Source organism: Coptis chinensis, chromosome 2, assembly GCF_015680905.1.
Source record: "Coptis chinensis isolate HL-2020 chromosome 2, ASM1568090v1, whole genome shotgun sequence".
Classification (NCBI taxonomy): domain Eukaryota; kingdom Viridiplantae; phylum Streptophyta; class Magnoliopsida; order Ranunculales; family Ranunculaceae; genus Coptis; species Coptis chinensis.
In genome coordinates, this window is record NC_141457.1 from 98,622,988 (window position 1) to 98,692,916 (window position 69,929).

Consider the following 69,929-nt stretch of genomic DNA (forward strand, 5'->3'; position numbering starts at 1 on the left):
CTAACCAATAATTTAATGGAGCTTCTAATAATATTTTACTCAGTTTATCAAATATTTAAGCTGTATGGGTAGTCAGAGACTTGAAAATATGTGAGTAGAGACAGAAATTTGTTGCTTGTAGATGAGTTCCTTGCATCCTTTCATGTTGTATAGCATACAAGTTCAATGGTTCTCTTGTGACTTTCAAATACATGGATCCAAATTTGTTTTTGTATATTTTCTGACTTTCAAGTATTAAAATCATCTAAGTTACCAAAAAAAAAAAAAAGTATTAAAATCATCTACCTAATCCAATGTTTATATTATCTCAATTTTCAATCTCAATGGTTCAATGAATCTATTCCTCCGATCCCTACTTTTTTAGAGACTAACAGAAAATTGAAAGAACTGGATTTAAATGGTTATTTATCTAATTTGTTTATATCATCACTATCTAACTATTTAGGGGCCGTTTGGGTTTTATGACTACCTATAAAACAGAAGGGTTTGGGATGGGATGCTTAACTGAGCCATCGTTGATTATTAGTTTCTGCTTTCTTCTCACATTGTTTTTCTTGTGAAATCATATTTGTGTCAATATAGTGCTTAATACTACATTATCTTATTAATTGTTTCGCGAACACCCACTCTATTGACTATTGTTACATTTATCATCTAAAAATATTGGCACGCACGTTCATCTTTAAAATCTTGAATGACTTATAAAAAGTTTCTAAACAACCATGGGAGACTAACGTCCTTCAAAAGTTTTGTCTTCAGCCTCGAGTTTTCTCGACCAGCCTTAGCTTTCATTCGGATATGAACATAGAAAATGCATGAAATGAAAATTATGTAAAAAAAAAGACTAATAATAATGGGAAAAAAAAACTAGGTATACAGTAGGATTAATACGTATTTATCACAATTTGGATAGGTAAATAAGAGTCAAGGGAATTAACAACTTCAATTAATTACTGACCATTTGTTTTAGGTAAACCTTCTACGTGCACTATGTTGATTTCCTATGAGTTATTAGTTATTACAAATTCGCATACTATAATCTTGCTGTATTTACGAATTAAATGGTCATTTTATCAAAGTCATTTGAGACTTGGATAGTTGGATTAAGTAAAGCCCGTTGACTATTTTTTAAGCTAGTAATCAAATTACTTGTCCTAGTAGTTGTTCAGTTGGTGTGTTCCAGACTTCCAGTTGGTATTCAACTTCTTTTTTTCCCCTGTCACCCCAAAAGTCCAGAGCAAAAGTCAGAATATATGTGTAACGGCAAGAAGTATTATACTGAGTTTCATGTTACCATCCAAAGAGATTAAGTGTCAGAGTCTTGAGGCAATGAGGCATGAATTGAATGGGCGAATGGCAATTTTCATGAAGTCTGCAGATCTAAAAAATATATATTATCTTGTTTCGTTAAACAAAAAAAATATATTCTTTGAACTACGTATCATTGTATCATCTCCGACCAAATGACAGTGTTGTTTGAGATGTGGCACTATTGGTGGAGCCATATTTTATACCAATTAAAAACAGAGTTGTTGGTGAATGGTGATGTAAAAGTATAGAACTAGAAGGAAAATTTCTGGCATTATTAGATATTGGATATTTGACTATGCTGATCCTAACGTTCACGTAAAATCTAAAAGGTAAACAATGGACAAACGTTGGTCTCAATTCATAAACGTATTAAAGCATCTTCAGTGTGTGGATGCTTCCATAATGTATAATCCTAAAGACTAATATACATTATTAATTTGAATTAACATTGAAATTACCACTAATAATTACTCAACACACTAGTTTTTTAACTTGAGAATCTTCCTCTCCACCAAAAAAAGAATAAGACAAATCTCAAACTGTATTCTTCTCTGTATTACTGCTAAACAGAAAAGAGTACCAGTTAACCCAGTACACACCTTAAATTTGCAAAATCCAAAAAAACTTCAGAAACTGCCACGTGTGATAATCTTAAAAAAAAAAAACTTAACAAAAAAATTCCCTCTTTTTGCTTTTTTATAATCTCAAAAAAAACAGCACCACTGGCACAACAACAAGAAGCAAATCCTCATTTCTCTCTCTTCTTCATTTTCTATTCAAACCCTAAAAATTCCAAATTGATCTTGAAATGCTGTAATTAAAAAAAATGGGTATCTGTGCATCAAGACCATCTTCAAAAACAAACAGATTTGCACCAAAAGAAGAAGAAATCACTGAACAGAACCCCAATTCCAACAATGCCAATGAGGAACAAGTAGAAAAAAAGCAGAAAGAAGAGTTAGAAGTAGTAAAGAAGTCACCTTTTTTCCCATTTTACAGTCCAAGTCCAGCACACTACTTATTTTCCAAAAAATCACCAGCCCCATCTTCAAATTCAACACCAAGAAGGTTTTTCAAACGCCCCTTTCCACCACCTTCACCAGCTAAGCATATTAGAGCTGTTTTAGCTAGAAGGCATGGATCAGTTAAGCCTAATGAAGCAAGTATTGCAGAGAATGGTGAGAGTAATGAGAGTGTAGCTGGGTTGGATAAGAGTTTTGGGTTTTTGAAGAATTTTGGGAGTAAGTATGAGATGGGTGAAGAAGTTGGGCGTGGGCATTTTGGTTATACTTGTTCTGCTAAGTTTAAGAAAGGAGAATTAAAAGGTCAACCTGTTGCTGTTAAAGTTATACCCAAACCTAAGGTTTGACTACTTCAACTTATTAAGTTTTGTGGGGATTAGATCTTGAGGGTGTTTTAATTTTGTTTATTTGTTTGTAACATGATTTTTTTATGTCTAGAAGAAGTTGACTAGTTTGGCTTGTTTTGTGTTGTGTAAAAGTGATATATGATTAGATGGTGAATTTTAGTTAATTTCCAGTGGATCAGGATGATCTGATGGAAGGCCTGTTTTTCTTAGCAAGACTCATAATCCTTAATGGTGATCATCCAAGTGGATTTTATATATGATTTGGGGTTGCAAAAATTTTTGATTTCTGTAGTGTTACAAGTCTAATTCTTGAGTAATGTTTATGCCTGCAGTTTTAGTAGTGTTTTTTGTTACATTATGTCTCCTGGGAGTTTGGTTTGATAATATGTTTTGAGTAGTGTTTTTTTTAGATTTACTGTCTGGTAACAATTGTCTATTCCTTTTCTTGGCAGATGACTACAGCCATTGCAATTGAGGATGTGAGAAGGGAGGTGAAAATCTTGAGAGCATTGACAGGCCACGACAATTTAGTGCAGTTCTATGATGCATATGAAGACCAGGAGAACGTCTATGTTGTAATGGAGTAAGCTAATTGATGTTATTAAAAATAGTTGTCTGAATGGCTTGTGATTAATTTATTCGTTTACCTTGAACTACTTCCACCTAATTATTGTCCATTTTGCCAAATAATTTTGCCTATTTCCACCTTTTAAACTGTTAAAGACGTTGCCCTGCTTCACATCCTGAGCATTTTGGGCAACATACTCAGGTGATCGAAATGACTTGTGTCCTACTCAATGCAAATTATAACAGAAGCAATGGACAAATTGAATATTTTCAATGCCGATGGAGAAATAATTTAGGCCAATTTTAACAATCCTGGCCTAATATATTCTCTTAAGCTATAATTTGTAATTTATAAACTGTTATATCAGATAAATTACCGTAGATCTAATGTACGAACTTGATGGATTTGGTGTTATGCAATATTTCAGGTTGTGTGAAGGAGGTGAGCTCTTAGATAGAATACTTTCAAGGTACCTTTTTAATCAGTGACTTTTATTTTACTTCAACTTCCTTTATAAAGCTTTTCAATATTGTAAATGCTTGACCGGGAAATGGTGAAAATCCCCTGATGTTCTTTATTTGGCTTTAGCTAATGATTATTTTACTCTCATTGTATAGGGGTGGAAAGTACACAGAAGATGATGCAAAGGCTGTCATGATACAAGTTTTGAATGTTGTTGCATTTTGCCATCTCCAAGGTGTAGTGCACCGGGATCTTAAACCAGAGGTAAGCTGTTTTCAACCTATAATAGATTGATTGGTGATCCCCTGTTTTTGTTTTTCTTTACATGTTTTTCTGTGGCTTCTGTGTACCATAAATATGTTGATCATTCAGCTCCTAATATTGTTCATAATCTCTAAGGTCGGAAAGTTAAACTTGGGAACTCCCACACATGTCTACATGCTTTCCTTTTGGAACCACCGACTTTGTTATTAATCTTGCTCCCACTGAAAATTATTAGAATCAGGACTAATAAATTGGTAATAACTAGTTTGGCTTGGTGCGTGTCTACACGAATATGTTTTGGTGTACACAGTGGATCAGTATATAAACATATAGTAGGTTTTTTATTCAGTTGTAAATCATATGCTTATCTGAACATTGCGATTTTTTATTTATCAGAATTTCCTGTTTACTACGAAGGATGAAAACTCACAATTGAAGGCAATAGACTTTGGGTTATCTGATTTTGTAAAACCAGGTTGGTCTTGTTCCTAATCCACTTCATATATTTCTTGGGCTCTTTCTTCAGCCCTGAGAATCTGTAAGAAGGTTCTAATTCTTCTGGTGGTTTGCAGATGAGAGGCTTAACGACATTGTAGGTAGTGCATACTATGTAGCACCTGAAGTTCTACATAGATCGTACAGTACAGAGGCTGATGTATGGAGTATCGGCGTGATAGCATATATTTTACTATGTGGGAGTCGTCCATTTTGGGCTAGAACAGAATCTGGGATATTTCGAGCAGTTCTAAAAGCTGATCCCAGTTTTGATGAACCACCTTGGCCTTCACTATCTTCTGAGGCAAAAGATTTTGTCAAGCGTCTATTGAATAAAGACCCTAGAAAAAGAATGACTGCTCCTCAGGCTATAAGTAAGTGATTAACTCCTGCCAAAATTGTGTGACTAATTTTCAAAAGTTTGAAACATTTCTTGATACCGATAACCATCTTTTCTCAGGTCATCCCTGGATAAGAAATTATAGTGATGTAAAAGTACCTCTAGACATTCTAATATTCAAATTAATGAAGACTTATATGCGGTCATCCTCTCTGCGTAAGGCTGCTTTGAGGGTGTGTATTCATGTTGATTGTACTTCTGCACTATCTTTTACTGTTTATGTTCTTATAAGGTATTTTATCATTTGCGTCTTTATGACAGGCTCTATCTAAAACATTGACTGTGAATGAGCTATTTTATCTGAAGGAGCAGTTTGCACTGTTGGAGCCAAATAAAAGCGGCACCATAAATTTAGAGAATATCAAGACGGTTAGTTTTCTTGAAATGTGGTGTTTCAAATCCTTCATTGGGTTGTTGATGATATTTGCAAACTTGTGCTGGACAGGCTTTGACGAAAATTGCAACAGATGCCATGAAAGAATCTCGTGTTCTTGATTTTTTACCCTCGGTAAATTCCTTTAATATACCGTTTTCCTTTGTCTCTTTTATTTGCTGCCTGTGTAGTTTTTGACTGATAGCTGAGCTACCGCCATCTGCATTCTCTGGGTGACAGCTAAATGCTCTTCAATACAGAAGGATGGATTTTGAAGAATTCTGTGCTGCAGCTTTAAGTGTCCATCAGCTTGAAGCACTTGATCTGTGGGAGCAACATGCTCGTTGTGCTTATGAACTATTTGAGAAGGATGGGAACAGAGCTATTATCATCGAAGAACTTGCTTCAGTAAGCTGAATTTGTTTCCTCGTATATAAATGAAAAGCACGCTAGATACTGGATCAACAATGAGTGACATTTAAATAATTCTGGTCACGTGTGAGATACTAATTAATCTAGTATATCTCTCTAATTGGCATGAAAAATGCTCTTAAGTTTGCATTGAAGGATGTGGCATCTGTTTGTTTCTTTCGTACTTAGCTATTATCTTAGTGCAAGTTGTAGGACTACGGTTGTATGTGGACTCTTGGTAGTGGCATCATAACAGAGTACTATAGCACCACCATCATTCCTATCTTCTAGGTCATCGTTCCTCTGAAAACAGAAATGTCCTTGTTAAAGTTTGCCATTGTATCAGTGATGTATAAATTATTGTGGAACTGATATTTAAGCCAATAGTCCTCATGTATTTATCATTTGCGAAAACTAACGGTTTGAGATGATTGTGTTGACTTCGTTCAATGTAGTTGTTCTTGTCACAAACATTACTTCAGCTAGAATGCCTAACATGATTTTCTTCTCTTTGTTTCAGGAACTCGGACTAAGCCCATCCGTACCAGTTCATGCTGTTCTTCATGACTGGATAAGACACACTGATGGAAAGCTGAGTTTCCTTGGATTTGTCAAGTTGTTGCATGGATTATCTAGCAGGAACATGGCCAAGGCTCAATAAGTTGTGGAAGAAAATAAAATCAAAGTCTGAGCACATATTCAAATGTGAGGGGGTGCCGGCCATCTCACGCAGTCTATCAGAAGAAGCAGCTAGTAGTTGGTTATACTCTGCTTCAAGTTCAATTTCCGAGCAGTAGTACAATGATTCTGCAAGAAGCATGACCCAATGATTATCAGGGTTCTGAAGGTATACTACTGTATATGCAGAAGCTTGGTGCTGCATGTTGCGTGAAAATCATGGAAACCTGGAATTTGGGAATTGTCTGAGATAAGAGCTATCAATTTTTTCCGTGGTGTCAGTGTAAAATTTTATCTTAGTTTTAGTGATTGGGTGGGAATAGTCCCAAGTGGATAATTGTACTTACATGTTTTATCCAGTTAGATCGATTAACACGATTGTAATGTCCGCCAGTGTTATTCCGCTGTTTTCCTTTGAAAGATCTGGTAGAATATTGGAAACAAATGGTCCATTCTTATTTGTCTTCACAATGTTGCGACTTCCAAGGGGTGTAGGAGCTTTTGTTCATTGAAAACCCAGCATTGGCAATAATTCCACTAGGTTTATCCTAGTTGTGAATGCAGTTGTAATGAAGATGTATGAAGTTACTTTTGCCAGTGCCTTTTTTCCATTGTATTGTGTACTCCAGATTCAAGGGCACCTAAAGTAAGTCTGTTAATGTGCTAAATGTGTTGATTTAGATATGTGAATGTGTTGATTTAGATATGTTAACACAGCGTTTACTCCAAAAGTATTGGAGTTTGTAAGAATAAAAACAGAACATAAAATAAAGGGTGAAATAGTGTTACCCCACTAGATGAGCCAATTAGGATTTCTCCCACTAGTGTTTCCTCCCAAATATATAAAAAAAAATTCCATCAATCCAATTTGATTTTTTTATTTTTTTATTTTTGTGTATTTAGAGAGAGATTCTAATTTCCCAATTAGTGGGAGAAATCTTAATTGTCTCATCTAGTGGGAGTAATATTGATTAACCCTAAAATAAATAACACACTAAAATAATACTCGAAGATATAGCCGTATATGTCTTCTCACCAGCACCACCATCAGCTGCAACAAATGGATCTGAATTATTAGTCCTGAATTTTGTATCTTCGATTCAATTTCCTCTTATATCTCATGTTACATTAAAATTGTGTCTTTCAGTGTAAATCTTATCCCAAATGGAAATTGAGATATTCTGGAAAAGTTATATGTGAATTTCATTCATCCCCATATAAAGCATATTTAAGTTTGACAGGTTTTTGAAGATAACTATAAATAATTGAACCTTCTTCGATAATGCATCAACTGGAAGTATATCTATAGATTTTATACCCGTTCTAAGCTACAAATGGTCACGCCACAAAAATATGCATGCCAAACAGAGAGCTACAAAGGATGCACAAGTTTGTTTGGCATGCATCATAACAATTTCATTGAAGCAACAGAAGCATGAACTGAGAACCGTCTTGGTTTCAACTTTCAAGTATAATTACTAAATTGGAGATTAGGGTCATCAAAATTATAAAATTGTTCACGATTATGCATTGTGCAAAATCATTACAGGAGAAAACCAAAACGTTGCAAATCTGTTTAGTGCGACTGCGCACAATAATCAACCAATGCACACAACGCGCATTTAGTCAGTGTTCAAAGGGGGATTTACACTACAACGTAAAAGAGCTGTTGTGACACTTTAGAAAAGTTACAAAAGGCTTTTGTAACATTTCAGAAAATGTTGTAAAAACCCCTATTACAAAAATTGTAACATTTCTGAAATGTTACGAATGTATGCTATGTTACAAAATATGTAATATTTTGGAAGTGTTACGAATTGAGCTATCGCAACACTTTAGAAATGCTACAAAGCATGCTTTTGCAGATTACCTAATAAACGTGATCGCATCCATCCACAAATTTGGTTACTAACATGTTGTAGTAAAAAATGACTTAAATTTCCATAACAATAATTGTACAAACATGAAAATAAATCAAAACCAAATGTCATTAACCATCTTGGAGTTTTCCTTAAGTATCATTTTCATACAGTACAAAATAATGCATTCCCCAAATAGAATGTAAAACAACAAGCAAAGCAGCGACATTGTGTTGATTTAATCCAACATGCCAGATCAACACCATTCTCAAGAAGATGAACAACAATGCTCTAAGTGCCTCGAACAAGTTCACCATTCTTCTTCATATGTCCTATTGCTCATACAAAAGTCAAATACAAAATAATTTGTTCCCCAAATTGAGCTATATCAACAGACAAAGTAATGGCATTGTGATGGTTTGATCCAGCAGGATCAACACCATTCTTTATTAGACCTCCACCACATGCATGATACAAAGACCGATCTGTGAAAATCAACAAAAAGTCGTCAATAGCAGTAGCATATACAAATTATAGTACTGTCAAGTAAACTAGTCTGTAAAGACACAATCAGACCATAGTCCTAAGTTGGTTCTGAAATGGAAGAGAAGACGTATATTCGTTCTCTTTGAAATGTGAGTTATCCTATGCCAACAATGAAATTTTTTTCTCAACGTATAGCCAACGAATATACTCAACTTAACCCTAGAAAAAACAAACAATTAGAAAGCTTTTCTCAACGTACAACCAACGAACATACTCAACTTAACCCTAGAAAGACAAATAATTAGAAAGCAACAGTTTGTGAACAATCAATCCGACCACAACTGTTCGTTGGCTATACGTTTTAGGGTGAACTAGTGTTACCCCCTCCCCTAGATGGGAATTAGGGTCTCCCTAAACACCGCGGTCAACTTGGTTTGACCGTTAACTTTTAAGTAAAACAACTGAAAATGACATAAATGCCCCCACTTTATTAAAAGTGAACATTTTCTTTTTGAAAACAATGAGGGCATTTATGTAATTTTCAATTGTTTGACTTGAAAGTTAATGGTCAAACTAAGTTGACCGTGTGATTAGGGGGGAGACCCTAATTTCCCATCTAGTGGGGGGGAAATCCTAATTGGCTCATCTGGGGGGGGTAACACTAGTTAACCCTACGTTTTATGAGAACACAACTATTCACTTGAAATATCTGAACACAAAAAAAAAAAGTCATGCTCACCTGAATCATTGCTGCATCAATAAGTGGGTGCACATCTATTGGCCAGGAGATGGTCCAGAGCGAAGCTGAGTTGACATAGCCACAAGCACAAACTTCAGCAATTCATGATGTAGAAGGTATGTTTGAGAACTAGCAACAAAAAGTAATAGAATATTATGATCTAATAAGAATCTCATCAGGAATTCCAAGATTGCTTAAAAAGCAGAACACACCTTACATCTAATGTGCCAATAAAGCTAAGCACACCATGCATAACAAAACTTCCAATGTCTTGATCTGTTTCAAAAAAAGAATAAGGCCCATAAATATAACCACGTAGCAAATCCAAAGAGTAATAACATTCTTAAGTAGTGATAATTAATGAATGACTAAGAAGGAATCGAAAGGGCTTTTCCCAGTCCGGATACATATAGGCTCACTTGAGTGAATTCATCCGCAATCTACTTCTGAGTTATTACCCCGCATTACCTGGATTCGGGAAACTCTCATCCTAACTCATGAACAGTTCAAAGTTGTCATGCTAATCAAAAAGTTATACATAGTATAAGAAGATAAGCTTATCTACAAACAATTGTCACATCAAAAGACTTTGATATTATTACACGTGGAAGAGGGAAACTGATCTTGTTTTGTCACACAGATGAAAGTCAAATGCTTAAGTTGGCATCTTCTATGTCAAATTGACATAGAACATTGCTCCTGGTCCAACACAATATAGAGATTTTGCATTTAGCATAAGGTCTGCTTATTGCCCAAAACGACGTACAAAGATGCAACTTAAACAATACCTATTATTAAGATAAATCAAAGCTGTCGCTCACATCACAGTGATGATCTATAATTCCCAATTACCAATGCTCAACGTTTAAATTAGGAACAAATTTCACACAAACTTCTTGTTGGAATACAACACAATTGTATTATTGAGTTCTCGCCAACATAATTTTTTGCATTCCCAATCATTAAAATATCTAAATAGACATTATATCGAACTGCAATACAACAATGGCAATCAACTCACATAACTTTTGGAACAAACCAAAAAAACTTAGTTTTGATTAGGGTTATTGTCTTTACAAATGCTAAAAATAGCATACAACTAAGTTTTTGCAATCAATTCACAAAATAACCCGAAAGAATTGCTTACCAAAGAAAGAGACAAAGCTTCAAATCACAAGTTCTACCAGCGTTAGATTGAGATGCAAATTTAAACGATCGATTCAAATCGCCATCAAGCTTCAAAAATCTTCAATGGCGGTCAAGTTCAAATTTGAGAGGAGCGTTTGAGGATTGATTCAGAAATGAATTAGAGAATTGCGTTTTTATGATTTTTGGGGGGAAATAGTTGGGGTTTTTTTCTTCTCGTATTTTTATGGACTTGAGATCTCTACAACCGGGTACAGAGATCATCTCTGTAACCGTGTTATCTCACCGTTAATCCAAATCCGAGATGTGTGTGTGCCTCGATACCTGTGTGTGTGCTCCGAGATGTGTGTGTGTGCGCCGAGATACGAGGTGTGTGTGGTACAGATATACCCGGTTATAGAGGAACCGGTCTCTTTTATAAAACTAGCCATTAAGTCCGACCGATGGTCGGCCGGCTATCTTGATAGTCCAAATATATGGTTGAATAAATTTTCTAAGTATGTATGTATTTTATGAAAGCCATTAACTAAATAGAGCTAATTTGGATTCCTTTCTAAATGTTGTTTTATTAGTAAGTAAAAAATAGGAAAGTTCTCTACTTGTGCTACTTGCTAGTGTACTAATGTGAAAAGCCCGAACTTTGTAAATTATTGGGCCTATAGTCCATTAAGTTATTGAAGTTTTTTTAAATTGTTTGGGCCTTATTGTTTATTTATTTAAAAAACCCAATTAAAGCCCATTAGATAGAGTTATTTTCTTAGTTGACTTTAGTCGTCAGATGCAAATATTGTTGGGAGTCTCTTTTTTCTCGTCAGTATATCCTTGACCAAAGAAGGTTTACCTATTTCAGGTACTGTTCTTGAATGGAGTTCGGATTTTCTTTTCTGTTATCTTTTTTTTTTTGGTAAAGTTCGTTTTTTTATTGTTTTGTGTTATTTCTCAAAAAACTAACTAAATGTATGGGTTTATGTTGATTCATGATAAATTGAATTTTTTTTTTTCAGGTTATCTTGCCATTTTATCAAAATGGAAGTGTAAGTTGAGTTAATTTTGTTTTATATTTAAATGTTTATTTTTGTTATGATTACTAATTTCTCTTATTATTATTTTTTTATGTTTTGTAGAGATTGTTCTTGTAAATTTTGTAATTTTTTTTTGTTCTCCAAAAGACAAATGGTCAGCAAAATCGCATGCTCGATATAATTATGAGTGCATGACTGTTTTTGGTTTTTTTGAATATCTCATTAAAAAAATCAAACAGAAGAGGTGTTGTATACACTGTGGTGAATCTAATGTTTATGCGAATAGTGAAACTCATCAGTCGGTTCTAAGGATGAGGAATATATTAGATGAGTAAGTTTTTTTTATTTATTTTATTTGTAATTTAATTACTTATAATGTTATTAATTTGATGTTTTTTTTATTATTATTATTATTATTTTGTTTTGTGAAGTGTTGGTGTTCATTCGTATGTTATAAAGATGTTCTGAATAAATAATGAAGCGGATAATTTATGCATGTATTATAGGGAAAACTTTGAAAGATTAAGTTTCTTGAACTGTATGGAATATTTGGTTGAAGTTCTTACGAAGTATATTGATTTGGATGAATCTGATGAAGAGGTTGTTCCCTTTATATCATCTAATTGTCGTTTTTTGTTTTTCTCTTAATTTTTATTTTGGTTGAATTGAATATTTTATGTTTGATTTGACAGGTTTGGTAGTTAACCTGCGTTAGGAGTAAAATGTCAGAGTATGTATAGGGAAGACAAATGTGTCGCTGTTGCGAACACAGAAATGGATAGGAAAGTTAAAGGCTGAAGGGCTAGCTGTGGATATTTTTAAGAAAGACCTGATGTTTTGTTAGTTTTAGAAAGTTGGTGTTAGTTTTTTTGTGTTTGGATGGCTGTTTTTTTCGTTTTGAATTGTAATATGTCTTGATACTTTACAAGTTTGTGTGTTTCAGTCAGATTAATTATTTTCTAGCTTATGTTGATTTTATGTTATTCTGTAATTTCTCCAGTTAGTGAGTCTTTTGGCGTTGTTTGAGAATGCTGTCACAGACTAAAGTAATAAAGCAGTGCTCTGTGGAAACTATGAATCATAGGTATTGAAACAGTTTGAGTTAACACTCAATCACTTCCCATTACCTGCAGTGACCATGCCTTAATTGGCTTATTGTCAATCCCTGTATAGAGATGTTCAGTTCCAAAGACATCCAATGCATGAATCCTATTCTAGCGGCAATCTTTTTGCTCATACTTGGGTTAATATGGGTAATGGGATTCATGGGAAGGTTTTGAAGTTTGGGTTTGAGTGGAATACGTTTGTTACGAATACCCTTATTTATTTTCATACAAATTGTTAGGAGTTGAAGGTTGCGAGGATGCTCTTTGAGAGTTCCGTAGAGAGGGATGTGGTAGCTTGGTCAACTTTGACGCCTGGGTATGCAAGGAGAGGTGAGTTGGTGATGGCTCGCCAGCTTTCCTGAGAGATGTTGTTACGTGGAATGTGATGATTGCTGGATATGTGCTTTGTGGGTCTCATGAGCAGCATTTGTAGAAGAGATGGAAATCGAACCCAATCCCATCATTTGGAGAACATTGCTTGGGGCCTGTAGGATGTGTTCAGGCAACTTTGAACCGCCTTTGCGGTTCCATGTAATAAAATGTTAACATAATTTTCAACTTCCTCAAAATTGTATGTTTAACTTACCTTAGCTTGGTAATTAGTGTAGTAGAACTATCTCTGTAAAGCAAGAATAGTACTATTAATTGTTTCCAACACTTACGTTTATTGTTATTCACATACATTATTGCTGATAATTCTTGTGAACCTTGTTTCTGGACGGATAATAATATATTTGGTGGATCAAGCTCTTCTAGGTTTGGCTCCTAATTCAACAGATGCTCAAGTTTTCAAGCAATTCGAAAGAAGCTTGCATAATAAGACCAAAAATCTTGCATGTAGCACATAGATTAACATCCTAATTCCTAAGTATAAACAATAAACCTCATTCCTGTATCAAATTACAAATCAAACACTTACTCAGAACAACTATCAAGCCATCTCAAGAGTGTTGTGCCGAGTACTTCAAAGCAAAAAAACTCTTTTGAAAACGGAGATTTGAACTAAAGGACAGCAAGAACTTAACCTCATCATAATTATTGACAAATGAATGAAGAATCGTAATTCCATTTGTGATTCAAATCATACATTGCATATGTTTCAAAAATAATCAGAACAATAGCAATAAAGAACCAAACAAACTATTGACAAATACATGGAGTAGATGTAGTAGATTCCACAACCCAGAAATAAGAAGGCTCCAACATTCACCTTTCCGTTTTCTCTTTTTATTTTCCTGTACTCTGTTATCATATTCCTTCTTTACAATAAGAATAAGTTTGGATCACCTCAACGATCGGTGCACAACACAATGAGCATTTCCCTCCACTACGAACCAACTTGTTAGCATATTTTGCACATGTGCACATATGCCCACATCTGTAATTTAAAAAAAGAAAAAGAAAAGAAAATTAATCAAGTAATCTAGCATAGAGGCAGAACTCATCTACTCTTATATTTTAATCTCAACAGCATATAGGCGGGAAGCAGGTAAGGATATGTACCTGTACAACAAAGAATCAATATGACTATCACAACAGACACAACATGTCCCTTTTCTCACATGACCCCATTTAGATCTGTCCTCTGATGTCTCCACACCAACCTCTGTAACCAATTAGAAACTTCATAAACCATTTTCTAAGATATAGGTAGGATATTTGCAAATAAAAGTTCAGACAAAAAAAATAAAATAAATACTCGCTTATCATTACAGACCTGGCCCACCAGTTGAGCGATTTAGAGCTGCAGAGACTTCCTGTCTATTTAGAGCTGAAGATATAAGAGATGACCTGTTTAGGAAAAAAAAAATACAATGAATTGCTATATTCTTATAAGAATAAGGAGCTTAAATAATAAGAAACGCCATGGATGATAAAAAAAATTATCTGATTGAATATTTTAGACAAAAAGTTGGCCATGGCCACATGGCTACTTTGGCTGCAATAGTAGAATTCTATTTTAAATATATTGAAGAAAAAAGAAAGGGTCCTTGTTCTAAAAAACATGCCATGCATATAAACTGGGTCCATTAGTTTACATACCATACCAGGACATGACTCACTAAATTTTAATGTTGAGAGTTGCTCTACATAGTTCAGCAGATGTATAACAAACTATACGTGGTTCAATAGATGACATCCTTAAAAATATTATTAATAAAGATACCATGATGATGAGAGCAAGACTCAAGAAACCAAAATTAAGAATTTGTGAATGCACAGTTGCACACAAATATAAGCCTATAGAAATTAAAACACATGTAAGCAAAAAATAACTAACCATCCATTCAAACATTGTGTTGTTACAACAGCTTTCCGTTCCACAAAGCGTAGAGGTGTCCTCTTGTTTCCCTGCTTCCAATTCTTTCAGTTACTACAAGTCAACTTTTATAAGACAAAGCAAGCATACATACTTAAATATGAACAACATACCTTGATAACTACTCTGTCAGTCACTGCAAAAGGAAACCGAACACCTTTACCTCTTGAGAAATACATTAAGAGATCACCACAACTTGACTTGTCTTGCACAAAAGAGAATGAAACTGAGCATCTAGTGTTTTGTTAGGAGTTCATTTCAACTGACTGTTATTCTTCTTCTTTTTTTAGGCTTAGGGGGTTCCCATTTGATTAGTTGGGGAACTTATCTATCAGATGTTTTCGTGTATTTGCAATTGCACACTTGGCCCATTCCATCCCACTATATTATATTGTCCAATATATAATCTACATTACCAACCAAACTACCAAATAGACAAAAAAAAGGGGCAAACCTATTCAAACCTCTCTTCTTCTCTTTTGATGCTCGGCAAGAACTTAACTCTTTTTCTTGGCGAAAATCCGAATTACAGACGCTTGTTCAAGTTTAATAAGTAGCCCTTTCACCTTGGTTGCTGCAGCTTTATTAATACTTCTATTATCGCCCCCATTCTTGTCACTTTGTCTATTTCCCAACCTAAGGGAAGCAAGTTCTCCCTTGAGTGCCTTGAGTTCTTCTCATTGCAAAATTGCATCCCGATGCCCTCTGTGTTGGTCATTGTAGTCCGTGAGCTCCCATGGGAACCACCATTTTCTGGGGCAGTAGGGCTCGAGGTTACCAGAATATCAGGTGTAGAACTCCCGTGAGAAGTGGCTGCCCTAACCTGCTAAAAAAAAGGACTTGCACCACCACCCGGAGAGGAAGCCGCCATTTTGCACAAAGATGCATGCAAGCAACTCGCTGCATTAACTTTTTGCAGTCCATCAGTTTGCAGATCCTTTTCCTCTCACTCTTGCTCAATGAGTAATACATAAAAAAACACAGAACGAATATGCTTCTTATCCAATGATTAATTATGCAATTGGTTCCTAAACATGTTAACTTGTCCAAGCTACTTACTTGAGTAAAGCACCTGATATACGTTTTTTCTATACAAAAAATAATAAGAAAAAGAGATAAAGTTTGGAGCAGTACTTCTTGTTAATTTTATCAAACTCTGCTGTAAGAAGAGCCATTCCCTTCTTGTCTAATCTCAAAAGTGGCTTCTTGAGCTCCTTTTCAACTTTCTCCAATGCATCCACCATCATAGCCTCTGTGGGGTCATCAGGCAGACCTCTCCTGCAAACAAATAACATTAAGCATATACAAAATCTAAAGAATTATACAACTGTAGTGTCACATTTAAAGGGGGAGGGGGGATTCAAAATCAATAGTATTAGTGAAACTAATAATAGTACAATAAACTTCATGAACTCCAAGTAATACATACTTGATCCTTATCTCCTTTAAAGTTAGTAGATATGTTCGAGCATCTGGGATATTTTGTGTCCGTGATTAAATGGCATACTTAATCCGCTCAGATCCGTCCAGTTACATTTGGCTTACCGGAATGTGAATTGTTGATGCTCCTCTGAAATAGTTAGAAAACAACTCCGCATTCAGAGTGGCACTCATTAAAATCAATCTCAAATCACGACGGCGTGGAAGAAGATCCTTCAGCACAATCAATAAAAAATCTGCACAACAAAGTTTAACCAAAATATTGGCAAAAATATGTGAATATCTGGAATGAAATACTTCTGGCAAACCCAATTGCCAGATAACCACTTTTTTTCTCTTCTCGGGCAGCTATAGTTATTGAATCCTCCTCGACAATGTCCGAATAATGTAACTTGATGATCATCAAGGAAAACACCGTTGATGTACATGTCCGAAAGCCCCCATCAACCACTGAACTTTCCAGCCCATTTTCCGCCATAGAGTGATCGATAATAAACTTGGTACGGAGTATTCGATCAAGAGAAAAATATGTTAATATCCGAATGAAATACTTCGCAAATCCAATTGCCGATAACCACTTTTTGTCTCCTCGGGCAGCTATAGTTATTGAATCCTCGACAATGTCCGAATAATGTAACTTGCGATCATCGGGGAAAACACCGCTGATGTACATGTCCGAAAAGCCCCCATCAACCACTGAACTTTCTAGCCCATTTTCGCCATAGAGTGACTAATAATAAACTTGGTACGGAGTATTCCGATCGAGAGACCAAACAAACTCTCGTGGGATTGGCGATAACACCTTCAAGATCCGGACCTCCGGATATGTGGTCTCGACATGTTTCTCGAGTCACATTCCCACCAATTGGATCGAAGTTATGTACGAGCAACATCATGATGCACTTTCGAGACATTGAGAACCAAGTGCCCATAAGCTTCAAACAAAGGACCGCCATGGTTTTGAGGGGAGGTAAAATGGGCGAAGGGTTTCAGGGGGCGTATAGACCCTAAAGCCCATATAACAATCATATTAGCAGTAAGATTCACTGGTATATCATACTTCTCATCGACTATATCCAAAGGCCATTGATACCGAATAAAGGACACACCATCCTTCCTATGTCCATAAAACAACCTCGTATTATTAACCAACCCAACCGGATCGATCCTTCATAGATACTATCCGGCAAAGACCCCGAGCTTTTCCATCCTTGCTTATCAAACACTCACTATACTTGGTTATATAGTAATCATCGGCAAAAGGCATCCCTTCCTCAAGAAACCCCTTGACGGCAAACATCGGATGGTACATTAGCTCGAAATCGACTTTTTAGGATCCGCTCACCCAAATGCCATATAATATTGCAGCTACCTCAAGACCTATATCAATCAAATCCTCATTCGGACTCAACGTCCACCTCAACCGATAATTCACCCTTTGATATTAGATACTTCCCACCTACTATTGGACCAAGTAAACTTTAGTCCAATACAACCCAAATCAGCAAGTCTAAGGTCAATGATAAGATCTTGGAACTCTTCAATAGCTTTTAAATTCAAAACAACACCACCACATTTTTCATCGGCACTAAAAAGTAAGAATTGCATTAAAATACCCGCATAACACCTAAGGATCGACAACAGTATTTCCTACAATTCTAAGTTGGAAAAACATAACAAAACCCATAAATGAAACAAAGTGTAACACAAAAACATATTCAAGAGCTAGTAAACTTGGTAACTGCCTTAATTGGTACCCTTGAAATTTCAACACAAACCCATTACAAAATTCAGTATTATCTGGATAAAAAAAAAACAACTACTTGATGGCAAAGTCCTAATTGAGCCTCCTTTAAGATATATAAGGTACATATGTAACAAAGCATCTAAAACGCCCCACCTCACATCTGAAATGCTTTTGTTTAAACATAGAGATAACTCTCCTTAGTACATGATAACAGTTTAGCACTATCCAAATGTGAATTGATATAAATATTTAATAGTAAACGCACATAAATCTCAATGCATTTGTAGTTGAGAGATTGTACTCAAGTAAATCTATTTGATCAAGATGACTGAGAATATTACTCCAAAGACCATTAAGACTGGGAACAAAGTAGAAATATCTTGGTCACTTAATCAGAGCAATTTGTAAAAAGCAATTCTTACATCACTCACCAAGGATAGTAACTTCAATGCAATAGAGATTGGTTAAAATCTAAAAGCATTATAGGTTCATATCGGGTACAGGGTGATAACTTTCTAAGTGAAGAAAATTACCTGTCTAAAGGCATAGACATTATCATATCCAATTAGCTAGAAAAACAATATAAGCACAATAGATAGATAGTACATATATACATTTACCATAATCAATAGTAAGCAGTAATGTCAATATATTTAAGTATAGCAATGGATACTAACCTTTGGTTCAATTTCTAGAGTCGCTAAAAACTCAAACAGAGAACTCGATCGAATTGTTCTTACTTTCAGTCCCATATTATTCAAACATCTAAGAACTCCTGTGATTGAATCAATACCGGAAGATGAAATTTGCCTTTTTAATCTAATTACAGCCGTCTCTGCTCTCGCCCTTTCATTAAGCCAACAATTTCTTCTCAAGTTCATGTGTTTTAGTGCTTGCAACTCTTCCTTTAAGCCCTTCAAATCTTGCAAGATCGCTTTTGACTCCCATAACGGGTTTGCACAAATGAAACATTTATAAGCTATGGCTTTGTTAAATTAGATTGCAAACTAACTAAAATCATTAGAAATCAATTGGGAGTTTACCTTCGCAAAGAGAAAATATTGTCGCGGATCCTCTCGCCTTCTCGAGCAATTGGTTGATGATGGACGGATTTTTCCGAACTAACTGTGAATTTCTGGGCATGTAGTTCTTTCTTTTGCTAAATACCGACGAGGAGAGGCACACCATCATAGTAAATGCTGACTACCTACACTACGAAATGCAAATTTGAAGTTAGATCAAGACTGTGTTAAGAATATATATGACAAACTAAAGATAGAGGGCTTAGCTCCTTCAAGGCGTCAACCTTATATTGATCCACATCTAATTCTCCAGGCTTACCAACATCTTTAACTCCTGAAGAGGCTATCACCCTAGAAGACTCACACTTTCAGACTTGTCCGTACTTTTTGGAAATTTCATCTCTGAAGAATTGTGTTTGCACCTCACTATCATTGATTCCATTTCTGGAGTTATTGGGTCATGTCGACCGACATTGAGAACCTTTAGAAACCTCAATGTCATCTGAAGAAACTAGCTGAGGAGCAAAAGTAACAGAGTAGTATTCTTTCTCATCATTGCACTAGAAGAAGAAACAATTTATTTAACTCTATTTGTCCGATTAAATTGTAATATAAAATAATTTATGATGCACAGAGAAATTCAGAGTAATATTACCAATATGTTATCATTCCCTTTGGCATGACTTTGAAGACCCTTCAACATGCGAACTCTATGCTTATCATTCACAACACCATCACAGCCTCTGGTATAAACATCTTTTGGATATGATGGGCAAATACGCTTACGTGAGTGATCAACAAACTTCAAAAGAAGATCCCATAGCCTAAAAAAAAAAAAAAAAAAAAAAAAAGTAGGATTAGTACCATGAGACACAAATAAATATAGAACAATCAGTTGGTTTGTTATGCTGACTTAAAGAAATGATCCAGAGAGAGAGAGAGAGATACGTTAAGACTATTAGTAAAAATTGGTCAGACTTCGTCTAGGCACTTGGCTCGAAACACTTCCACGACCCCCTGTCCTTGGCCTTCACTTTTCGGTTGAATCATTTTAGGGATAGCTAAGTGCCCCTGTTTAGTAAGGCTCGCTTTGTCAGATCTATTGAAGGGAGAAAAGCCTCATCTTCATACTTGGCTTCAAGTCCCATAAGAAAAGGAAGAGCTTAAAAAGAGGAAGAAATAGAGTTCGAAGCTCGGCCAAGTAGAGTTGTGGCGACGGGTCGAAGCTCTCTCAACACGAACAACCGGCCTCCTTGAAGGACTTAAGGACAAATGCCTAGCAAGCCAAACCTTTCATAGTGGAAGAAGAAATAGGATGTATAATAATGATTATACACCTGGCTTGAAGTTACGCACTTTTGTCAGTGGTTCGGAGAAGCGAGGGTGGGCGGAACGATCAGCTGTCGTGCTCAGTCTTTTTCTAAGCTTTTCCGTCACTGCAAAAGCCTGCCTAGCAATTTAATATAAGAAAACTGTTACTATGTCAAAAAGAAACAGATGCACATCTGAAATGTAACCAACAATTTCAAAGAATCCAGCCACACAAAAATTGTTTTCTGTTGCACAACTTGTGGTGCAATCTACATGCTTAACTATACATCACAAATGCACATCTGAAATGTAACCAACAATTTCAAAGAATCCAGCCACACAAAAATTGCTTTAGGTTGCACAACTTGTGGTGCAATCTACATGCTTAACTATACATCATAATACAGAGCATACATGAAACAGTTGAGATGAGATTCAAGTAAAACACCTTAAAAACAACAGGTTTAACATCCTCCACTATTACTTTATCAATGTTTGTATTTCTAATCACTCCATAAAACTGGTCCCTAAACACAGGAGAGCCAGCAGCAAGTATCAACTTGTGGTTTCCTCGCCAACCTCGAATGTGATATCAGACACAATCATCCTTCACAAAATCTGAGGCTTCTAAAGTTGTTCTTTTAAAGAAATGCTTATATCCCCCTATAGATAGAGATGCAAGTCATCAGAAAAACTTTGTGATTATCAAAATCAGAAATCTGGTATTCACGCACTGCTCAAATTAGCAACCAAAAACTCTATTCTTGTTAGCATATTCCACATACTCTAGATTCTTATTTCGTTTATCATCTAAAATCCGTTCCTCGTTTCGAAGCCAATGCAATTGCCTTTATGCAAACCTTTTTTGTTTTCAACTGTTTCATATACTCGTACTCATTCTCTAACGGTGACTTCTCACAATGGGCATATGTTGGCATGCTTTCTGCAAAGTAATATCTCCCAAATAGTTTTGGTCGCTCGAGAAAATGGGTTTTCATCCAGGAATCTAGAGTTGATTAAATGGACTCTGAAGTTGCAATTAGACAAAAAGAAAATGGAAAATCAAGTAGTAAAAAATAAATCGAAACAATTAAATAAGCATGATTAGAAATAACCTGCTGCCTTGATAAAAGAAAGTGTTTGTTGATGAACGAAAGTGGGGAGAGAGGCGAAACAATTAAATAAGCATGATCAGAAAAAAAAAAGCTGCTGATGTTGGTTCGAAAGCGTTTGTTGATGAACGAAAGTGGGGAGAGAGGGAAAGGTTTTTACTGCTCTGTATTTCCACTGCATTCCAACAACATAAAAGTATCAGTTAAACCTCAGATTCAGATCATCTCATCAAAACACAAAGCTAATCTTAGAGATATTACCTATAGCTCGGAAGTGACATTTTGACAACAGGTCCCATCCAGTTGCTAGCGGAGGATTCTTGTTGCTCTCAAGCAATCATGAAGGTCAAACCCATAAAATGAAAAGGAGAAATAATAAGGTGTGTGCTTTGTAGATACTTGCATTTCTCTTATAATTTATTTTGGAGAAACATGGATGTTCGGGCGATCCACAAAAACAAAGCACAAAACATATTGCTCGGTTTTAGAGCGGTAAATCATTTCAAAACTTTTTGTCTATTAGGTAATACTTAATTTTTCAAGCATTGTTGTCGAGAGAATTAAACTAACTGAAAATACATGGAACCAATTGATTGACGGAAGAAGATCCTTTCAAAGACACTCACCGAAACCGGAAGCTTGATACTACAAAATTCGACCTCTGCCGAGCCATTAATATCGCTGACTTGAATATCGGTGTGGTGTTTTGTATTAGAAAAAGCAGAACCCACGCCAGCAGAAGCCAAAACTCTTGAAGTAGAGTGATGTTCCATTCTACTCTCTCGAAAGAACTAAAATGGATTGTCAAAGAAAATGATCCAATTTCTTTTTTTTTTTCTTCGAAAGGCGGCCATTTTGACTTCTTTGCGATCAAACCTGCGAGGATTGAAATTATCAGTGTCATTCATTGACTCTAAATTTCTGATTATTTCCCAACACTTCGTAGTTTAATTTTGACATCACTCTATTATTCTTAGTTTAATTTTCGATGAAGAGAAGAATAATAGAGAGGGTTTGAAGAGATGATTTTTTTTTTAATTTTCGATGAAGAGAAGAATAATAGAGAGCGTTTGAAGAGATTTTTTTTTTTTTTTTTGCGAGTTGGGAGTGTTTTGTAGAATTGAAAAAAAAAGTATGAAAAGAGAGGTTTTTATCTATTTTGGGTTACGAACAATTGAAATCCATAAAAAAGGCGTAGAATTCTTTTTTTTATGCCGAATTATTGTAAAATCTGATGTGTCAGTCTTAGAGAAAAAAGGGGACTGACGTGGGTCACTGGGAGCATTTTCCACTACTCAGTATTAATGGTCTTTGATATATTCTAGTTTTCGATAATGAATGAAATAATTTGAAATATCAGTATTTTCCGTAAAAAAATTTCGGGCACCAATTTGTACTTGGCCGTTTTCACATTCTTTCCTTGGCAACATTTCATTTCTTTAAAATATGTCACAAAGACGGCCTTTGGCGTTATTTGCAACTTCTAAAGTCGAAACGTTGCAAAGCCAAAAAAAAAAATTAGTAACATTTCACTGAAAAGTGTTACAACCCCAACAAAATTTGGTAATATTTTTCAAGAACAAATGTTGTAGGTCACAAAATTTGGTAACATATCAAGAACAAATGTTGCAAGTCAGCTAAAATTTGTAACATTAAATAATAAAATAAGACAAAACAATATGATATTTCATAATTAATAACATTTTGTTGAAAATATGTTACAACTGTTTGTTCTCCATAACGTTCACCACAAAATGTTGCAAAAAGCATGTTACAAAAGGTCATATTTGTTGTAGTGTCCAAAGGACAGGGAAGAGGATGTTGCCATTTCTTTCATTATTGTGAGCCGTGCGTGCAGTGTTTACCAGATCATTAAACGGTTGTGTTCAGTTGCTTTTGCTTAAGTAGATTCAAGGTCATTCCCGAACCCTCTTGACTGCTGTAATGTTTGTGCAAATGCCTGGTACTTCCGAATGTCTTTATCACTCACACTCCTGCGGGCATACTTCATAGACTCTTCAAAGTGAGCAGCCTCGATCTGTGACACTTCATCATCAACGTCTACTTCCATTTGATTGTCCTTTCTCCTCCTCTCCCTTTCTATATCCTTCTCAATGTTTTCTCTAATGGCATACTTGCATGCACGTTGGCATATCTCTGTAATATCAGCCCCACTAAAGCCTCGAGTAAACTTCGCCAGGGTGCTCAAGTCCACGTCCTTTGAAACAGGTGACTTCCTGAGGCAGGACTTGAAGATCTGATGTCGCGACAGTTCATCAGGAAGAGGAATATAGATCAGCTGATCAAGACGGCCTGGCCTAAGCAATGCAGGGTCAATAATATCTGGCCTATTTGTAGCACCAATAATGAAAACTGTCTTCTTTGCGTTCATTCCATCCATCTCAGTCAGAAGTTGGTTTAGAACCCTATCAGCAGCACCACCAGCATCTCCGCCGCTGTTGCCTCTCTTTGTAGCAATGGAGTCAAGCTCATCAAAGAAAAGAACACAGGGTGCGGACTGGCGAGCCTTGTCAAAAATTTCTCGAACATTGGCCTCGCTCTCACCAAACCACATTGTGAGTAGCTCAGGACCCTTGATACTAATGAAGTTTGCTTGACATTCGTTCGCAATCATCTTCGCCAACAGAGTTTTACCACAACCAGGAGGTCCATAGAAAAGCACTCCTCTTGAAGGAGACATACCAAACTTTTCAAACTTCTCAGGATGCTCCACTGGATATTGCACTGTCTCTATAAGCTCCCTCTTGACGTTCTCAAGTCCCCCTATATCCTCACAGGATACGTTAGGTACTTCAACAACCGTCTCACGCAGAGCAGAGGGATTGCTGGTTTCAAGGGCAGTTGTAAAGTGCTGATTTGTAACAGCCATAGAATTAAGTATCTCGGCATCTATAGATTCATCCTCGAAATCAATCATGTCCATTTTTTCTCTGATGCACTGTAACGCAGCTTCGGTGGACAAAGCACCCAGATCGGCACCAACGTATCCATGAGTATCCCTCGCAACCCGCTCTAAATCAACATCATCTGAGAGCTTCATGTTCTTTGTTTGGATGCGTAGAATTTCAAGACGTCCAACTTCATCTGGAACTCCAATCTCAATTTCCCTATCAAACCTCCCAAATCTTCTCAAAGCTGAATCAATGCTGTTGGGCCTATTAGTAGCCCCAAGAACGATGACATTAGCGCGAGATTTCATACCATCCATAAGTGTCAAGAGCTGGGAAACAATTCTTTTCTCAACCTCTCCGTTTGTCTTGTCTCGCTTTGGAGCAATCGAGTCAATCTCATCAATAAAGATAATAGCAGGGGCGTTCTTTTCAGCTTCCTCAAAAGCTTTCCTAAGATTACTTTCGCTCTCGCCAGCCATTTTAGACATTATCTCTGGTCCATTAATGCAATGGAAAAAAGAACCAGTTTCATTAGCAACAGCCCTGGCTAATAGTGTCTTCCCAGTACCTGGTGGTCCATATAAAAGAATACCCTTGGGAGGTTTCACACCAATGGATTTAAAAAGCTGAGGATGCCTAAGCGGAAGCTCCATCAACTCCCTGATCTGAGCCAGCTGCTTGCGCACTCCACCCACGTCGTCATAACCAACTTCATCCAGTCTATCTTCATCTTCTCTACTAATTGGCTCCCCTTCACAAAATATTTCAGTATCCGGAGCAACCACACAATACTCTGGAGGGTCAGTCTCAATTACCTTAAATTCCACACTCCTCATCCCACCTCTGGCGATGAAGTGGTCGCCTTTCCTTACTGGACGATACGCTTCATGGAAATAAGGTTTCACATACGGAACAAACAAATCCCCAGTAACACCTTCAATAGTATCATCAATAGGCAAAACATGCACTCGCTTCCCAAACTTGATATCAGAACATACGTGAACAGAAACTATATCACCTAGCCTAATTCTCAAATTTGAGCGGACAACCCTGTTGATTCTGATCTTAGGCTCCTCACAAGTTTCATCAGCAAGAACAAGGCAAACAGTCTCTCTCCTTTTCTTCCCCTTGATTCGTATAGTATCACCATGGAAAAGCTCGAGTTTGTCCATTGTAGTAGGATTCATTGAAACCGCGGAACTAGTATCATCAGTCGTCACAACAACTTCATCAGCAACAAGTCTGTTCACTGCCTTTTTCCTCTCCAATATTGCAGTACTGTAGTCCTTCTTCGACGTCATCTTCCTAAGATTATTGTTTTAGAACGATGGATGCAGAAAAGAATATAATCTATGAGACAATGAAACTATGAACAAGGGTTAGGCTAGTGCATGCTATATTTATAGGGAACAATTATTTTGTCCTTGTCCAATACGAAAACAGCATATATGTTTCTATTTCGGTAATGGAAATCTAGTTCTTGTCCAAGACGGAAACAAGTCCTATGTCAAAAAAAGAATATATCCGAAATGATAAGTCAGCAGATATTTCAAAAAGTCCGAAATCTACTGCGGCATTTTGTTTAGCGATATATATTTTCGAGCCATTCCTGTGTTTTTTTTTACAGCAAAGATGGACAGAGGAAAAAGGAAGGCAAATTATATAATTCTCTCTGATTCCTCGGATGAAGAAAAGAATGATGATTGGTCTGAAGAAGAGATGAGCAGGTATGTATATGCATGCTTCTTTTTTGCTAGAATTTTCACAATAAAAATCTATTCATGTTCGTCTGTGTCTGTGTGCTGTTTCTATTCAGTGATGAAAACAGCGAGTGGAGTTCCGAAGAAGATGACGATTATCAGTCTAATCCAGTTCACGACGACAAAGCTCTATACGATCATATCGTCCAACTTCTCAAAGGTAACTCATTATCCGAAACACGTTTAATATCATTGCAATATTGTATAGAATCAGTTCATCAGTCACTTGTTTTCGTGAGCTCTATTCATATTTCATCTTCTTTTAGGTGGTCATCATCTGGAACTGCTGAAACTAGAGGAATGCAAAGTATATTTGAGGAAGCATGGCTTGAGGTTAACAGGGACGAAAGAAGTCTGTATACAGAGAATTCAAGAGCATTGGAGGTTAGTTCAGAAGAATCAATATAAGAATCGCCCTGCTGCTTTGTTTTAGTAGTTGAGATTTGTTATTCTCGTGGTTGCTTTTTTTATGCATTCTTTGAATAACTGAGTAATTTCTATTGATGAAATTGAGTGTGTTTAGATGATTTGCCATGTAATGTATTGGTTGCCTTCCATGTTTCGGCGGAAAAAACATGTACCAAAAAATACTTTTGGCAATATATTAATACATGAAACTTTCACTTTCTACTGTAAGTTAGGAAACTACATAAAAGAATAAATAGTCCCTTAGAATGTAAGAACTAGTTTCATAGGTGTTTATAAAGGAGATTATTTTCAGATCATTTCTTCATGTGCCCAATTGCGAATAGGGTTTAATATTTTTAGTGAAAGGGGGCATTCCTGACCCGTTAAATAAAGTTATAAGTTGTTCCAAACTAGAAGATATGTCCCTGTGACACTAGTGAAGTTTGTACTAACCGGAGGATGTGTTGCAGTTTGTAATGACTTAACTGAACATATAGCAGGTGATCTGTTTGCATTGATAATTTATTAACAGCTTAGTTACCATATCATTACATATTTCTCAGGATAAAGGATGGAATGGGTGAACAACTGTATCCTAGATCCTCTTTTTCTATCAATTGTACAGGTAGAGCTAGTTCTTTACGTACTTTCTTCCATTTTCTGATAGTTTTGGTACTATGTATGGGTATGAAATCAAAAAGTATTCTTCCTTTGCAGGTGATGTCTGCAAATGTGATGTTGTTGTTTTCACACAGAGGGTTTTGGGAAGTATGTATATTAGAGTTTCTATCATATTCGTAGCTTGTGAAGCTTTCTGGTGTTTAATGTCGGACCCCAAACCCGTTTCTTTCGTCTTAAAATTAGTGATTTCCAATAGATTTGACAAAGTGACAAGGAATGGGAATCTTCTCGGGAAGCGAACCATCGCTGGTAGAGTTGTAAAGGAAAGTTATGGTGCAGCCAAACAGCAACATACATTTACGGTAAGAATGATTGTGTGGATAAGGGGATATTGTTTTTCAGAATAAAAGTGTTACTAAGCTCAGGTAGCCTGTGGTTATGCACAAATGCTGTAGCTGTAACTTGGTCTGGAGGGGTCAGCACCAATAGTATAATTCTTCCATCCAAAAATCTAGGACACAAAAATTTCAGTAGATCACAATTCTTCAAAGCATATGGTTTAGTTGCCTAGGACGCAGAAGTGAAAGCATGTGGTTTAGTTGCCGAGGACGCAGAAGTGAAAGCATATGGTTTAGTTTCACTTTTTAGATAGTGAGAAAAAGATATGGCGCTTTATCAGATGTTACTAATTTTGGCCTGGCAAGATTTCCTTTGGACCTATGTACTGTTACTTTGTTACCTTAGTAGGACTTTCTTCTTTACCATTCAGTTGGTGATTGTTGTTCCTGTTTCTGGGTAGGTGGAAGTGCTGTGGAGCAAAGGAGCCAAGAAAATGCCACCACTGGCTCCATTGCTTGTGAAGGGTCGCATCCTTTATAGGCTGAAAACTTTTCGACAGGTAAAATGGTTTTCTCTGAGGATAGTTTATTTAACTTGAGTTTTCTTATTCCTGTACTTTTCTAGCGTTGGGATAATGAAGCAGAGAGGTCAAGAGTTCTAGCTGAGAAGCACAAGAGAGGTGCAGCAGCAAGGGAGCTAAGAGCTACGAAGAAAGCATACTCTTCAAACAATGGTTTGTTATCTCCCTTTAAGCAAAATATGTCCTGTGCGTATGTAATTTTGTTATAGAACCCGGTAATTGATTGGAAAATCCAGTGGGTGAGATAACCTTCTGACTGAAACTAATATTAATGGAAGAAAGCATATCTTGTTGATTGCATCATCACTCGGGTTAATGAAACCATTTTTTGTCCTTTGGCTGCAGAGAAACTCATATTTGTGAATGTCTTCTAAGTTATATCCCCACCTGGATGAGGAAGGCATTTGTTGTGAATAAACAAGCATTGTCTTGATTTATATCTTCAGTATTGTCCTTTCCTATTAAGTTATCTAACGTTTTACTGGTGATGACTATTAGGTTCCAAGCGCAGGATGCCTTCCCATAATACGGGACGATCTCCAAAGAGACACAGATACCAGGAACCTGAACTGAGAACAAGGGCAGTGACTGGGAAACATGGTGGTGGTCGTGGAAAGGTTCTACCAGTAAACCAAAGAAAGATGAGGAACACTGATATGCATGGGGTTCAAAGGTCTTTTGCTGCTGATCATTTTAGGTCCACTCAGCCCAAGGAAGGCAGAGGTCCTGTACCTCATCCATATTCCCTAAATAGTGATCATTTACAGAATCATCCTAGGAATGCGACATCTGCTTTTGATGCTAGTAGAGCGGCATTCTTTTTCTCCAGTAATGATGAAGGTTCAGGTTCAGCAACGATGAGAATGCCAGCTCCTAAGCACCATACATATACAGCAGAAGTACCTATTTTTCAACAGGATTACAACCACACTCGCTTCAGACACCCCCACACTGCTCCAAGCTACCATTTGGATCCAATGGGCCTAGATTATTACCAGAACCAAGCTCGCTTTGATAGGCTTATACCTTCAGTACCACCAGGAGCAGAGCAGTATCGAAGGCCAACTCATGGTCTTTTGCGTTGCTCAGCACCTGGTTGTGTTGATATGCGGTCTGAAAATTGTGTTGTTTCTTCGTGTTGGAGGTGTTGTAGAAGAACAGGAAGGAGATGCCTATGGCACCAAACCTAGATTTTATACGCAAAGCTGCTTTCGAAGTTTCATGGTCTTAGAGCTTCAGGAATTTCATGTGTTCTGTTTCCGTGTATATACCAAATGTTGAGTAATAAACAGGAGTACACCTTTATGGTTCATTAGCAAAAGCACTGCAAGATGAGCAATTGAGCATTATTTTTCTTCTTTGTCAACTTATTTGCATTGTTCACAGTTTACGCAAACCAAGACTGAAAGCTAGTTGTTACAGTTATAATAACTGAAATAACTGAAACTCGGTCTTGTCAGATAGTTCTGCTTACACTTACATAGTACAGGTTCATACTCATTTTGTTTCCCCAGCAAAAAAAAAAATGCAACTACAATCACCAGCACTTTTAGCAGAACAAGTCTACAAACTTGTAAAACAGCACCAGCCAATTCCAAAACAACTCTCTTCCCACTTCACTCCACAAGCTGCTTCCCATTTTCTCCTAAATTCCCAATTCAACCAAACCCTAACCCTAAAATTCCTAAACTGGGCTACTCCTCATTCCTTCTTCACTTCCCACCCAAAATGCATCTCTCTCCACATTCTCACCAACTTCAAACTCTACAAATCCGCCCAGTCCTTAGCCCAAACTCTCATTTCCACCCACGACGACGATATGTCGATTTTTAACTGCTTGAAATTGACTTACCATGAATGTAATTCTAGTTCTGCTGTTTTCGACTTGCTTATTAAGTCTTATGCTAATTTGGGTATGATTAAAAAGGGTTTAGTTACTATAGACTTAGCTAAAAACTCCGGGTTTGGACCGGGGGTGTTGTCGTATAATTCACTTTTAGACGCAATGTTTAAGTCGAGGGGTTCGGTTCAAATGGTTGAGGAGTTGTATAGGGAGATGATTAAGTGTGGGGTGTCCCCGAATGTGTATAGTTTTAATATTTTGATTAGGGGGTTTTGTAAACAAGGGGAGATGGAGAAGGGTTTGGAGTTTTTTAAAGAGATGGAGAGGAGAGGTTGTTTGCCCAATGTCGTTACTTTTAATACTCTTATTGATTTTAATTGTAAGATGGGGAAGATTGACGAGGCGTTTAAGTTGTTTGAGTTAATGAGGAAGAGGGGTTTGCATGCGAATTTGATTACGTATAATGTGATCGTTAATGGGTTTTGTCAGCAAGGGCGGATGAAGGATACCGAAGAGGTGTTGAAGGAGATGGGATGTGTGGGTTTGGTTCCTGACAAGGTTACATACAATACGCTTGTCAATGGGTATTGCAAGGAAGGTAATATTCATCAAGCACTTTTTTTACATGCTGAGATGGTTAGGAAGGGTGTTGGACCAAATGTAGTTACGTACACTTCCTTGATTAATGCCATGTGTAGAGATGGGAATTTAACTCAAGCTATGAGTTTCCTGGATCAAATGCACGAAAGGGGACTTCGTCCTAATGAGATAACCTACACCACATTGATTGACGGCTTCTCAAAGCAAGGATTTTTGGGTGAAGCTTATAAGGTTTTGAAGGAAATGACAGAAAATGGCTTCTCCCCGTCGATCATCGATTATAATGTTCTTATTAATGGGCATTGCATCCTGGGTAGATTGGATGAAGCTCTTGGAATCTTACAAGATATGGTGAGCAAAGGGATCGCACCAGATGTAGTAAGTTATAGTACTTTGATAACTGGGTTTTGCAGACATCGTGATTTAGAAAAGGCATTCCAACTGAAGCAAGAGATGGTGGAGAAGGGTGTTTTGCCTGATGTTGTTACCTACTCATGTCTCATACAAGGTCTTTGCGGACAGAGGAAATTGAGTGAAGCATGTAAACTTTTCCAAGAGATGTTAAACTCAGGTTTACCTCCTGATGAGTTTACTTATACAACCTTGATTAATGGATTTTGCATAGAAGGAAATGTACACAAGGCTCTCAATCTACATGATGAAATGATACGGAAGGGGTTCCTTCCCGATGTTGTTACCTACAGCGTATTGATAAATGGGCTAAGCAAACAAGCCCGGACAAGAGAAGCAAAACAACTTCTCTTTAAGTTGTTTTATGATGATTCTGTACCAGACGATGTCACATATGATACACTTATGGAACGTTGCAGAAGTGCTGAATTTAAGAGTGTGGTGGCTCTTATGAAGAGTTATTGCATGAAAGGATTGATGAATGAAGCGGATCAAGTCTTTAAGTCAATCTACCAAAGAAACTGGAAGCCAGATGAGGCAGCATATAATGTGATTATTCATGGTCATTGTAGATACGGAAATGTGCACAAGGCATTCGATCTTTATAAGGAAATGGTGTGTGCTAATCTTGTTCCAAACACCATATGTGTTATTGCTGTAACTAAATCACTTTTTGCTGAGGGGATGGATAAGGAACTGGGTCAAGTCATAAGAGATGTTTTAAAGAGTTGTAAGCTTAATGATGCTGAGATTGCGAAAGTTCTTGTGGAGGTAAATGAGAAAGAAGGAAACATGGATGCTGTTTTTAATGTCCTTACTGAAATGGCGAAGGATGGCCTCCTTCCATATAGTGGAAGAAATGTGATTTCAGGATACTGAAGCTTTGGAACTAAGCGTGATCCAAATCTAAACCATTTTTTCTGTTGATTGTTTCTTTTTGACGTCCTGTAGGACTTCTTTCAAGCAAGCTTCTAACCCATATGCATAGTATGTGTATTTGGTGCCAGTGCCTTGGTTTGATCTCAAAATGGATATGAATGGATTAGTTTTCGGTGGCACATTGTAGATAATATTGAATATGTGACTGCATGAGATTTCTTTCTTATACTCGCGGAGAGGTACTTTCCTAAACTCTGTTTTTGGAGAACAGAGAATATTTGGAAGACGTAAATTTTAGTAACAAGGGGACATGGGGAGGTCTGGTTGAGTAGAAAAGAGATGCATTGGTAGCGATGCACGTAAGGCATGGCACAGAGAGCTTATGTTTGTACTCGGGATTGTGCTCCCTCCCTGAATGCTCCCCATTTAGACGTTTACCAGAGGCAATCTTTGTTGAGTATTGATTTGTGTATGAGGTGTTGGTTGCTATGTGCATCAAAAGCATGCAACCAATGTAAATGGTCTTTACTTACCTCGCAAAGGTGCAGCTAGTTGGGCACATTATCTATTCACAGTGATAATTTTGGAAATGATATTCAAAGGGGATGCAGAGGTAGCTGGGGTGTCACGTTCATAGGTCATTTGGTAGTTGTGGCACGAGTGCTTAATGGTGGAGTCAGAAATTTCGAGTCTTTCAACTGAAAGATAGAGGGCGACTACTGCTTGCAGCCTTGGTAAATAGAATGTAGCTTTCCATCGGATTGGCATGGAATGGAGTTAAAGTGTTAAACATGGAACTGACATATCAAGCAATAGAGAGAAAGCTGACACTGGTGCGGAAAAACATCCTTTATGCAAAAAGGAAGTTAATGCATTCTTGCAATGGTGTAACACATTTGTAAGATCTCTTTCATAAGCACAACAAAGTGACAAACAGACAAAATTGTAATATTGAGCTTTTTTAGATAGCACTGCTGGTTATAAAATTGGGACAGCATCATCAAACTTCTTGAAGAGCACTGCTGTTTTCTCTGTACTCTATTCACTTGGAACTACCTGCTTTCTGTTTCCCCTGTAACGTGAGGACATCCCTCAATTAATCGGTCCATGTTTCCTTCATTATTATTTTTTTCTGTTATTAAGTTTTAATTATCAAATAAACTAGACATGTATTGAATATTTCCAACCTCCCTGAGCCGTCAGGAATGATCTGAGTGAACAAATAATGAAATATCAGAGTTCTGAAAAAAAAAATGGTAATATTACTCCCTTCTACAATTACTTTTGAGTCTTTGATTGATTAGCACTTGGGAAGTTTAAGGTGATGCTCGCCAAAGCGAAAGTAACCAAAACAACAGGGAGTGACTATCCAGGACAGATTTTTTTTTTTTTGGCGGGGGGTAGAGGATATATATATTTATATATATTTTAAATCACTCACAAAATACCGGGTAGATGAAAAGTCAAGTATATTCTTGACGCGAAATTAAAAACGGTTCGGATAAATGAAATGTCAAGTATATTCCTGGTATGAAATAATAAACAGCTCGGCCCAACCGAAACGACCCGGTGTATATAGTATTATAGTATGAACAATCACTGTTTATACATTAACATGAGCTATGAACACTCATTGTTCATATAAATCTATTTGGGGTATGAACAATCACTGTTTGTACCTCAACATAATACATGATCAATAAAAACACCTATTAGAGTATGAACAATCACTGTTTATACCTCAACATGAGCTATGAACAATCACCTCAACATAATGTATGATCAATAAGAACATTTATTGGAGTATGAACAATCATTGTTCATACCTATTTAGGATATATATGAACAATTAATCAATGTTTATATGAACAATCAATATTCATAACATAACGTATAATCAATAAAAACACTTATTGGAGTATGAACAATCATTGTTCATTGTTCATACGTCATACCTATTTGGGATATAAACAATCATTATTCATACATCAACATGAGCTATGAACAATCATTGTTTATACCCCAATAGCTATGAACAATCATTATTTATACTCATTGTATAAACAATGATTGTTCATACCTATTGGGGTATAAATGATCATTATTCATACATCAACATGAGTTATGAACAATCATTATTTATATTCATTGGAGTATAAACAATGATTGTTCATACCTATTTAGGATATAAACAATCAATGTTCAAACCTCAACATAATGTATGATGAGTAAGAACATATATTAGAGTATGAACAATCATTGTTAATATCTCAACATGATCTATGAACAATCATTGTTCATACATCAATATATTGTATGAGATACGCTCATCTATTTAGGTATGAACAATCATTATTCATATATAAGCATAAGATATGAACACTCATTGTTCATAGTAAAACGACAGAAATTGAAAAATTGAAAAATATTTATTTCAAATCCGAGCCATTTGTTCTTAAGGGTTATTTTCACTCAAAAAATAATTTTCCGAATTATTTTCACATGAAATTTGCTTGTGAGAGTGATTAAAAAAATTCGCTGGTTTTGAGAGTGATTTTCACTCGAAAATAGGCCTTGGGACCAATTTCTTGCTAAAACAACTTATCTCACCTCACTACAGATGTTCCTGTACTGATATCATTACTTAAAGAAGTGTATTACACTGTATATCTACAACATTCCACCAACCAAACAAGTCAACGTTTACCCTTAAGACTACAGTGCACAGTTGCACACTGCACAGTGGCTCACAAGTTGTCGCTCAATTTATCACCAACTCACAAGACACTGATAATTGGGAGAAGTACAAAAGACCAACACGTATATAAATGAGGTGGTAATTTTAGAACAAATAATATTGATTAGGAATAAGGCACATTCAGTTGGATCCCAGAAATGTAGGGTAAGGTATTGGTTTTCACAAAAAGAATGACAATAAACTAAAAAATTCTAGAAGTTGTCCTGAAAATATGCTTAGCAGATAGTCAGATATATTTAACCAAGAATGAAGGCAAAGTGACTGCTTACTACATCGATATATATAGAGTTATAGACTAGGCAAGCATTGCCAATGAACTAACCAAGTTGGACGTGAGTGCGTGTAAATAAAGAGATATGGTGTGTGATTACTCCATCACAAGTGCCACACCCCTCGAAATGTGTAAAAGGGCAATCATTTGGAGACGCTAGTTCTGTCTCATCCTTCACAACACAGGTTCGTTTTCAAAAAAAAAAACCCTTTCCACTTCTACCTCTCCAGGGCTTAGTTTATGACAACCCCCCAGGCCTCACCCTTTCTTGTCCATCTGTTTCATTTTCTCATCATCTTATCCCTTTCATCCTGGTCATGTAAACACTCAATCTCAGAAGATTCCTACTCTTAAGCATGTACTTATACATACCATAAAGTCAATCAAAAAATGCATTCACCTTTTACTTCCATGGACAGATACATGCAAAGCCAACTCTTACCAACCCATGTATAAAAATGAATCGTCTCACACATCTGTCCATTTGGAAAATCTGAAGAGTTAGTTGCAAAACGACATCAAAGTAGATCCAAATGCATACCAGCAACTTATAATTGTCTTTGACAGGTTCTTTAAGAAATAACTCCACCAACTCCTTGTATCTAAAGCAAATAGCGAGAATACCCTTCACGCTCTCAAAAAGTGAACTGAGTATCACGAACTATATTGACCAAGGCTGGGTGCAATGGCTCCCCATTCCCTCAAAAGCGGAGGGAGTGGCGGTGGTTTTTCCCCCATCTCAATATAACTCTCCATATATAAAGAGTGTTATTGAGGAATAGAGAGTGCATTCCACGCCATTTGAAATGGCGTGGTTTGTATAAACCCAAACGGCGCCACTTGAAGTGGCGTGGAATGGAGTCAATTGTTTTGTGTCCCCACCAAGGCAGAAACTAATTATGACCAAAATTATTTTGTGTCCCCACCAACCCAAACGGCACCACTTGAAGTGGAGTAAAATGGTCCGAACCATTGGACACCAAAATTGACTCTCCATCCTCAAAACACTGTTTTTTGGTGGAATGGAGATAGAGGGTGGATGCACCATTGGACTCAGCCTAAGAAGTGCCACGGACCTAGTTTTAGAACACACTGTACCAAATAGGTGCCCTACTCCCTGGATCTTAACCAAGTTGTACCAAATAGGTGCCCTACTTCCCTGGATCTTAACCAAGTTCTCCAAAACATGTGTTGAAGGTCCAATATTTGCTCCGATCAAGATGTTAAGATCACATCTGCACTCCCAGACATCTTAATTACTACATGAACATCCAAGACAAAAGAAAGAAAGCCTGGGGACCAAAATATCTGTGTACTCCAAGGTGAAGAAATAGGAAGATCCCTGTATTAAATGCCAATGCAAGAATTTGCAAAGCCAAACAAAAAGTATCTTCTACCATGCTGCAGACTAACAAAGGTAGAGAAGTAAGAACCAAATGTAATCATAAGATATAGAACAGTCTTCAAATCCAAAGACAGATGGCAAAAAAATTGATAAATTGGTTGATGAAAGCTACTCTACGTAAGACGGGACAAGCAACAGCAATAAATCAAAACATGAACTTCATATATCAATGTCAGTTTGTTCCATTTCATTGCACAAAAAAAAGGATTACAAGTGACCCATGCAGGCCCAAAATATTCCCATGTAAAACAATAGTGAGGAAAGAACCACACTAATTATCTAATGCTAATTAACATACAGCTTTTTATGAACTACAATGTCAACAGGAAAGTACACTACATAACTCCTCGCTTACCTCCGCTGTTGCCTATCTTGTAGATCATCAGCCATAGCCTGCCTCAAACTCTCTCCAAAGTAATAAAACGACTTCTCATTCTCGAGCACTCTAGCCGGAGGCCCAGTCTCTCTAGGGTCCTTGCACAACGTAGGCTCAGGTTCCCCCGCAATCTGACAAATATTATGCAATACACAGCACGCCACAATAGTCTGTGGTACATGATTAATCCCCACATTCAAATCTTGCAATATTCTCCACCTTCCCTTCAACAATCCAATAGCTTGTTCCACCATTGACCTCCCTTTCATCAAAGCAGCGTCAAACGAATTCTGGCCAAGCGTGCCCGTCCCATTCGAAGAAAATGGAGTAAGTAAAAACGACATCAACGGATAACACCAATCCCCAACAATATACGGCCTAACATGATGACCCCTAACAGTAACAACAGAATCTCTCAAAATCTCTGCAGAAGTAAGTCGGTTATACAACAAACTATCCCTAAAATGAGTAGCATCATCAGTACCACCAGGTGCCTTAACACAAACATCCCAAAATATCTTCCTATGATCCGCAACAACTTGTAGTAAAACCGCAGAATACCCACTCCTACACCTATAAACCTCAGGGTTACAAAGTTGATCATCTGGTAACCTAAACTTAATAGGACTAGTATCAATAGCCCCACACATATTATTCAACGACGTAATTTCCTTAAACGCGTGAATAATCTGAAGTAAACGATGGGCAACCGGAATCTTAACGTACTCGTTATAAATCTTAGTAGCAAGAAGACGGGTAACAATGTTAGTAACCTTGGACACTATATATGGTTCAATAGAGTATTTGGTAGCTAACGTTTTAGCTGAATGACCATGGGCTAGTCGCGAAAGGACTATTGAGATAGCGTAATCGGGTGGCAATGGGAGATTGGTTTGAAGTAAGTGTGGTTTGAGTAGGTCAACTAAGGAAGCAAAAACTGGGTAAGATAAACCGTAGGAGGATCTCCATTGAGTGTCACGTATTGATGGTTCCATTGTCCATATGTGCTCGGTTGAAAGTTGGCGGAATGCGGAGAGGGAATTTGAGCAAGTTGGGGAGGTGGATGGTGATTTTGAGAAGGAGGAGGTTTTGGAGGCGGCGTAGGAGAGAACAGAAGCGATGGTGAAGAAGAGAAGAGGGGCGGCGGAAGTGGAAGTGGAAGAAGGGGAAGTGGATGATGAGGAGGAGAGGAGATATGAGGGTGGGTCTGAGAAGAGGGAGGAAGTTGGGTCTAAGTGGTTGTGGAGTTGGAGTAGGTTTGATAGCATTAGTAGAAATGATGGATCCATTTTTTTTTTCTTTTCTCTAGGGTTTTGCTGCCATTATTAGTTGACGAATCGGAGGTTTTCGGTTGCGAGTTCAATTATACCATCGGTCATCCGGTGACCGTTTGGGTCAACCTGCCCTGATTCAAAATTCAACCAGGATCTTAACAGTTAACACACCTCAGAAATAAGTCCAAGTCGAATAGTTTGCAAACAACTCGCACTCGGCTCGTTCAATAATATGAGTTCAAGTTTGATAACATTTTAGCTCGCATTTTATATATAGTTCTTTTAACACTTAATTAAGATAATTGTTTATGTTAATGAGTTAGATTATAGGAACTCAACACCGTAGGACAAAAAATAATTTGGTAGGTTTCTATCTGTCTGTCATATCACTTATACCTCTCTTTCTCCCCACCCGTAAACCCATCTCTCCCTCTTTCTTCTCCATCCTTCGCTCACGCTCTAACTGTTTAGCAGTTATCTAATCAAGTGACGGAACGAACGTTCTGGGCGAGAGGGCATATATAGACAAAATGTCAATTGGTTGGTTTCTGTCTGTCCTCATTCCTTCATCTCTTCTCTTCGTCCATCTCCCTCTCCCTATCCACGCCCTCTCAATCTCTCCTCTCCCCTCTCCACTTCTCCCTCTCCACTCACGCCCCCACTGCATAGCAGGTATACTAGTAGTTATTATATAATAGTTTATTGTAGTATTAGTCGATTATGGTTGCAATTTAGTATTTCGTTAAATGGGTTTAGCCAATTATTTTGGTCTTGAAGTAAAATTATGCATGTATTTGTGCTCACTTATCTCTAGGTTGTGGTTAGAATCAAGCATATACCCAAAACAAGTTGAATCAAACTATAGAATCTATTATTGAATTTGAATAAATTTGTAGCCTAGAAAAATAGAAATCTTGAGCTACGCAAAATTTGAGCTCGACTAGGGAGAAACACGAGCCGAGCCTGTGCACCATAAAACTCGACTTGAGTAGCTGGATGACCGGCCCATATGGGAATTTAATGGTCAAAGAATTAAGGACTGTGGCACAAATATGCAAAGTGAAGGAGTAATATTGGAAAAAGAGAGGGAGGCACTAGTAAATTTAAGTTGAACAAAGTTACTCGTTTAATTGCAGAGCCTGTCGATCGAAAGTGAGGCACGAACTAGGGTTTCCCGTATCAATTTTGCAGCCATGACTGAGGTATTTTCATCATATATCTCTCTATCGTGAATTAGGATTAATGATTTATTGCTAATTGAATAGTCCAAACTTTAGAATCACATAATAATAGTCACAAATTTGTATAGAAAACAAGTCTTACTCTTTGGTTATTTGACTGCGGTTTCTTCAGACTAAAACCATATATATTTTTTTTTTTGTGTTTGAATTGCAAAGATCTTTCTGAATTGTTAACTTACGTTGGGTGTCTATGTTTTCCAGTATTGGGTTAGCCAGGGAAATAAATGGTGCGACTTTTGCAAGATATATATATCCAACAACCCTTTGAGCACTAAAAATCATGAGATTGGTCAGCGTCACAAGGATAGTGTTGCTCTCAAGCTTGCTAATATGAGAAAAGAGGGTGCAGCCAAGGAGAAGGCACAAAAAGAAGCTGCCCGTGCCCTGGAACAGATTGAAGCTGTAAGTTTTCGTTAACGTGACTCAAAACTAGCCTCACGTATTAATATTTTTATCTCTTTATTGTTGATGTCGTTGTTTTTCTTTTTCACATAGTTATTGGTAAGGGTGCTATACATTGGTTTTTTGTTACTTGAGTTAGATATTATGATAGTTTTATCAATCAAAACAGGTATATAATGATAGTTTTAAATTTCTCCTTGTAATGGTCGCACTAAAAATAAATTGTTTGCACATGACACGGGGCAACTTGGCCTTAATCATTTTGTCCTGTAAAGAAATGCTTCCTAGTGATTAACATGGACACTTTCTCTTTACATCCATCAAAGCATTAGTGGCACTTAATTGAAAAGTTTCTTCAGAAAATGTTACACTTCACTCGAGACGTTTAGTTAAGAACTTGAGGTCCTTGAAGGGTTTTAGTGTTTCACATAACTACCCTGGTTAGCACAGGAGAATTTTCCTAGGTTTGTGAATTCGCTCTATTGGTGAAGAGTTTTCATATGAGGAAGAGATTCTCAAAAGTGCAACCAAATATATGTAAAAGAAGTTTGCTAAATTTTGCCAAAATTGGGTGTCTGTTAAAATGATGCATGAAAGTCATAATCTGCCTTTTGTTTGTACAACGTTGGTCGTTGAGTTTTGTCTCACAAAATTTGCTTTACAGAAAGCTATGCGCAGCTATCAAAAGGATTTAGAAGCTCTTCAACAGGCTCGGGATTCAAGTTCTGGTGGTAATCCTGCAATTGCTAAACCTTTTTCGGCTTCCAGAGACGGTATTATTTTTACTATTTCTTTTTTCTTTTGTCTTTTTTCTATTTTTGAAAAGTTATATATCTACTCTAGTATATATGTTGATTCTAAGTTTTCAATGGTTTAGCTTAGAGCCTTAGATACACAGTAAACAGTCAGGGAAGGACTTAAGGCCAATAGTTGGACCAACCAACCATCTATTGGACTGTATTCTTGTTTTTTTAAATATGTTTAGAAGATTATGAATTATAAGTTAGAATTTTGGATATTGTAATAATTATCTATGGTGTTGATATTTTGGTACGTTATACCCCAGGACTCTCATTGTCGTGAATTTATACCCATGGTTCTTTGTTGTACTTTCTTTTAGAATTTTGATATTAGAGCAAGATGGCATATTGGAATAGGTTCACCTTTTTATTTGAAGATATAAGGTTTTGGTTCTTGTAGCTTACAGACTGTTGACTGCTTTTGTGATCCACGTTGCAAATTATTTTTCTTTCAGAGTTGTATTTAATGTTGTTGCTAGTTGCTACTAAAACTGAAACAGCTTCTGATGGTTGCAGAGTGGGACTTCGATAGCACTTTAGGATATTATTTCAATCCGGCCACCAGCTATTACTATGATACGAACTCAGGCTTATACTATTCGGATGCTTTAGGTATTTTCCCAGCATTCTTGACTTATTCATTGACTTATTTTTTCAGTAATGTTGAAGTTTATGTGTTTCTTTATTTGTTCTTATTTGGTATTTACTTAAACTGGCGTGGAACCAGGTAATTGGGCGACACAGGCAGAAGCATTCCCAATGTTTCAGGGTGCATCTGGATCCCAAAGAGAAGATTCAGATTCGAAGAGGACATTTTCAGCTTCAGAAGCCGGACCTAGTGAAGAGGATGCAGGTGGGACCAAATACCCAAAAGGGACCGCACCCGGTTTGATTGTTCCTCGGTCAGTGAACCCCATAAGACCAGTTAAAGGTGCCCCCTCATCAATTGCTGTCAACAAGAGAAAGAGGCAAGATCATAGACCCAAGGTTGTGTCAAAGGAGGAAGCAGACGCACTTAAAGCGAGGGAAGCTGCAAAGAAAAGAATGGAAGAGAGAGAGAAACCAATGCTTGGCCTATACAAATCTTATTGACTGCCTGAGATCGGTGTACCATTCCAGTTTGATTTCTTCATTAAAATTAGAGGTACAGATACCTTTCAGTCATAATTGTGATCTATTTTCTATTTCAATTATTTTTTATGACTGTTGTAACTGTTATGTTTCCCAAAGTTCCCTCAGCATGCTAAATTTTCAGATCTTTCTTTTTTATCAGTAAAAAGAGTTCTATCTGCATCTTGGGACTGAAATCTTTGAACCCAGGAGCTGTAGATTATATATCACTTGAAGGGAATATCTGCAGATAACTTCTAATCATATCAGGACATTTGATCTTTATGTAACATAATTTTTTTTTTTTTTATTGGTAAGCCTGTTTTAAATGAGATCAGTAACTCTTTGATACTGGCCGGGTTCGAGCCCCAGGCCTCTGGTATCATCACCCAAATGTAACATAAAATTTGATAGACTAAGCAAATTGTATGGCCTCTTTGTACACTGCCAGTATGTTTAAAAATGAACATTTTCAACTTAGGAAGCATGGACACTGACACAGTTGTACACGAAGAATATGACAAATCTCAAAAAACTAGGACATGAGTATGGCGATGATGCTTTAGTGAAGCAATGAGTACATCTATTTTTGTTTATATATATATATATATAGATAATGTTAAATTCTATTTGATGAAATATCTAACTTATTTACAATGCTACAGGAAAAACGTCACTAAACAACACAACCACTGTGCCCACGTTTATCAGTGTAGAACTGTTTCCTTAGTGTGTAGCTTATGAAAAAGACCAAGACAATTAGTAGTCTAAATCTCAAGAGTCGAAGTACCACATATGCCACAATTTTGATTGTCTCTAAAGTGTCGTAGAGTGTCCCAAAAGTGTTGGCGTCTTTCTAGGTTTTTTTGAAGTGACTGAGTGTCTGACACCTATCAAACGTGACAGGGCACTATCTTTCAAGTGTTTGTGCTCTTAGGTTCAACTATATGCGGATTGAGGATGTACAATAGTGTGATTATGTGTGGTAAAATTGTAACTCACACAGTTGTATGTGCTTCTCTGCATCTTTGAGCATCTGTATAATTCTGTTTCCGTGCTTGTGTCAGCGATGTTGATTATTTACCAGCTAATGATTATCCCCTCAACTGGTCCGAATTTGTGGACAGACTTGTCCACAAACAGCACATTTTTATTGGTTAAATCTATTTTTGGGCAGTAACACAGTTTTTTTAGGCAGCCACTCCACCAATCAGAAACTGAGGTCTTGTGGACAGCACAAACAGTTGCTGTCCACAAACTTATTATGATATATCAAACTCTTAAGGCTCAACCAAATTACTGTGGGTATACCCTACTCGAGTCATTGGTCATTTCTTCGGTTCTTCCCTTCCCCTCTTCGATTTTTTTCAAAAGTTGTTTTTTCACTTTTTGTGCTTGATAGGTAAATGCTCCACAGGCTACAAATTCTGTTTTGCACTCCCTTTGAAACATTTGCATGTATAATACATGTCCCACTGTAATTATAACTTTATTTACATGTATGGCGCACCGAGGTGTAAACTCATCTGCGTTTATGAGAACTGTTGATAGAGGCATGGGATATATTGTTGGGCTGTGGAACCATCGAGCGTATGAAGCTCCGGTATCTCACCAGTAAGCTTTAGAGTTCTGAAACTTTTCGGAATTTCGACGATTTGTCGATATTTCGGCCCCAAACCTTTTCTCCCCTTTTTTTCCTATGTACACCTATATAAAGGAAATAGATTAAGGTTTTGAGATAACTTTTTGAGAGATTCATTTCTTGGGTATTGTGGGAACTCTATTGAGCTAGGGTTTGAGTGAGGCCTCTTGTTCTTGATTCTTGATATCTCTTGTAAACTCTCCAATCTTTGCTATAAAGGAAACTTGACTCTTGTGTGGATGTAAGTAATATTTACCGAACCACCTAAATTTTTGTGTCTCTTTGCATATTTACTTCCTTATTTATTGTTTGCTTGCTATGGGTGATGATAAATTAGTGGCTTTGCTTGTTTGAGTTTGTTGTGATAATTACCAAAGTCTTGGGTGGGTGATTTCCTTGGTGTGAGCTTCAAGTTGAAATCATTTGGGATAGAAAGTAACTAGATTGAGGTGTGACTTTCTAGTGAAATTTCTCAACAAGTGGTATCGGAGCTATAGGGTGTGTGAGGAAAAGACTCCACCTTTAGCATTGGAGGCTAGGTGTTTGAGGAAATTCTTCTGAAAGGTTCTCCACCGTTGGTTTTGATTCAGTAAAGTCATGACGACCGACAAAGAAAAGAAAGCTACAGGATAGAAGTTTGATGGAACAAACTTTGGCTATTGGAAGATGCAAATTGAGGACGTTCTCTATCAAAAGGATTTGATGGAAACGTTGATAAGTGAGAAGCCTGAGGAGATTCCGCAAGACAAATGGGATTTGCATGATAGAAAGGCCTTGGCCACAATCCGATTGAGTCTTTTGAAGTCGGTAGCCTTCAATATTAAGACTGAGAAGACGGTGAAGTCTCTTATGGAGGCACTTACTACGATGTATAAACAACCCTCGGCTGCAAACAAAGTCTATTTGATCACCAAGCTATTTAGTATGAGAATGTCGGAGGGGACATCCTTCAAGGATCACTTAAATGAATTCAACCAAACTAAGGACCAATTGGAGTCAGTTGAGATTATATTTAGTGATGAGGTGCTAGCTTTGGCGATACTTGGACAAATGCCTCCAAGTTGGAAGGCTACTGATTCGCGGCTATTAGTGGCTCTGCTTGAAATGACCAAGTTGAAGTTTGAGCACGCGTTGTTAGTATGGTACTAACCGAGGAAATTCGAGACGTGGATTGTCCTTCATCTTGGGTCAACTTCGGGTCGGCATTGAAAGCAATCGAAAGTAGAGGAGAAATTCAAACGAAATCGTGGTAAGAAGAAGTGGAGGGGAGATCGAAATCTCAAGCCCCCAATTGCAAAAGCCAACACAAACCTCGAGACATAAGTGAAGTGGTGTGCTATAATTGTGGGTAGGCCGCCACTATAGCCCCAATTGTCCCAAGACCAAGAAACAACAACAACATTAATAAGAACAAGAAAAAGAATCAAGAAGCTAATGTTGTTGATATGGTAGATGACGCTTTGATATGTTCGATGGAGCACAAGGAGTCTTTGGGTACTTGATTCCGGCAAGATCTTTCCATGCTACCTCACATCGAGAGTTCCTTGAGAACTACACCGGGGTGACCTTGAACGGTCTTTCTCGGTGATGACCAACCTTGTGACATTGTCGGCAAGGGTGACGCGGCATGTCAAGATGAATGGCTCGTCATGGTTATTGAGGGGCGTCGGACACGCCCGGATTTAAGGAAGAATTTGATTTCGTAGGCAATTGTCAAGTGAAAGATTTGTTACTGATCTTCACCGGTGATACTTGGAAGGTCTCGGCGGTTCATTGATTGTTGCAAATGGTAAGAAAGATGGTACTTTCTACATGACCGCACATGGTTGTGAGTCGATTGCCGCGGCACATGGCAAAAGAGGATCCGAATGTTTGGCACCGCAGACTTGGTCACATGAGTGAGAAAGGAATGAAAATCCTTTCACTCTTACGGTAAACTCCCAAAGTTACAAATCGAAATTGACTTCGTGGAGAACCGTGTATTTGGAAAGCGTAAGCGGGTGAGTTTTTCGAGAGAATGGGTCGACTCCAAAAGCAAGAAGGCTTGAGTTGATTCATACTGAGATGTCCGGGGGCGACTAATGTCTCTTCACTTGGCGAAAAGTCATATTTTGTGACTTTCATTGATGACCATACTAGGAAGGTGTGGGTCTATTTCTTGAGACACAAGTCGGTATTTTGAAGTATTCAAGACTTGGAAGGCCATGGTTGAGAATGAGACAAGCTTGAAAGTAAAGAAGTCGAGATCCCACAACGATGGGAGAGTATGAGGATTCGTGTTTTAAAAGTACCGCGGTCGACAATGGCATCAAGATGGAAAAGACTTTGCGGGGGACACCTCGCCAGAATGGGGTTGCAGAGCGGATGAATAGAACAACGACAGAGAGAGCTAGGTGTATCGCATTACATTCAGCGGGCTTGCCCGCAATTTTAGGCGTAAAGTGTTAGCCGCGGCAGACTTACCCGATCAATAGATGACCATCGGTACCTTTGGATTTTAAGATTCCGGAGGAAGTGTGGAGCCGGGAAGGATGTGAACCTTTCCCATTTGAAGGTGTTTGGTTGTGTGTCCTATGTCCACATTAGTGACCGCTAGAAGCAAGCTTGATGCTAAGTCACTAAAGTGCACCTTCATCGGCTATGGCGGTGATGATTTTTGGTATCGCTTTTGGGATGATCAAAATCGAAAATCATTAAGTAGTAGAGATATTGTGTTTAATGAGAAGGTGATGTACAAGGACGAGATTAAGCACAAACCAAGGAATCGGGTACGAGAGAGTGACCGCAGTATGTTGAGTTGGAAGACTTCGATGTAAGTCGCGGGTATAGTGGGAGCCCCACGTGAGGGATAACGATAGTAGTGACTCGAGAATAATGAGGATACTACACTACCGAAGTCCATCTCCACCTCGTGCCCCCAAGGAAGACATCCAGTCACATGTACCGAAAGTACGAGATATCCACCTCTACCCATGTGAATTACTTGCTACTTATCGATGGTGTAGAGCCTCAATGCTATGATGAAGCATTGAAGGTGAGTGATGCAAGCAAGTGGGAGCTTGTTATGCAAGATGAGATGAAGTTCCTCATCTCTAGTGGCATCGGGAGTTAGCCAAACTACCCACGGGGCAAGAAGGCTCTACGAACAAATGGGTGTTTAGAGTCAAAGAGGCACATGATGGTTCCCAAAGATACAAAGCGAGGCTAGTAGTCAAGGATTTTCGCCAGAAAAGCGTAAAAGTTGACTTCACGAGATATTCTCCCCATGGTGGCCCGAATACTATTCGGTGTTGAGTATTGTTGCAATGAAGATTTGTATCTTGAAAGCGGTTGGATGTTAAAACCGCCTTCTTCCATGGTGACCTAGTTGAGGAAATTTACATGCAAAGAACCTGGGAGGGTTTCATCAAGAAGGGTAAAGAGAATATGGTATCGCGGGCTCGAAAAAGCTTGTATGGTTTGAAGCAAGCCCCTAGGCGGTGGTACATGAAGTTTGATAACTTCATGCAAGGAAATGGCTACTATAAGTGCAACCGACCATTGTTGCTACTTCAAGAGGTTCGACTCTAGCTACGTCATCCCGTTGCTATATGTTGATGATATGTTAGTAGCAAGTTCGATATGTCGAAAATCGGAGATTGAAAGAGAAGTTAGCAAGTGAGTTCTCTATGAAGGACTTGGGTGCGAGAAAAGCATTCTAGGGATGGATGGGATCGAAGAGATAGGCGAAAGGTATTACAGAGTTGTCTCAGTGAAAGTATATTGAGAAGGTATTGAAGAGGTTCAACATGGGTAGTCGCGAAACCAATTTGCACACCTTTGGCGATCCACTTCAAGTTGTCCAAGGAACACTCTCCCAAGATCATTGAGGAAAGAAACTTCATGGCTAAGGTACCATACCTCTGCCATTGGAAGTCTTATGTATGCCATGGTTTGCAGCGTCCGGATATAGCCCCGCCGAGGAGGTGTCGATGAGATTTATGTCTAATCTGGCAAGCAACATTGGGAAGCCGTGAAGTGGATATTGAGATATCCGGGAGGTACTACAGAGAAATGCCTATGTTATGGAAGGGGTGTTGTGAACCCGCAAGGGTATGTGGATGCCGATTTTGCAGAGAAGTAGATCGCGAGAAGAAACACTACCGGTTATGTCTTTACAATGAAGGTGCTACTTGCAGATGAAGTTGGATTTCTCGATTCTAGAAGATTGTTGCTTTGTCTACCACGTAGCGAGCGAGTATGTGGCGTTCTGAGGCAAGCAAAGAGATGATCCGTTCACGGGGATTGATGGAAGAGCTTGGGAAGAAGCAAGAGAGAAGTGTGTTACACGGTGGCGGTCGAGTGATATACATCTTGCTAAGAATTCCGCCTTTCATTCTAGGACCAAGCACATTGGTCTCCTGTATCATTTTATCCGATCTCGTTAGAGGATGAGGTTTTGGCACTTGAGAAGATCCAAGGGAGTGAGAATCCGGATATGTTGACCAAGACCGTGCCTCTTGATCGAGAAGTTGAAGTTATGTTCAACCGGTGGGTCTTCTTGCTTGAAGACCATGATGGATGGCCGAAAGTGTTTCTTTAGTAAATTGAAATCGATGGAGTTGTTACAATTGAGATGTGATGTGCATGTAGAATCTCGAAGGTTCCAAGTGGGAGATTGTTGGGTCGGGAACCGCCGATGAAGCTCCCAGATCTCACCGGCAAGCTTTAGAGTTCGAAACTTTTTCGAATTTCGACGATTTGTCGATATTTCGGCCCCAAACCTTTTCTCCCTTTTTTTTTTTTTTTCTATGTACACCTATATAAATGAAATAGATTAGGGTTTTAAGATAACTTTTTGAGAGATTCATTTCTTGGATATTGTAGGAGCTCTATTGAGTTAGGGTTTGAGTGAGGCCTCTTGTTCTTGATTCTTGATATCTCTTGTAAACTCTCCAATCTTTGCTATAAAGAAAATTTGGCTCTTGTGTGGATGTAGGTAACATTTACCGAACCACCTAAATCTTTGTGTCTTTTTGCATATTTACTTTCTTATTTATTGTTTGTTTGCTATGGGTGATGATAAATTAGTGGCTTTGCTTGTTTGAGTTTGTTGTGATAACTACCAAAGTCTTGGGTGGGTGATTTTTTTTGTGTGAGCTTCAAGTTAAAATCATTTGGGATAGAAAGTAACTAGATTGAGGTGTGACTTTCTAGTGAAATCTCCCAACATATATAATATTCCCTGTATTTGTGCCCTGCTTGGGTTTCAAGTTCTGAGGAAAATGAACCAGAAAAAGTGAAGGTGCCCTCAGGAAAATGTAAACAGATAAAAAGTTAAGGAACTTACTTTATGCAGTCCTTTTACTCCTTGGTTGTGTTTGATTTTGGTCATGGATAACGGCGAGACTTCGAAGAAACTTTTATATCCTGATGTGATTCGGATTGACTTCTGCCTGTGAAATGTAACATTTATGTGGCTGTTGAATTTTGACCGGTGAGCACCACGTGATTGAAAATGGTAGGTCCTTCGATTGGCTTTTGCCTTTGTTTTCATACCTACGTACCATGGAATTTTGTTATTAAGTGTTTATCTTCATTATTTTTTCGCATTTGGACAATTGTATTCTTTCTTATAATTGGAAAATAATAAATATCCTTGATTACCTAGTCGTCCCTTAGTTATAAACTAACTATGCTTTTGTTTGTTCTTCAATTCTTACTTCTTAGAAGTTTTCTTCTAGAGGATCGGAAGTTTATCATCGAAAAGAAAAAAAAAAACGGTTTCTTCTTCAGAAATCACTGTTTCACATTACATCACTTATGCTGTTAAGATAAGCATCACTTGTATTCTTAGCATTGGCTTGGTGAAATACAATTGGTTTATCTTTATCATATATATACACACAAGATTGAGATGAGGTCGTCGCTTTTCTAAGTTTCTTCAGTGATTCTCTTTTGAAATTAAGCTCTCTGGATGCTTGAGCCTTGAATCTCATCTCTCTCCTTTCTGTACTATGTTTAAGCTAGTTTAGTCAGTAAAGTTAGTAGTGGTTGTTAGCCTCTCCATTTCAAGCGTGGTAGTGTTTGGAGTTCGAAGTATAGTACAAAATATTCTGATATATCGTGATATTTGGAGATATCTATTTAGATTTCAGATAAAGATATATAAATATCACGATATGTTTAGAGATATATACAATTATAAATATCAATGATATTTCAAAAATATTTGCGATATTTGTAATATTTTGTGTATATAACAATTTTATTTAATATTTATTATTATATTTCAAATAAATATAAATAATGTATCATGATATATCAAAAAATATCTACAATATTCATAATATTTATCTATATTTTTGATATATTCATAATATTTGCATGTAAAACAATATCAAATATCTCTAAAGAGAAAAATATATCTACGATACATATTTAGAAATTAAATATCAATAAATACTCATATTATAATATTTTATACTATGATTAGGAGCAAATGTTTCAATTTGATGTCGTGGAAAAAGGTAGCTACCGACTTCTGGATTAGTAATTTAGCCAAAACACCCCCAGCATCTCTAACATGCCAGCATTGAAAATAAATAAAACAGAACCAAAACTTTTGTCGTGTGAGGTTGTAAGTTTTAACTAATCACACATCATTGTACACATCACTAACATTATTCCCATGATCAGATTTAACCATATGTCCCACAGACAAACGACCTCTACAAAGTCATTGCCTCATTGGCGAGTGCACTACGTTTCTCTATCATTGCACTTATGTGTTGGTCCCTCTCTCTTAACTTTCTACCTTACAAAAACGAAAATCATCTTATGTGGGTCACTATGTTGCATCCTGCATTCCTGCCACAGTGCCATCAAGTGGCATCAACATGAGATTGTCCTTACAAAAACACATCAGTAAAGCTAACGACCCTAACATGCTCCTATCATGCATGTTTACTTCCTGAATGAAAAGGGTCAAATATTAATAATCCCTTTGATGACCTACACGAGCCTTCTAAAAGCATAACCCACGTCATTATGGCCTCTCCTCCAAAGTATAATCAAAATGAAACTATAGAGACAAATTAACACAACCTGATGTGATGAGTGGCTGCCTAGAAAAACTATTTGCCTGCCTAAAAAAACTGTTTATCTAACCCCCAAAATGTTTGGACCAATGAAAAACTGTTGTTTGTCTGTTCACAAATTCACTCTCATAAAACTAAAAATTTATGAGCTGGTCTTCAGTGCGCGAGCTGTATCGTGCGCAAGTAATATGGGCTGTTGGATTCAAAATAAACTTCAGCCGTCCAATACACACCAGATGGCATGAGTGGCTGCCTAGAAAAACTATTCACAGCGCCTATGGTAACCTCCAAAATGTTTGCCAGGAAAAACTGTAGATTTCTGTTCAAAATTTATACTATCCAAAGTATAATTCAAAATGAAACTATAGAGACAAATTAAACTAAGTTTATATTATTAATTTCATATCTATTCTAAAATGCACAATTCCATTTTTGAAACAGCATTTTGCTTGTTTACAAAAGGACCAAAATATAAACAACAAAAACAGATGAACAAAAAAACAAAAAAAACAGACTAAAAGAACATGAGCTTCAACCCTTTTAGACATGAAATCCCTTGGCCAACCCTTGAACAGCTGGATACGATCCCAAACATCCAAATAGCAATCCATGTTTATACGGCAAGTAAGTTTTCCTCTTCATTTCTTCAGAAACCGCCCGGTTCGACTTATAATGCAACTCATGAGCCGAAACCGGTACTCTTCGAATCGAACCAGAACCAGAACCGGAACTATCAGTAGACCGGAAACTTGAATTCTTCACATCCTCATTTCTCTTTGAAAGAACAGAGTACTTCCTTAATGGATCTCTATCACTTGCTCTTCCTTCTGAAGCACTTCGAAACAGAAGAAGATCCTTAAAACTCCATTTCCTTGAACTTGAAGAAGTGGGTTTCGAGTTTGAAGCATTTGGTTTTGTGTTTTCGAAGCTAGAAGTTCGAAAAGGCGATAGGGAACGAGTTTTCTTATGATTTGAAGTTGGTTTAGTAGAAGTAGAAGTAGAAGTAGAAGAAACAGACACCGACACCCTTTCCCTTCCTCTTTGTTGTTCTAATACAACTCCTTGACGTGATTGTTCAATAGCAACTGCAAATGGATCAACATCTTTTCTCTGTTTTGGTGAAAACGCTTCACGTATCATCTTCTTACCTTGTGATATTGGTGATCTAGGTGATCTTGGAGATGAAACTGAGCTTTTTTGAGTACCATAATCATTACTACTAAGTTGTAATCTTGGTGGGGGTTTTAATGGTTTAATTTTTCCACCATCAAAAAGTTCATCAGCTGTTAATGAATCTCTATCTAATTGCCCACTGAAACCAAACTCAAAATCATCAACAACACCACCACCATCATCATCATCATCATCTTCATTTCTTTCAGTGTTGTTCCCTTTGGGTGTTCCGGGCTTTTCTTCCCAGTCATAAGGAATGACAGAAGAATTTGAGTTACTACCATTACCACCTCTGCTACTACTTCTATCAATGAAAGAGAAATTGTTAAAGTCTCTGTAGAAAACTGAAACACGGCTAGGACTAGTTGGTGCACTGAAATAATGCTCACCAAAACGTTTTGGACTTGAAGGAGCACTAATATATGGAGAAGAACAAGCACTGTCGAAATTGAAATCTGTTGAAGAAACTGGTACTACTATCACCTCCATGGCTAAAAGGTAGAAGTGAACAAGATGGTTTGAAAGTTTGAGTTGTGAATGAATATAGTGTGTGTTTTATAAAACATGGGGAGAGAAAGAGAATGGGAAGGTGCAGGGTGGCAGAGTTTTATTGAATTGACTAGGGGGAGGTAAGGTGAAGCCGCCTTTTATTAATTTTCTTGAGGCGTAATCAATTATTTTCTGTTTTAAATTTGAAAAATAGGGATGATGATGCGATTGGGTTGCTAAAGTTTGGACAGGTAAATCTACCTTACTCATTATCCACCTCTAAATGCTTTTGTTGCTTTCTCTATTTCTGCTTCAATTAAATATTTCAATGGGATGGTTGGTTGCAGGAATTGTAGCACATTTTGCAAAAACTTAAAATATAGCTCCGTGGAAGCGACCAAGTCATGCTTACTGCTTACAGCTCTTGACTTTCCCATTGGATAGGTTATTTTTTGCCCCTATCTAGTAGTTTAAGAAGTGGACTTGCGACAATAATTTCTTGAGACTATGCAATACTACTACTATTTAGTATTCTAGAAAGCAGATCTAGTGGTTCTTAAAGGTGTTTTTGACGTAAGACTGCCAATTTGTCATTGTACTTCCAAAAAAAATACAGTTTTGAAGATATGAAATCTCTTGATTTCTAAAAGTTCTCAACCACTTGTAAAATGACTATTGAGTAACGAGAAAGCAAATGAATAGTCTAAACCAATTTGCCCCTTTCATCGTACCCAAAATTAGCAAAATGATGTCAAAACGTACCACAAGAGAAAAAGGATTTCGCGTAGTCTCATCTATCTAACAAAACAGAATTGTATGGGCCCAAAGGCCCCATCTGTTAACTACAAATTTTCATCAAAAATTATGACATGACAGATCCAATGTATTCTAGGTATTAAGTTGTTTATTTTTTTATTTTTTTTCGATAGAAATATATCATATTATTGCATCAAAAATATAGTGCCACATTGCAACATATATTCAGGCAGCAGGCTCTCTCATTTAGATTGTTTGATGCCCACTTAACCAAGTCGTGAGCTTTAACATTGGAGTCTTTGCTAATCCAGTTAAACTTACAAAAGGTGAAAGGCTGACATAAGCCCATTATCATACACCGAATAGAGTCTAATTTCCAGTTGATAGTGTCTATGTTACAGGAGTTCTGTAGGCTCTGTACAACTTGCTTACAGTCTCTTTCAAAAAGGAATGAGGTTTTGCCTGTGGTCCTTGCTAGTTTTGCTGCCACTTCCAAAGTCACCATCTCAGCCTTCTCAGCACTACCAGCCTCAAATCTACGTGTAGCTGCCTCCACCAACTCTCCTTCCCCATCCCAAGCCAAAGCCCCTGTAGCAGCCTTTCGCGTAGACCTGCAGTATGCAGCATCAAATCTAATTACCAATGTGTTCTCTTCTATTTGTGGAAAATTAGCAATATATTCCTCATTATGATATAAATCAGAAGAGTTAAAAGGATGTGTGTTCACTCCCTGATCATCTGTAAAAGCTTTGTTGTATCTACTCCTCTTAGCATGGGCCCTTCGCAGCAGACCATCTCTATTGAGTGTTTTACCCTCAAACTTTGCTTTATTTCTTATCTCCCATATATCTTGTAGGAGAATACAAGCAAGCAAACCCTTTTCAGCCACCCAGGGTCCTTGTTCTTAGACCACTCTAGAAACTCATCCATCCAACCTCTTATGTTCATATCAGCCCTCTCATCCACTCTTGCTCCCAAATTAGAGGCAAACCAAACCACTTTTATCTATTTACATTGGAAAAATAGATGTTTTGGGTCTTCTTGAGCAATCCAGCAGAGAGGACATACATAGTCTCCCTTTAGGTTATGCCTGGTCAGAACATCCCTATTGGGAGAATGTCCATATACAGCTTCCATAAGAACAGCTGAGTACTAGCTGGCAGTTTAGTTTTCTAGAGAGTCTTAATGCTCTTAGTGTTAAAGAAGGATGTGCCTCTTTGCCATTCAAGGTTGGTCAAAAAGTAATATCACGGACTTCACAGATAGTCTACCATTTCTGGTTCCCCCCCATTTGGCTGAGTCACTTGCCAAAGTAAAGGATCTTATCACCACTTGAGTGATTAGAGTAGCTATCTCAGGTGGGAACAAACTATCAATCTTATGGGTGTCCCATCCAGAGTCATCCCTAAGCATCAAATCCCTCACCTTTAGGCTCTCAAAGTCTGGTCTGTCGGTAACATCTCTACCAGTTTGATGGGTTTCTCATTTAGCTGGATCCAAAATTGTTTCATGACATTGACCTTGTCCCCTTTTCCAATGCTCCAAACCACTCTTGGTAGGATATCCCTAACAGTCATATGGACTCTCTTCCAGAACCAAGAGTCCCAAGGTGGGGGTTCAACTTTAACATCAAACCAAGATTTCCCATATGCAGCTAGGAAGGGTTGTGCCCATATAGATGTGTTATCAATGAGAGCTTTCCAGGCCAGCTTTGCATGCATAGCCATATTCATGTCCCATGCTTTTCTCAGCCCTAGGCCTCCCAAGGCCTTAGGTTTGCATATATTCTCCCACCTTATGGTGTGGATACTTTTGCTGTCTTCTTGCCCATGCCACCAGAAATTTCTACAAACTTTGTCAATATTTTGACAAGTAGATTAAGGTAGTTTGTAGGTGGCCATAGCAAAAAGAGGTGTAGCATGTGCTACAGCTTGTATGAGGGTTTTCCTCCCAGCTTGGGAGAGGACTTTTGCCATCCAACCTTTAATCTTGTTGCGTACTTTGTCAACCAGGAAGTCAAAGTCTTCTTTTTTCTTTTGGGAGAGGACTATAGGAACCCCCAAATATTTGTCTTTTCTATCAAAGAATCTCATCTTCTAAAATCTTTTTAGCATCTTAGAGTGCATTCTGTGCACATTTTTACTGCAAAAGATGCTAGATTTATCAAAGTTTATTTTCTGGCCAAAAGCTTTGCAGTATTCCTCAAGGATGATCTTAAGTTTTCCACTCTCTGCTAGATTAGCTTTAGTGAAAAAGATAAGATCATCAGCATATAACAGATGAGTAATAGGAGGAGCATTTCTTCTAATTTTAATACCATGTATATCTTCATTACTCTCTACCTTTGCTATCATTTTTTAGAGAGCTTCTGACACCAGGATAAACAGATATGGGGAGAGAGGATCTCCCTGTCTCAGGCCTCTATCTGGGTTAAACTGCTCAAGGGGAGACCCATTCAGCAGTACCCTATAGGAAACTATTGTGATGCATTGGGAGATGAGGAGTCTCCACTTATCACTGAATCCCAGCCTTTGAAAGATACTGTCAATGAAGGACCATTCTACTCTGTCATATGCTTTAGTTATATCCATCTTAAGGGCCAAAAACCCTTTTTGGTTTTCATATGATTCATATTATGAAATATCTCACTGGCTAGGCCAATATTGTCTCAAATACTTATACCTTTAATAAAGGCTCCTTGAAAAGGTAAGACAATCTTATTGATATGTGCTTTGAGCCTATTAGCCAGAATCTTTGCTATAATCTTGTAACAGAAGTTACAGAGGCTAATAGGTCTGAATTTAGCCATATGATCTGGATTAGAGATCTTATATAGGAATAAGAGCAATAAAAGTCTCATTGAAGTGGGGATTTAAGCTCCCTTGGGTAAAAAAATTCTTAACATAATCAATGATAAAGGGTCCAATCACATCCCAGCACTGCTGATAGAAGCACCCCTGGAACCCATCAGGTCCAGGTGCTTTAAGAGCCCCCATCTTCTTTACCACATTCCAAATGTCATCCCCAGTAGGACAAGCTATGAGAATTTCATTCTCTCTGTCCGTTATGCATGGGGAAAATAGGGTTAGAATATCTTCATTGACATTTGGTCCATCAGAGGTATAAATACCATCAAAGTATTCTTTTACTGCATATCCCACTTCCTGCCTACCTTCCCTCCACCTTCCCTCATTGTCTTTAATCTTATTAATGTGATTTTTCCTCCTTCTATACACAGTGGATAGGTGGAAGAACTTGGTGTTCCTGCCACCTTCTTTGATCCAGTGTTGACTCGACTTCTGTTTCCAGAAGTCTTCCTCCCTTTCATACCACTCAAAAAGACTAGCTTTCAACTATTTTGCTTTCTCATGGTTGGTAGGGTTGAAGGCCTTTTGAAGAACTCTATCCAAATCCTTTTGGATTCTCTTAATATTGTAAAAGATATTACCAAAACTTTTTTATTCCACTAGGACAGCCTTGTTTCAGTGTTTTTTAGCCTGTGTATAACCCTCCAATCCGGCATATCATGAGTTACCTCATGCCATGCCTTGTCAATAACTGGTTTACATGTGACATCCTTTAACCACATATCAAAGAACTTGAAATGCCTCTCTGCCTTCTCCACTGTTGGCTTGAGATGGATCATAAGGGCAAGGTGATCTGATGTAGCATTAGCCACATTCCTGACCACCATACCAGGGAACAGATCCATCCAGTTAGCAGTGGCAAAAGCACGATCTAGCCTTTCCAGAATGTTGTCTTTCACCTTCTATTATTATTCCAAGTAAACTTGGAGCCTTTATAGCCCAGGTCAATCAAACTCAAATCATTTATAAGATAATTAAAATCAAGCATGCAATTGATAAAAACAACTCTGCCCCCTACCTTCTCATCTAGAGATTTTATGGCATTAAAATCTCCAAAAATGATCCAAGGGCCAGGTATGGTGGGAGCAATACCTCTAAGCTCATACCAGAATCTATGTCTCAAATGAGCAATAGGTTCCCCATATACAAAACTAAAAAACCAAGAAGTAGAACTGTAATAATTTGAAAGTTTACCTGTTATCTGATATGTTGTAGCTCCAAGGACCTCTAGATTCACACCCTTTTTCCATAACATAGCCAGACCACCTCTCATCCCTCTAGCTGGAACACAAAAGTAATTATCATACTTAATCTCCCTACTTAACTGACTGATCCTATTCTCTCCTACTTTGGTTTCAGACAAACAAATAATCTCAGGTTGATGTTGCCTCACAAGATCCTTTAGATTTTGAATTGTCGTGGAGGAACCCATTCCCCGACAATTCCAGACTTGTATCATTTTTTGTGAGGGCGGTTGTTTGGGGACAAATGCCCAAACCCCAGGGGAGGACCACCACGGACTCCCCACCGCTTTGGACTCACTATTGTTTCCTCTTACTCTTGCACTCCCACCATAGCCACTACATCCACCCCTTGACTTCTTTATTTTTTTGCTTTTCCATTTCTCTCTGAACTTGGCGTTGAGACATTTTCCCACCGTTGAATCATCAAAAGCAAGAGGCTGAGGTTGTGTGATACTTTCCTCAGACTCATACACCAAATCATGAGAAGCGTTTCTAGTTGATAACTCCTCTTGATAATTCTCATTGTAAACCACCATACCTTGCTCCTCTTCATCAGTTTGATCCTCTTCATCTTCACTTGTTGAGTAATCTTCTTCCTCATTTGTAAAAGTATCTAAAGGAATGTCTTCTTCTGGAATGTCCCCTCCTTCATCCACTGAATGCTCACTAGCTAGAGTCCAGCGTCCCTTCAGATGGTACACTGGACTCCATCGACCCACTCAAAACTGGGTAGACTGGGGTGTTCTCTGGAATCAGCAAGTTCCCCATACCCCTAGACCTTAGGTCATCAGCTTCAAGTTTTGTCCTCTTTGACTTCTGTACTGCCAACCTTCAACTGATCCTACGCCACCCATTATCACACATCTCTTCTGATTCTAAACCTTTCTCAGAGAGGTTAAACACTTTCCTTTTTTTTCCCACACCAGACTCTGAAGAGTCCTTTCTAACATATCTGAAATAGCCTCTTTTTTGTTTTCCCTTTCGAGCCACCACCGCTTTCCCCACTTTGCCTCGTGTTGGTTGCCCAATGAAACAAAATCTTGGTGTATCAGCACTAAGCTGGATGAAAGCACGCTTAGTCCCATCTGAGTCATGATAATCAAGGTGGGGAATAATTGCCTCGGTAAGGTGAGAAACACTATTTTTCGGCGAGGTATAATCACTCCCTATTGTTTTTCCAGTTCCCAAGCTAGAACCCTCCAAGCCTAGGTATCCTGTTCCCATCGTGACACATACATAATCTAGGTTATCTGTTGTACTTCCAAAAGATGGGTCATATCCTGGATCCATCTTTAAGTCCAACACTCCATTATCCTTACCCTTTTCCTCATCCAGGTCCATATCCAATTTTGTACTAATTGGGCTCCATACCACCAAAGCCCCATGATTATTACCCGACAGATCTGGAAGGTCCATGTGTCCTGCCCGTACCTCTTGTGCCAGTCTTTGTGTTCCTAACTTCCAGTTTCATCGAGATTTGGGCCCCCTATCCAAGATCCAGCAACGGTTACTGACAAGGCCCTTTCAAAAAGAGTCGTTCTGTTATTTGCCAAACCTCGTACTCTCTCATCAGATGTCACTGGTCTGCTGTCAGAAGGCTGTTCCACGTGCATTCTTCTTCTTGGTGGTGTCGCCAGAATCCCTGAGCCATACCAATTCCGTTTCACCGGTGAGCCTCTGTTCCTTGCTGGAATCTGATCGTACCTCAGCTTTTGTGGAGTTCCAGAAAACGTGACTGACATTGGGCTTGATCTTGCTGCCCCATTATAGAACACATTTGCGCGCAACATGAATGAGAAATTGTTCTTGACATCCCTAGATGATCCCCCATATTTCCTCATCTCCATACTGTACTTTTCACACTGGTAACAATAGTGTAGATCATGCCCAATACAACCACAAAAGTAACAGAAAATATCAAACTTTTCATACTTGAAAGTGACTGAGAGGAGTTCTCCCAATTATGTTCGGAGATCTATGCCTTTTAACATCCTTTCCTTGATATCCATCCTCACTCTGACTCTAGCTATTGGTTTATTAAACTCCGGTGAGCACAACAAGTCCACCACCTTGACTTTGCCCAAGCTTTGCCCCACCTTGTTTACATTTTCCTCATTGATCTGGTTACTTGGTAACCCATATATCTGAACCCAGAAATCCACCAGATCAAACTTCCAGTTCTCATCTACTAGTTCAGATGTCTTCCATTTTTTAAACGAGAGGACGAACCCTTGAACCATCCAAGGCCCATTCTTTTTTACATGTTCATATTCCCCAGGGTTCTCGAACTCCAATTTAAACAAGCCTTTTGCCACCAATTGTATCTTCATGTTACCCTTCGTCTGCCAACATCTATGCAGTTCTTCCGCCAGATCTTGAAAGGGTATATTCTTACCTCCAAACAGCTTCCCTAACAGGGTGTACTGCCCCCTTCACTGGTCTCCACATTCTTGCAACCAATATCAATGACTCGTTTTTCCTAGCTTGTTGCAAAAAAGATTTTGCATCTCAGCTTGTAGTATTTCAACTTTATCTTTGGATGATTCACTTGACTCCATTCTTGTTGGTGACTCCCCTGTAGGGGAGTCCATGATATTTGCAGATCTAGCCAAGGCGATATAACATTAACCAACCAAGTAAAGAAAAGTTCCAAGGAACCCAAGAAGAAACTAAAAAAAATGAAAAGAAGAGGAGAAAACGAGAAGGAAAAAAGAAAACCAAGACAATCTAGGAAAAAGAAAGAGCAAAAAGGATGTTATTTAGGCAAGGAAGAGAGCCTCTGGCCAGCAGATAAAGAAAAGGAATTTGAATTTGAATTTGACTTAGTAGATTAGACTTTCAAGAAGAGATAGAGGGAAGCTGCTTTCAGCCGCAGTAGAGCTTCAAGAGGTTAAGTTGTTTACTCTCATTGTGTGTGATCCACTCAATCACACTTGATAATAAAGTCAATTGTAGTGGGTCAGTGTTGTCTTAGTCAACAATAGTTGCTGGACTATGGGCTGGGCTTTTAACTATTTAGGATCTTAAGTCACAACAAACAATGGACCAAGTGTGGCACCTACTAGGCTCTTGGTGTATGGTAGTGTTATGTCGCGTTTACGATAACACCAAAGGCGCGATGAGTTGATCAGTGTTGTACGTTAAAATATCAAGTGTCGGGGTAGCACCCCAAGCGTGTTGAAGCCTCGAGGGCCCGTAGGCACAGGCATACCCTAGTTACCTACAACATCTAACTTCAGAAGTTCACAACAAAATCAGTTTTATGACAGGATCCTGCCTCCTTTTTGGATAATCAACAAATATATATATATATTAAGAAAACGAGACTGAAGAGATTACAGATAGTCTATCATCTCCAAATAGTTCATCAACCAACTAGGTGGCAGTGCAAGCCACTCAGAACTAGGAGGTAGATTTTGCCCATATGACGCTAACTGGTGAGCTACAGAGTTTGCTGATCTATTGATCCACTTAATACTGATATTATCAAAATTTACAAGAGCTTCTAGTACATCTTCAAGTATAATCTTTGAAGAACAGGAAATGCTTGATGCTTTTTTGTCCAAAAAGTTGCATACATCTTTCGCATCCAACTCTACTTCCACTGATGAGCTGAATTTCCGACACCATTGAATTCCTGTAAGTGCCCCTTGACATTCTGCTTCTTCCGCAGTTCTGCCCCTCCCTTTGTCTGTTCCTGTTGCAATGAAGCATCCATTAGAATCTCTAAGTACATAACCAATTCCAATGGGATGGGGTATATTTTTCTTAAAGCTGGCATCAATGTTCAATTTTACCCACCCTATACGTGGTGGTTTCCATCTTTCTAAAGGAACAGGTTGAAAATTTACAAGATTAAAGTCTAATCCAACTTCCAGGGAATTTACAAAACCCTGTACTAGTCTATATACATGTGCCCAGTTAGGTTTAGACTTATCATGCAACACTCTACATCGCTCTAGCCATATAATCCAGTTTATATATACAAAAACTTGTCCCATTCTTTGTGTCAATCGGCCAATCCATTGGGGGTTTGTACCACATGTATATCCATTCTATCACTTGCAAATTCTCAAAATCTATTAGTCTGAAATTCCAAGGTGTTGAAAACCAAAGAGTTTGTCCTTATTATTCACGGGGTTTCAATTCTCGATGTTACAAAAAAAAATTCTATGTTGAAGATGTATTGAGATAAAAAATGTTATTTAGCTTTTGGCCCCACTTTATATATGGATATTAGCGTTTGGCTCTCCTAAGTTGCTAAATTCGTTTTTGGCCCCAGTTATGTTAGTTGAATCAGTCAACTTTAACTCCACCGCATGTATTTTTCAAAATGGCAACTTTACCCTTCTCATGGCTTGCACGTGAAACCGTAACGAAATATTCTATTGTTTCATTTCGATTCAAAATTCCATTACAATTTCGATCAACACATGGAAGATATCTAAAACGAATAATCGACGATGTTACGTATCATGAGAAAACAAAACAAGATATCTCTCATCTCTATGATCTCTCCCTCATCTCTCTCATCTCTCTCATCTTCAAATCACAAAGGATAAGAATGCTGCTCCCCATCATCAAAGCATCGAATATATCATCACGTACCCTAATTTCTACTCCCCATCATCACGTACCCTAATTTATGCTCCCCATAATCAGTTGGTTTGATTGTTGTTGCTCAGTTCAAGCTCAAGCTTTAGTTCATTGGAATGATTATTTAGCTTGCAGAAAAGTATGCCTTTTGTGTTAATACTTGCATGTAAATTGTTGTTGGTTGCATGAAAAGCGATGGGTGATGAACAATATAATAAGGGTACCCATATAATAAGGAATGTGGGGACCAAACCTTATAAATTACTAAATGGTAATTTTAAAGTGGGGACCAAACCTTAGAAATTACTAAATAATTGTTACTTAGTGAAATTGGGGATTCTTGAAATTAGGGTTCACGATTTATGATTAAACTGTAATTAACCCAAATTACTTATTTAAAATTGGGGATTTTGTCCAATTAGGGTTTTAATATGCAAATTGAACATAAAAACTTAACGAAATTACACCATATAAATTGGGGCTTCTGTCAAATTAGGGTTCTAAACACCAATTTGCCCCAATTACATGTTAACAATTAGGGCTTTGATCAAATTAGGGTTCTAATGTGCAAATTGAACACCAATTAGGCCCAATTACATGTAAAATAAATAGGGCTTTCGCCCAATTTGGTTTATAGTGTGCAAATTAAACCTAAATTGGGACAATTAATTGTAAACAATTGGGGATTTTGTCCAGTTAAGAATCTAAAGTACAAATTGAATACTGTGAAGTGTCTTTTCATTGTTAATTCTTATATTACCTGTTATGTGTGTTTGTATGCATGTTCTGTATGTTTATATTTATGTGCATGTTCTATGTGTTTATATGTCTCTCTGTGTGTATGCTTAGTGTATGTATTAAATGTATGTAATACCCTAATTGAATTATTGTAAACATGCATTTTCAGTGATATGACTTCATCTTTAAGAGGTCAGAGAGAGTTTGTGATACACTATGATGGTTTATGGATGCAAATAGTGCTTGGTAGAATAAAATATCTAGATTATCATGGTGGTTTTCAATTTCATCTTATGTTATATGGGGATGAATTGAGTTATATGGGGCTCATTGAAGATATTCACATATCTGTGGGGGATGATGTTCCCATTAATGGTGTTAATTGCATTTGTAGAGGGTTATTGACTACCATTTACAATGGTGTTGGAGTTCTGAAAATGTGGGATACTATTAAGGCAGAAAGGGATCAAAAGTTTCATTTGTTTGTCACCATGGCCACTCTATATATGATGCAATCTACTGATGTCCCTAAACCTAAGTTCCAGAGTAAGCCCAATGCCAAACCATATAAGAAGCCCAGTATTGTTTTTGTTTCAATTCTAACTCTGAGTTGGTTTCAACACAAAGCCCAAGCACACCTACCAAACACCTTATTCTTAACTTTAAGGTAAGAAGGTCACTTAGATTTTCCTCTCCAACTGTCTCCAATAAACCAAGCTTCTCCTCCTCCATGTGAATCTAAGTCCAAGTTGATTTCAACCCAAAGCCCACGCACACCTACCAAACACCCTATTATTATTAACTTTGAGGTAAGAAGGTCACCTAGATTTTCCTCTCTAGTTATACAACTGTCTCCAATAAAATAAGCTTCTCCAATTATATAACTGTCTCCATGTGAAGATGAAGATGCATATGAGGGGATCCAAGTTGATGAAAGGATACAACAAACTGCATAAGATGTTGTCAATGACTTTGCTGAGTTGTTTGAAACTGGTGAGGCATTTGTTGATGCAGTAGAAGAAGAAAGTGCCCAAAAAGAAAACAATGGGGAAGTACAGAATGATGATAGTGGAGATGAAGATGGTGGAAGATACTTTGAGAAATTTCAAACTGGTGGTCCATGTGTGGACATGAGATATGGGTATGTTAGTAGTCATTCAACTGAATATAATGATGATGATGATTTCACACCTTAAGATGTTGAAGAAGATGAAGCTGTATGTAATTTGGTGAATGAGGCAACTAATCTTGAAAAAGGATCAGATGATGTGATTGATAAGTAACTTGTATCAGGGTGAACCAATCCCAAGTGTGGATGATGAAGATATAAAACAAGACAACAAACTGAAGCTAGAACCAGGCATGCAGTGGAAGTCAATGCTTGAATGTAGGAGTTATATGAATAATTTGGCAATACAAGACATATTCAGTTTCAAGCAAAAACAAAATGACACAAAAAGATACATAATTTATTGTATTGGTGAAGACCATGTAGATAAAGAAATGGTTAAACCATGCACATAGAAGGTAGCATGTGGTCACAAGGGATCACCATACTGTGAAGTTAAGGAAATTTGTGGGTAGTCATACTTGTGAGGCTGATGGAAAAAATCATGTGAAACAAGTCAAAGCTCATTGGGTTGCACAAGTATGTTCTTGAGGATTTCCTTAGAGATCACCCAAACATGAAACCTTTAGATGTTCACAAGGAAGTTTGGAGGAGATTTGGAGTTGAGTTATCTTATTACACTACTTGGAAGGTTAAGGTCAAGATGTTTGAGAAAATAAATGGGAATTATGAGGCTAGTTATCTTGTAGTATCTGAGTTGAAAAAACAGATAGAGATAAAGAATGTGGGAAGTCTGGTCAAATGGTACAAACATGGTGAAATAGGGGAGTTTGTTGGGTTCTTGCTTGCTTACAAAGCATTATTGAATGGGTTTGTCAATGATTGTAGACCTATTATTGGGTTAAATGGCTCATTTCTGAAAGGGAAATATGGTGGATGTTGTCTAAGTGCAATGACCTTAGATGCACAAAATGGGCTCTTCCCAATTGCTATCTATATTTGTAGGGTGAGAATGGAGATACATGGAAGAAGATTTTGAGTCAACTGAGGCCTTATTTGAACAAACACAAGGAACCACTTACCTTTATCTCTGATAGACAAAAAGGTCTCATAGAAGCTGTGGATCCTGTGTTTCCAAAAGCTAAGCACAGGTAATACACTGTGTTGCTAATGTATTTTAATTCTCAAGTAATTCTTTGCATAATGTATTCACTCTCTTGTTTTCATATATTTTAATTCTTTTTTGGTTCTATTCTTTTTTAGGTATTGCTTTAGACACATGTACAAAAACTTTAAGGTAAAATTTAAGGGTGAGTTGCTAAGGGACTTGAGCTGGAGGGCAGTAGAAGCATTTAAAGAATGACATCATGATAGCTATATGGAACAATTATTGGATGTGGATGATGAAGCCAAAGAGTGGTTAGAGGGGAAAGCAAAACACACTTAGGTTAGGTCATATTTTGATCTCTCAACAAAATGTGATGCTATCACCAATAATTTCAGTGAATCATTTAATTTTTGGATACTGAAAATTAGAGATAAGCCCCTAGTGCAGTTTGTTGATCAATATAATATTGCTGTAATGAAGTTGATCCATGAAAGGAGGATTACTTCACAAGAACTAGTTGATGGTGATTTGGTGCTAGCTACTATGGGAGTCATAAATAAGCTAGAAAATAAGTACAACAAATACAAAGTATAAGGATTTGTTGAGGGATTTGCTGAAGGAGTTGAACACAACTCATTCTGTGTCATTAATGTCAAGACTGAAAAAAAGTTTGTGGTAGATATGACAGGTTTGGAATGCACATGTGTAGTATGACAAATGACTGGAATACCATGTGTTCATGCAGTATATGTTATTAGGAAAAGGAGAACACAAGGTTCTAGTTGGGCACGTACAATAAGTAAAAATGGTGTACTATGCTTACATTTTAACCTTTATTGACAACAAATTTACATGTTTATTTCATTTCTTGTTTCTATTTAGGTACTTCAGTCCATTCTATAATGTCCAATCCTTTAAAGCCACTTATGTTGGTTTTATATATCCTTTTGATAATGAGGAAGACTGGGACAAGGTGAATGTTGCACTTTTTTATGTTTGAAGTTCATTTTCCTTCATTGTACTTTGCTAATAGTGATTGTCATGAATGTCATTTAATAGGTTGAAATTGGTGATGAGGTACTACCTCCACCACTTGAGATAAAATCAGGAAGGCCTAGAAAACAAATAATTAGGGATGCAGATAAGGAGAGACCATCCAAGAAGAGGGTCTGCAAGTTATGTCATGTAGCAGGCTATAACAAGAGGACATGTCAAATGAGAGAACAAGGTGGAACTAAGGGAATATAATGTCAAAAACAAAACAAAAAAAGACAAAGGAGAGGAGAAGGTGAGTGTGAAGATGAGGCTAATATACAATAACAAACACATGAACAAGTGAACTCTCAGGAAAATGAACAAGTTAACTCTCAAGCAAATGTGCACTCTCAGGCAAATGTGTAATTGAACTCTCAGAAAAATGTGAACTATCAGACAAATGTGCAAGTGAACTCTCAGACAAATGTGCACTCTCAGGAAAATGTGCAAGTGGAATATATACCAAGGGCTAGTAGAGGGGGTAGAGGTGGTAGAAGGGGTAGGGGTACTGGTAGGTGAATGGCTTATTGGTTTGGAGAAGACACACCAGCAAGCTCAAGCCAAGCAACACTACCCCCTCCATTAAATAAAAACGCAGTAGTAAGTAGTCACAATGAAGGTATTAACCATTCATTATTCAATATATATTTTGCATGTGTTTTCAGTTGTACCATTAGCTATTAATGCATAATTGTTATTGTTTTACTTTTGACCAACTATTTAATGTCTTAAATGTCATGAATGAAGGTGTTAGTTTCCATAAAAGGTGGTTTCCATACTTTTTCATATAAAAGCAACACACACACATCACACTTTAGAATATCTCTCTCACACATCTCATATCAAATGGGGAAAGGTAAGGGAAAAAATAAGGAAAATGGGAAGAATAAGGATAAGGGTTATGAATATCCACCTCATCTCATGAGTGCAGTTAGATTTGGATATAACAACTATCCTAGAGATGTAGTTTTGGCTGCCAAAGCATATGTAGATGAGCATGGTCATGATGTCTCATATGAATAAGTCGAGGCTTATATCATAGAGTTGTTGGACAATCAAGAAAAGCAAAGGGTGGTTGTTGGACTGCCTGCATAAGTTCTTCAAGATTGGGAGAGGGAGTGTTTGGAGGAGTTGGAGGAGTTGGGGGAGTTGGGGGGGTATGTGGATGAGTATTTTACCATCTCTAAACCAAAAGCTGGTAAAAATAAGAAGGGTATTGGAGAATGCAGTTTAAAACAAGTAGAACCTATAAGGGAAAGTCAACCACAACCAAAGCCACAACAAAAAATGGATATACAAGCTTTAATGTGTCCAGTAGAGTTTGAAGCTATACAACTTGACCTAAAGAAAAGGAAAAAGTGGAAGAAGTGATTTTGTCAGTGATTTTGGTTATAAATCATTTTTTGTACATACATGCTAGGGTACCCTACATGCTACCTGTTTTCAGTGATTTGGTTATAAATCATTTTTTGTTTTTCTTCTCTGTTTCTACAGGGGAAGCAGTGACTGAGTGTTTTTGCAGCAAAAATATTTTGTCTTTTGGTGGGTTTTTAATGGAGGCTAGCTTTTGGTTGGTTAATTAGGTTATGTAATGAATGACTAGCTTTTGGATGGTTAGGCTCTTTAATAGATGCTAGCTTTTAGTTGGTTAATTAGGTTATGTAATGACTAGCTTTTGGTTGGTTAATTAGGTTATGTAATGACTAGCTTTTGGATGGTTAGGTTAGCTTTAATGGATGCTAGCTTTTGATGGTGTATTTGCAGTCTATGTATTTGGGCAGTCTATATATTCGCAGTCTACTTGGTTACTTCAATTTTTATATTTGTGCACTTGGAATCTATGTATTTTTGTTCTGGATTTGTGTACTCAGTCTATGTAATGGATGATGTTCTGTTTTATGTAATAGATAGGGCATAACAATCCCTCACACACTTACATTACATAACAAAGCATTACGTCTTTCTTACTTAATCTAATAGATAACTTGAACTTCATTACATAGCAAAGCATTACATCTTCCTTACGGGGCATAACAATCCCTCACACACTTATATTATTGGCACAACCATTAGGTAGATGACATCCCTTGCATAGGCTGCACACTTCACACAACTCCAAATCTTCTTTGCACAAATTACAAACTCCGTTCTCAACCTTTCAATCAAAGTAGATCCACTCCACAACACTACATTGCTCAAACGAGCACTTCAAATACTTGAATTCTAAAATTTTTTGTTCTCCGCTGTTAACACGACCAAAAACCACTTTCATAAAACCACAATAACAAGGATGAGGGCAATACATCCAAAAATACTTACATGTAGGAGCATAATGCCCAACTTCAAAACACAATTGACAAACCTGCAAAACAAACAAAAACAAAAATGAAATTAAATAAACCTTTGTTTTTTGCTCCTCTTTGTGGAAAACTTTCAAGCTTTTGGCCCCTCCTCCATTAATGGACAGTGGGATACTACTTGGGATAATACTCGAAGAGAGTACAAACCTTTGGTGTACTAACGATAACAACTTGACTACCACCCATTCTATCTTTACTTTGGAGTAAGAAATTAACAAAAAAACTCAACCAATTACTCCAGTACTTATAGATTAACTAGTATAACCATTGGGAGCAACATTCAAAGCCCATCGGCTCATTATCAGTAACCGTTAGATGGAAACTATAAGATTTCGACATGTGTAAATTTTATGTGCTTTCAATAAAATCAGTACGTGTGTCCATAGTACAAAATATCAGGATATGGGTATTTATCGATATTCAATTTCTGGATATGTATCGTGGATATATCCCCCTCTTTAGGGATAGTTGACATTGTTTCACATGCAAATATCATTGATATATCTAAAATATCGACAAATATCGTAGATATTATGGATATTATGGATATTTCTTGATATATCATGATACATTATTTATATTTATTTAAAATATAATGGTAAATATTAAATAAAATTGTTTGGCTCATTATCAGTAACCATTAGATGGAAACTATAAGATTTCGACACGTGTAAATTTTATGTGCTTTCAATAAAATCAGTACGTGTGTCCATAGTACAAAATATCAGGATATGGATATTTATCGATATTCAATTTCTGGATATGTATCGTGGATATATCCCCCTCTTTAGGGATAGTTGATATTGTTTCACATGCAAATATCATTGATATATCTAAAATATCGATAAATATCGTAGATATTATGGATATTTCTTGATATATCATGATATATTATTTATATTTATTTAAAATATAATGATAAATATTAAATAAAATTGTTATATACACAAAATATCGCCAAATATCTCAAAATATCCCCAAATATCCCCAAATATCGTCGAAATATCACTGATATTTGCAGTTGTATATATCTCTGAATATATCGTGATATTTATATATCTTTCTCTGAAATCTGGATAGATATCATCAAATATCGCAATATATCGGGATATTTTGTACTATGCGTGTGTCACGTGTGAGGGGTATTTATGCCATTATGCAAATGTGAATAAGAAAACATGCGGTGGAGTTAAAGTTGACTGATTCAACTAACATAACTGGAGCCAAAAACAAATTTAGCAACTTAGGAGAGCCAAACGCTAATATCCATATATAAAGTGGGGCCAAAAGCTAAATAATCCAAATAAAAAGATATATATATATTTTTTTTTTTTTTTTTTTTTTTAAATATGCATAAGCATTTCTTTTTTGGTAGACATACATAAAGTAAATTTTGACATTTCAATCTGTTAGAACGTGGTTTCAAGTTAGGGGAGCTTGTTAGTATCATAGCTCGGGATTTTGGAACGTCTAAAATTCTGACAGCTCCAAAACGATAGAATTATGAGTTTTTGACATATTATGATCCAACTTTAGACTTTTTAAATTCGTCCCTACATCATTATTTTGATATCATTGTTTATGGTCCATAAATATTGAGTTTTTATAATCATTGTTTGCCAATAATTCAATATTAAAGGTTTTTAAATGAGCTGAAATTTTATGGAGATGGTTTATATGGTAAATGTTTCATAATCACACAAAATTGGGTTTGAATTCATTTTATATGTGAAGTTCTACTTAAGTATGTAAGTAAAACTTCACATATAAAATAAATTCAAACCCAATTTTTTGTAGATATAATATACTGACCATAAAGACCATCTCCACAAAATTTCACTCATTTGGAACCTCTAATCTAGATAAAAATTGTTGTCGTCTTTAAAAATAAATCTAACGGTCCAAAAAATAATATTTTTGCAATCATCTTTTGCTTAGGTTAGAGATTTCCAAATGAGTTGAAATTTTGTAGAGATGATGTTTATGGTGAGTAGATGATATCCACAAAAAATTAGGTTTGAATTCATTTTATAGGTAAAGTTTTACTTTCGTACTTATTTTAACTTAAAATAAATATGCACTTTTTAAATCCGGACTATATATAAAACATTTATATATAGTCCGGATTTTAGAAGTGCATAC

General features: G+C 37.3%; 7 protein-coding genes, 3 long non-coding RNA genes and 1 pseudogene across 17 annotated transcripts; 4 read left to right on the forward strand and 7 right to left on the reverse strand.

Annotated features, from left to right (window-relative positions):
• Window positions 1–1,840: 1,840 nt before the first annotated feature.
• LOC147519477 (CDPK-related protein kinase-like) lies at window positions 1,841–6,928 on the forward strand. The gene is made up of 11 exons (XM_086591065.1): window positions 1,841–2,674; window positions 3,133–3,263; window positions 3,676–3,717; window positions 3,866–3,974; window positions 4,371–4,449; window positions 4,547–4,843; window positions 4,930–5,042; window positions 5,131–5,238; window positions 5,315–5,377; window positions 5,483–5,650; window positions 6,174–6,928. The coding sequence occupies exons 1-11, from the start codon at window positions 2,138–2,140 to the stop codon at window positions 6,312–6,314; spliced, it is 1,788 nt and encodes a 595-aa protein (XP_086447191.1). The 5' UTR covers window positions 1,841–2,137; the 3' UTR covers window positions 6,315–6,928.
• Window positions 6,929–8,247: 1,319 nt separating this feature from the next.
• Window positions 8,248–9,941, reverse strand: LOC147519478 (uncharacterized). 4 transcript variants are annotated; one of them, XR_015214236.1, is made up of 4 exons: window positions 9,884–9,941; window positions 9,628–9,691; window positions 9,416–9,544; window positions 8,248–8,675 (listed from the first exon to the last, which is right to left on the reverse strand). It is a non-coding gene; the product is annotated as an uncharacterized LOC147519478 (long non-coding RNA). The 4 variants fall into 4 exon arrangements; XR_015214235.1 differs by having other exon boundaries at window positions 9,835–9,940; XR_015214237.1 differs by having other exon boundaries at window positions 9,823–9,938.
• A 3,877-nt stretch (window positions 9,942–13,818) lies between these two features.
• Window positions 13,819–15,289, reverse strand: LOC147519479 (uncharacterized). The gene is made up of 5 exons (XM_086594863.1): window positions 15,123–15,289; window positions 14,971–15,041; window positions 14,407–14,480; window positions 14,193–14,295; window positions 13,819–14,067 (listed from the first exon to the last, which is right to left on the reverse strand). Exons 1-5 carry the CDS (start codon window positions 15,186–15,188, stop codon window positions 13,938–13,940), a joined length of 444 nt encoding a protein of 147 aa, XP_086450989.1. The 5' UTR covers window positions 15,189–15,289; the 3' UTR covers window positions 13,819–13,937.
• A 4,200-nt stretch (window positions 15,290–19,489) lies between these two features.
• On the reverse strand, window positions 19,490–20,294 carry LOC147519480 (uncharacterized). The gene is made up of 3 exons (XR_015214238.1): window positions 20,167–20,294; window positions 19,874–20,042; window positions 19,490–19,778 (listed from the first exon to the last, which is right to left on the reverse strand). It is a non-coding gene; the product is annotated as an uncharacterized LOC147519480 (long non-coding RNA).
• A 3,095-nt stretch (window positions 20,295–23,389) lies between these two features.
• LOC147519481 (cell division control protein 48 homolog E pseudogene) lies at window positions 23,390–25,854 on the reverse strand (annotated as a pseudogene).
• Window positions 25,855–26,155: 301 nt separating this feature from the next.
• LOC147519482 (SAP domain-containing protein) lies at window positions 26,156–29,627 on the forward strand. Of its 2 annotated transcripts, none has more exons than XM_086591068.1 (8): window positions 26,156–26,280; window positions 26,382–26,473; window positions 26,580–26,697; window positions 27,285–27,346; window positions 27,439–27,704; window positions 28,142–28,240; window positions 28,306–28,414; window positions 28,760–29,627. In XM_086591068.1, exons 1-8 carry the CDS (start codon window positions 26,186–26,188, stop codon window positions 29,449–29,451), a joined length of 1,533 nt encoding a protein of 510 aa, XP_086447194.1. In that variant the 5' UTR covers window positions 26,156–26,185; the 3' UTR covers window positions 29,452–29,627. The 2 variants fall into 2 exon arrangements, with proteins under 2 accessions (XP_086447194.1, XP_086447193.1); XM_086591067.1 differs by having other exon boundaries at window positions 26,170–26,280; window positions 26,370–26,473.
• A 32-nt stretch (window positions 29,628–29,659) lies between these two features.
• On the forward strand, window positions 29,660–33,011 carry EMB2745 (Tetratricopeptide repeat (TPR)-like superfamily protein). The gene has a single exon (XM_086591066.1). The coding sequence runs from the start codon at window positions 29,787–29,789 to the stop codon at window positions 31,992–31,994; it is 2,208 nt and encodes a 735-aa protein (XP_086447192.1). The 5' UTR covers window positions 29,660–29,786; the 3' UTR covers window positions 31,995–33,011.
• Window positions 33,012–34,964: 1,953 nt separating this feature from the next.
• On the reverse strand, window positions 34,965–35,553 carry LOC147519484 (uncharacterized). The gene is made up of 2 exons (XR_015212230.1): window positions 35,424–35,553; window positions 34,965–35,334 (listed from the first exon to the last, which is right to left on the reverse strand). It is a non-coding gene; the product is annotated as an uncharacterized LOC147519484 (long non-coding RNA).
• A 1,016-nt stretch (window positions 35,554–36,569) lies between these two features.
• LOC147519485 (PIF / Ping-Pong family of plant transposase) lies at window positions 36,570–38,221 on the reverse strand. The gene has a single exon (XM_086591070.1). It carries the CDS (start codon window positions 38,091–38,093, stop codon window positions 36,780–36,782), a length of 1,314 nt encoding a protein of 437 aa, XP_086447196.1. The 5' UTR covers window positions 38,094–38,221; the 3' UTR covers window positions 36,570–36,779.
• A 918-nt stretch (window positions 38,222–39,139) lies between these two features.
• LOC147519486 (C2H2 and C2HC zinc fingers superfamily protein) lies at window positions 39,140–42,692 on the forward strand. Of its 4 annotated transcripts, none has more exons than XR_015212232.1 (6): window positions 39,140–39,280; window positions 39,521–39,721; window positions 40,386–40,494; window positions 41,038–41,133; window positions 41,249–41,665; window positions 42,297–42,692. XR_015212232.1 is itself a non-coding variant. In XM_086591071.1 (5 exons), exons 1-5 carry the CDS (start codon window positions 39,272–39,274, stop codon window positions 41,611–41,613), a joined length of 780 nt encoding a protein of 259 aa, XP_086447197.1. In that variant the 5' UTR covers window positions 39,140–39,271; the 3' UTR covers window positions 41,614–41,828. The 4 variants fall into 4 exon arrangements, 1 of the variants encoding a protein (XP_086447197.1); XR_015212233.1 differs by having other exon boundaries at window positions 42,538–42,692; XR_015212231.1 differs by lacking the exon at window positions 42,297–42,692 and adding an exon at window positions 41,795–41,828.
• An 8,029-nt stretch (window positions 42,693–50,721) lies between these two features.
• Window positions 50,722–52,147, reverse strand: LOC147519487 (uncharacterized). Its single transcript, XM_086591072.1, has one exon. It carries the CDS (start codon window positions 52,012–52,014, stop codon window positions 50,893–50,895), a length of 1,122 nt encoding a protein of 373 aa, XP_086447198.1. The 5' UTR covers window positions 52,015–52,147; the 3' UTR covers window positions 50,722–50,892.
• Window positions 52,148–69,929: the final 17,782 nt, after the last annotated feature.

Excerpts from the sequence above, each read along its gene's own strand:
- LOC147519477 (XM_086591065.1), top strand. The coding sequence starts at position 2,138 with ATGGGTATCTGTGCATCAAGACCATCTTCAAAAACAAACAGATTTGCA. Across the intron at positions 4,450-4,546 it reads ATCTGATTTTGTAAAACCAG|ATGAGAGGCTTAACGACATT; the intron begins GTTGGTCTTGTT and ends GGTGGTTTGCAG. Across the intron at positions 5,378-5,482 it reads TTCTTGATTTTTTACCCTCG|CTAAATGCTCTTCAATACAG; the intron begins GTAAATTCCTTT and ends TCTGGGTGACAG.
- LOC147519479 (XM_086594863.1), bottom strand. The coding sequence starts at position 15,188 with ATGTATTTCTCAAGAGGTAAAGGTGTTCGGTTTCCTTTTGCAGTGACT. Across the intron at positions 15,042-15,122 it reads CTGACAGAGTAGTTATCAAG|GGAAACAAGAGGACACCTCT; the intron begins GTATGTTGTTCA and ends AATTGGAAGCAG. Across the intron at positions 14,296-14,406 it reads TCGCTCAACTGGTGGGCCAG|AGGTTGGTGTGGAGACATCA; the intron begins GTCTGTAATGAT and ends AATTGGTTACAG.
- LOC147519482 (XM_086591067.1), top strand. The coding sequence starts at position 26,186 with ATGGACAGAGGAAAAAGGAAGGCAAATTATATAATTCTCTCTGATTCC. Across the intron at positions 26,474-26,579 it reads TATCGTCCAACTTCTCAAAG|GTGGTCATCATCTGGAACTG; the intron begins GTAACTCATTAT and ends ATCTTCTTTTAG. Across the intron at positions 28,241-28,305 it reads GGCTGAAAACTTTTCGACAG|CGTTGGGATAATGAAGCAGA; the intron begins GTAAAATGGTTT and ends GTACTTTTCTAG.
- EMB2745 (XM_086591066.1), top strand. The coding sequence starts at position 29,787 with ATGCAACTACAATCACCAGCACTTTTAGCAGAACAAGTCTACAAACTT.
- LOC147519485 (XM_086591070.1), bottom strand. The coding sequence starts at position 38,093 with ATGGATCCATCATTTCTACTAATGCTATCAAACCTACTCCAACTCCAC.
- LOC147519486 (XM_086591071.1), top strand. Across the intron at positions 39,722-40,385 it reads CCCTGGAACAGATTGAAGCT|AAAGCTATGCGCAGCTATCA; the intron begins GTAAGTTTTCGT and ends TTTGCTTTACAG. Across the intron at positions 40,495-41,037 it reads TTTTTCGGCTTCCAGAGACG|AGTGGGACTTCGATAGCACT; the intron begins GTATTATTTTTA and ends TGATGGTTGCAG.
- LOC147519487 (XM_086591072.1), bottom strand. The coding sequence starts at position 52,014 with ATGGAGGTGATAGTAGTACCAGTTTCTTCAACAGATTTCAATTTCGAC.